Genomic DNA, 55,000 nt, shown 5'->3' on the forward strand with positions numbered 1-55,000 from the left:
AGATGCTGTAAAAAATTTCATCGGCGTTTTAATTTAGGCGTTTTGGATCGGTGCCGAATATAGCCGAAATTAAATAGCTGCCGAAAATTTGTATATTGACAGTATTTCTTACGAATGCTGGTACAGAAATTTACTTGATCATAATGGTCTCTGCTGTTTATAGGCCAAAGCTACTACAGTTGCAAGCTCATCTCAATCCGCCTCGGATGGGACACCAAGGCCGATTTCAAAGACGAAGTCAAAGAAAAAGGTATTGTCTTGTTTCATGTTGAGTCTCTCCATGTTTCTTTTGATTCTGTCTCCCCACTCCCTGGGAGACTCATGTGACCAGTTTTGTCAGTTTACAAGTATACGTACAACATCAGTAGAAGTAAAATTGTGTTTGTGTGTGTGTGTGTGTCTGTCTGTCTGTCCGTCTGTCTGTCTGTCTGTGTGTGCTTGTGTTTGTAGTTGTAGTTGTAAACGTCGGTTGCACTTTTCTGGTCTCTCACTAAAATAGAAGGATAACTGTTTTTGCAGCCACGGCCGTCTAGTGTAGACTAGGCCATATTAGCTGCAGCATGTTCCACTGGATTTGTGTTATGCTGGAACTAGGTACACAAACACTGGTTTTCGCTATCTCTTACGATTTGGCTGGTACAGAAATTTACTTGATCATTTGTCTCTGCTGTTTATAGGACAAAGCTACTACAGTTGCAAGCTCATCTCAATCCGCCTCGGATGGGACACCAAGTCAGAATTCAAAGACGAAGTCAAAGAAAAAGGTATTGTCTTGCTTAGTTTTAGGTGTCCATGTTCCTATTGATTCTCGCTCTCTTCTCCCACAGAGACCCATGTGACCACCAGTGTTGGCAGTTACCACGAATCCATACAAGTATCAGTTTAAGTAAAATTGTGTTTGTGTGTGTGTGTGTGTATGTGTGTGTGTGTCTGTGTGTGTGTGTTTGTGTGTGTGTGTGTGTGTGTGTGTGTCTGTGTGTGTGTGTGTGTGTGTGTGTGTTTGAAATCTATTAATCTCACGATGGCCTGTGGCCAATAAGAGAAAAGGAATTGCAGCCACGGGGATTGGCCGTTGGGGAGGTGAGGTTGGATGTGCTTGGAGATCCGGTCAGCAACTATCCTCTCTTGCATTTTTGACGTCACGCTGAGCAGCGATATCGGTCGATAGTTGGAGGGCTCAGCTTTGCTGCCCATCTTGTGGGGGTGACTGTTGCGTCCCTCCACTCTTGCGGAATAGTGCAACGTTTGAAGGAGATGTTAAAAAGGGTTACTAGGGACGGCGCAAGTGAACTGGTTGCCTCTTTCAGTAGGCGGGCTGGTACATATGTGTTTGTTTGTATTTGTAGAGGTCGGTTGCACTTTTCTGGGCTCTCACCGAAATAGAAAGATAACTATGTTTGCAGCCACGGCCATCTAGTGTAGACTAGACCATATTAGCTGCAGCATGTCCCAGTGGATTTGTGTTATGCTGGGACTAGGTATACAAACACTGTTTTTCGCTATCTCTAACGATTGCTGGTACAGAAATTTACTTCATCATATGTCTCTGCTGTTTGTAGGCTAAAGCTACTACAGTTGCAAGCTCATCTGAATCCGCCTCGGGTGGGACACCAAGTCAGAATTCAAAGACCAAGCCAACCGAAAAGGTATTGTCTTGTTTCATGTTGAGTCTCTCCATGTTCCTTTTGATTCTGTATTTTGATTCTGTCTTCTGTGTGAGTGTGTGAGTATGTGTGTGTGTGTTTGTGTGTGTGTTTGTGTTTGTGTGTATGTGTGTGTGTTTGTGTGTGTGTGTGTGTGTGTGTGTGTGTGTGTGTGTGTGTGTGTGTGGGTGTATCTGTGTATCTGTGTGTCCGACATTTAGCAATAAGCGACCTGCAGATTCATCAGTAATACCAGGGAGTCGTATACGACCCCCTAGTATTACTGATGAATCCGACCCCCTGGTAATACACACTAAAAGAAAGCTTTAAACGTTTTGGCTGCCAGTCCCACCGAGCCATCAAAACAAATGTGGTACAAAGGCATTTTCCTGACACAGGATAAATGAATAGGCTAGCCGACGTTATACAAGTAGTTCGAAGTAGTGAAGGAAGATTCAGACACTCTTGCTAGTAAGTGAGTCAAAGAAGCAGGTCAATCCATGTCACTGTCTGGCTCATTGTGACTGTCAGCCCCCACCTCACCAAAAGTGAATCTTTTTTCAGCGGGCTCGTCAGCAGTTTCGTCCTCTATTGTGAAACTTCAACTTGGCTGCCGCCTTCAGCAATGCCGGTACCGGTGGCGGAAGAATCCGACTCTCCGTCAGAAACTTCATGTCGTTCCGGGTGCGACGCTGCTGGTTTTTCCCCCCAGAGAGCGGACAAAGTCTTCTGCTGAAAACACATTGCCTTTGTCCTCAAAACCACAAACCTGAACAGTAATTTTACTAACAAAACAGACAGCCGCTCGTACTCAAGTCCAAGACCAAAGCACCCACTTCAAAACCAAGATGAAAGCACTTGTTTCCACTTTGGACATATGCGACATGCCTACTGTCCGCGCTTTGTCTTTGATGTCCTTGAATTGCACAAGCACATGTCAAGTACACTGTATACAGTGTAGTCGAGTCCAGCAAAAAATTATTTGCATCGCGCGTGAGTGGACATGTCACTAGCGCCAGTACTGTAGACTAGTGGCTGTGCCTGTACTGTAGACTAGTGGCTGTGCCTGATGACTTGTACTCAGCAGTAGCGGTGGGCACGTGCACTAGACGTTCCCTGCCTTTCACATGCGCACGAAAAGTGCATCTACGCACACTGTGACAGGGCACGCGCATTGCGCATGCAGCAAAAATATCGATGGCCGCAAAAAGGTGGTTTCCGGGCTCGAAGAAAACCACGCGGTCCACGCGCCTGAGACCTGTATGAAGACTGGCTGTAGTGGAGTATAGACCTGTATGAAGACTGGCTGTAGTGGAGTATAGACCTGTATGAAGATTGGCTGTAGTGGAGTATAGACCTGTATGAAGATTGGCTGTAGTGGAGTATAGACCTGTATGAAGATTGGCTGTAGTGGAGTATAGACCTGTATGAAGATTGGCTGCAGTGGAGTATAGACCTGTATGAAGACTGGCTGTAGTGGAGTATAGACCTGTATGAAGACTGGCTGTAGTGGAGTATAGACCTGTATGAAGACTGGCTGTAGTGGGGTATAGACCTGTATGAAGACTGGCTGTAGTGGAGTATAGACCTGTATGAAGACTGGCTGTAGTGGAGTATAGACCTGTATGAAGACTGGCTGTAGTGGGGTATAGACCTGTATGAAGACTGGCTTAAACACACATAGACGCCTTTCGCACGCCTAGTTTTCACTTTCGCACCTTTTTGAGGAAGTAGTTGGTCAATGGTGGCTCTGGGAATGCCTGGAAATCCTCAGTACTGGGTTTGGCTACCAATTACAAATACTACTTCGAATTAGTTCCCTATTTTCAGAGACACTGTGTCTGTGTTGTTTTCAGGCTGAACCTTCGGTAGCTGCAGACACAAACAATTCAGCGGCTGTTGTATCGATGGTGGTCATTGTCATCGGAGCTTCATACGTGTTGTGGACATGTCGATTGAGTCAGGTGAGTTTCGTCAGGAATTGTTGTTTGAATTTTCGACTTCATTCATCTGTCACGTCCCTGTTTGTGACGACTGCTGCCTTATAGTCCTGTGACAGCAGGATCTACCTAGTGAGCAGCTCTGTGCCGAGCTGCCATGCCCTTTTGATACAACGTGGTTCGGACAGTGTCTTGTCCCACGTGCTTAGCATGTAGGTTGAGCGACACACGCTTTCCCACGTAGGTGACATGCCTTCTTGGCATGGCACATCATGTGACCCAACGTCGGAACCTGGTCAGGTAGGTTCTCGCATTGTACATTTCCTGGAAGTGTTTCTCTTCCTGGAAATGTGACTCCAGGCTTTGTGCAAAACCACATCGATACGACGTTCTACAGGTTTCCAGGATGCCTCGGTGCTTTGTGCAAAGAGCCAATACTAACAGAGCTAAGTGCGAAGAGCGCAGAGCCAAGACGGGCGGCGCAAGAGCCAAAACCGTCACCGCGCCCGGTCAAGGGTATCACGCAAGCAGAGCATAGAATATCGCAGAACCTACCCATAAGAAGCCGCTGAGCAATGGCACGTTGGGTGAGCGGGCTTCCCAACGTGACCCTCATACGCACATTTTACTCTGATGTGGGTGAGCGGGACAATCTTTGTCTGTTGATCGTGTGGGGTTGAACTTGGACCAAGCCAGCTATATTGGCTGGCCCCTGGGTTGTGTTGGGCTTGTCGTGAGGCCACACGTCTATTCAGTCGCCCCTCGTAGTGATTTTTGGGTCCGGTCACGGAGCACAGGGATGCGACATTTGGTGCTGTGATCAGGATGGTCTAAGTTCTCCTCACTCCGTAACTGCAACGACACGATGTCCACTGCAGTCTTTCGTGAACAACCTTGTCTCTGATAGCAGGTCCTTGGCGATAGACGTGGCAGAGCAACAGCAGTGTTGGACGCTCCAACTTGGTACGAAGAAAACTTCGAGTGCGTTCCTCTTTCGGATCCAGCACTGGCTTTCGTTCTGTTTCTCGTGTTCCTGTAGCGCTGCAGTGCGAGTTTGTAGTGCACGACGAGCTTGCTTTGCTGCGGACTACATGGCGGACACCAAGGTGCGAATTGTTTTGCCAGTTGCACGATCAATCAAGGAGTTGTTTGCATCCATGCAGTTCTCAAGTACGAGTGCAGTGCATGTTTTTTTCAGCTTCAGATATGGAAGGGTTCGTGAACCCGTGTACCATGTGTACGCACATGACCTGTAAACAGGGCTTGGGTCCTCTTTGCACAGCGTTGTGAAAATAGTCACTACGAGTCGGCACTAAGAAAGCTGCTGTCGCTACCAGCAATGGGAAGCTGCGCCAGGACAAATTGTAGCAAACCGAACGCCAGTATCCTACAGTACTGTACTTATCACTAATATCCATGCACCTTCCAAGTGGGAAGGTCATTGGTTAGCACTACCGAGCAGTGCTCAAGCTGACTTTCATGTCGTGGAATATCTCAGTACTCCTTGTCAGTTTTGCGCTAGATTGTGCACGTCTGGCTGTTCAAAATCTGGTTTAGTTGGTGGACTCGATCGCACAACTTGTGCCCACAATTTCCCATGTTACAAATTTTCCCCTGGCTCACCATCTGAGTTCTGAATGCACACCTGAAGACCCGTCATGAACAATACAGCGAAACGATCGCCGTGCAATACTATACATGTCAGTTATTTCAATTAGTTAGTCCATCATTGTCATCAACAAACAATATCCTATATATTCCACTCCAAAATCGACGCGTGGTTTATAGCGCAGCCTAATTGTTTACCTCTCTTTCTCTTTGTGACTGAATTAGCGCTTCTGTTAGTTGTGTCTGGCAGGGTTCAGGAAAACCTCCATTCTACACTATTCGGTTTGTGTTGGTTTGTCATGTATGTGTGTTAGTTGACTGTTAACACCTTGTGCCAGTATCTCAATCTTCTGTATAAAGTAGTATTCTCTTATCCAACCCTTTTCATTCAACATCTGTTCTCCTCTCGTGAGTTCCCACTATCCTATGGAACAAAACAAGCTTGTCAGGAGTAGCGTGTAACTACTTGCTGTTCTAGCGTGTTGCTGGTGAGCTGTTCATGGTGAACGGTTTCTGCTGGTGTTCCCAAGCGTCGTCTGGTCTCGTCTGGTCTCGTCTGGTCGAAAAAAAGAATCTTCTACTTCTACTACTATGAATCGACGGATCAAATGAAGATGGCATCATTGAATTTTGAAAGTTGGATGGCTAAACATTACTATGCAACTTGGATCAGTGTGCGAACATAGTTGGTTTGGCTTCGCTCTGTTATTGTGAGCAGCGCTGGCCCCTCGTTCTTGTACCTTGTTTCAGTGAGCATTTTAGTCGATTTCTGTATTTTGCCCAATACCCAAGGAACGGAGGAGGGTCTCTGGACCAAACCATCATAGTGGGCGAACAAGGTCCACACAGGGATAAAAGGAGCCAACTTTGAGCGAAATCGGAAATTTTGCCATGTCGGGTGGTATTTGGTCGTTACAGACATTGGTTCTTAAAGGGGAAGTGCATCGATTTTTCGAGTAGGGTCCAGAAGAAAGACAATTTGATATCGGTTCGAATGGCATATCTCTCGCTTCCATACGATAAGCCAAACTTGCCAAATCGCCAATTGTATGCTCACGTTGCCATAGCGACCAGAGCAGTGATGACGTATGAAAGGCTTAGCTCCTCCACAGAGAAGGTCGATCACTGCAGAAATTGGTCATTTTTCAATTGTCTTATTGTATTCACGATGTGAAAGAAGTGCTGTGTTCAATGCTGTTAGTGTCGTGAGCTATTTATCGCCCTTCTCATGCATTCCCCTAGGCTGACTGCGCCTAGGAAATGGTTTCCTCGAGGACAAGATACTTGGAATTCGCCATCTCTCCTGAGACATTTTCAGCAAACTTTCAAACCTACGACATTATTTCATTCGTCAATCTCCACCACCCGTCGTCTCACCTGGCTTCAGAAGATGTTACGAGAGATAGCAGAGTCGCCAGGAAGCATCACATTCATCTTCAGGAAGTGGAAAGAGCAAACGGCATGGTCCTTGGTTGGGGGAAATGCTGAACGTCTGATTTGTCCCAACCAAGATTACAGCATTTTGTTCGTCACTATTTTCGCTTGTCTGCTGGTGTCTCCGCACTCCAGCTTTCTCCTGTCGGTGTCACGTCCCAGTACACAACCGAGAGGACTACTAACAAACAATTCACTGCACTAACAGCATTGAACACAGCCTTTCTTTCACTTCGTGAATACAATAAACCAATTGAAAATGACCAAATTTTGCAGTGATCGACCTTCTCTGTGGTGGAGCTAAGCCTTTCGTACGTCATCACTGCGGTGGTCGCTATGGCAACGTGAGTATACAATTGGCGATTTGGCAAGTTTGGCTTATCGTATGGAAGCGAGAGATATGCCATTCGAACCGACATCAAATTGTCTTTCTTCTGGACCATACTCGAAAAATCGGTGCACTTCCCCTTTAACCCTTTATGGACGGATTAGTAGCACAGTATGCACCAGAATTACAAAATGTCAGTACAATTTTCAACTTTTCCATGTCATAACTTTGGTGTCCTTCACTTGATTTTCACAATCAAGGGCTCATTGGAAAGCTCTTGGGGAGAGCAACGCCAAGGTACCAAGCTCCATTATCCAGCCACTACAAATCAGGCGCGGTGACACAGCAAAGTTGTCTCCAAGCCTGATATGCAAGCAAATTCGTCCCATCAATGCCATTCCACTCGACTCAGTCATCGCAGAACGCTCAAATCTGTTTGAGACGATTCAAACTTCAGCCTGCTACGTCATTATCATGTGCTCAGTCGCTCAAAGAGCACACGAAAAGGGATTTTCCCCCAAAAAAATGATCGATCAAAATTTGAATTTGCCGAGGTAAGAATCCGGCGTGCGATATCTCTGGCGTCCGACATCGTAACTCTTCGGCGATTGTTGCATTGGACAGCTTGGAGTTTCCGCTACCACGTAGACTCTTTGATTGTGGAATTTGCTCAAGAAACGATGGAGTTACGAAGATTTTACCGCCTGCAGACTTTCGATCATAATTATATGATCGAAACTCGTGCAGTCTGTCAATAAAGGGTTAAAACCTGGTTTAGGTGGCCACCCAGCGGTGCGAGAAAATGCGTTCGTTAGGGCCAGGTGGTGTATGGAATCGTCTACACACATGTACATGACTGTACTTTCATGATTGTACTCATATTGACAGGTGTGTAGCATAGCATTGTTTATTTGTCACCTTTTTTGACTGCCTGCACTTGCTTCTGAGCGCCCTTCCACCCTGTTCCAGTTGATCACGTTTATATCTAAAACCTGCAACTTCTCCATACATTTTCAGGGCATAGCTGAAGGATTTCATTTAGCTCGGACAATGTCCTTCCGTTTTGAAATCTGTCCGGACATGCCCGGACATTTTCCACAACACATTTTCAGGGTGTTTCTTCTTCTTCTTCTTTTTTTTAGTACTACATGTACATGTACTGCAGTAGCAGTCCAACCCATCGATTCAAGTGCGAAGTCGACACCAACGGTCGAAAGTGTGACTGTAGCAACAACGCGTTGCTACAGGCGGATCAAGTAAATATAGTGAAGTCTACGCCTGAGACTACGGTGTACGTGTTAGTTGTACGATATGCAAGTCGCATTTGGCACGAAGCTCCGAAGAAAGCCCAGCTCTGCATAAAAAGGTCGAAAGGTCGCTGCTCTTTTTTTTACTTTTTTGACCGGACACTATGTCCGGTGAAATTGAAAACGTCCAGTCAGTGGCCGAAAATGGCCGGAAAATGTCCGATATTCCGGCCGCTAATCTATGCCCTGATTTGACCATTGGAGTCCTGTCAGCTGTCAGACTTGCGGGCAGTGTATATTTGCATTGCATTGATGCCCATGCAGAGAATCGCATAGGGTCGTACCAAAAATGTCTTTTGTTTCGGGTAACATGGCCCGAAAAGTACGGGTCGGGTGGTCGGCTTTTTTTGCTGCTACTTTTTATGCATGCCAGATCTAGGGGGCATTCGTTTTTGATCTACAGGTTTTGGTAGAAACTACTTCTTTGGGTAGAGGTGTTTGTTTTTTCTACTCAAAAGGGGAGATTCTACTTTCCTCTATCGGCTCTACCAGGAAATAAGTTGGTAGAAGTCGGTAGACGTTGGTAGAGGTATGGCAAAATCAAGGAGTTGTACACAACTCCATACAGAAAAGAAACATTTCACCTACATATAGTAAAAAAACTACTAAAACCGGTAGAACAACGTTTGTGCACTTACCTCTACCATCTACTTCCTCCGCGTCATCGAAATTGTCGCAGTTTGACTTTTGATATAAAACGGGGTATATACTCACCAGCACTCGTACCAGAGGCAAGGAATCGGACCTAGGCGATAGTCATCAGTATAGGGTGACGGCAAAGTTCTATTTTCTGTTATTGGAAGCTGGAATTTTTGAACTAGACGCATTTCTTCGCTGGTTTTTCATTGCGATGGTAATTTCGACTCGCTGAGATCAGTCAGGCGTTGCAGCCTGCACATTTCTCGTGCTTATGGCCATTCACTCAAGCCTCATCACTGTTTTACCTTAGCTGGGGTGAGAATGACTTCGTGGAACAAGTGGCAGCACTTGGAGACACATCGAGGGGTCAGCAAACTAAAAGCCTGCAACAGCGATAAAATTTGTCGCTCTGGCTGAGACACTCAGTACATGATTGTACCTGCAAGAGCAGTGTAGACTCTACACGTAGTGCTAGTGATGCACGCGCAGGTGCCGTACCATGGTATACCAGTGATGCTGAAAAAGAGGGCGCGCTGGACGTGATAGTACACTTACCTGCATGAGCTGTGACCACACAGCTAAAATAAATAGGCATGCCACGGCTAAAAAAAAGTTCATTTCAAGATCGAGGTGATTCCGCCGACGGTAATCAACCGACCTCGCAACGATCGTGTATTCTTACTAGGCTTCGTTGGTGGTGAAGTAGAAATCACCCAGAGCTAGCAGACGACAAGCATAGCAGCTCTTGTCCTGTGGAGAAAGTCAAAGCGTTTGAGATGAGGCGCGACCAACTTTCACCCTTCCTTGAAATATTTCGGAACGATATTTTTGCGTCCATTGACATTAGCGACGACGAGGACTTCATCTCTGCATGAAAAGTCTCAGTCCAACTGTCCTGGAACGTTACTCTAGTCTTCAGACTATCATCCTGTGTAATAAGTTTTGAATGGCTTAGCTTATGGAGTTGTCAGTAACAAGTGACAAGCCACTAGTCAAACTGCGACAATTTCGATGACGCGGAGGAAGTACCTCTATCGGTAGAGTGACTCTACTCTACTCTACCAGGTAGGTAAAAACGAACGCAGCCATAATTGCCATGGCTACGGTATGCACATGTGTACAGTACACAGCCCGGATACAAAAATGTGTGGTCGACAAAGCAGGCCTACATGTACATGTCAGGGTGTACTAAAGACTGGTTTTACTGCACTGTATGGGGCTGCTACATAGCATTCTCAATCAACAGCTCAATTAGACTGCCACGAACAGTCAAACACTAGTCACACACAGAGTAGAACTTGGCTGTGACTCAGACACCGAGCAGGGCAGAGCTCCGAGACGTTGCGCATCAACACATCGCTCAGCGATCATTGCGGGCCAGGAACTATAGCTTCCTGTTGCTCGTAAAGAAAAAGATTCGACGTCCGAACTCCAAATGAAGTCAATCATCATCGCTCTTGTTAGCATCGTGGCGGCTTGACCCGTTTTCGGTGGAGGAAGCAAACACTGCTTTGAAGCGAGCGGCGCACCCCGGATGAAGAGTTCCCAACAAATTACTATGGGTACAAACCGTCCGTACTCTAACAATGCAGGTGTTGACAACGGTTCCACAGCCGTCAACTATAGTGACGGAAACGGCAGGCATAATCGTAAGTTTCTCAACTAAAGCATGTCGACATCGAAAACATTAGACTTGGCACCTGCAACAACCCGCAACAAATCCGACTCGATCAACTTAACTCGAAACAAAGGACCAAAATGTCTAGTATAGCCAGAGCCAGAAAGGAAGAGCCTGGCACACTGCGGATAGAAGAAGTGTGCTTACACACGTGTATACGCGTATGATACGCACATATGCGTGAACGTATACAACAAGAAAAAAACGATCGACGCTCAAAACATCTGTCGGTCCGGTTACCCGAAACAAATGACTTTCTGTGTGTGGCTTAGTAAGAATATTTCAAATAATGAAAATACCTGGTTGAGTTTCTACTGTAAACCTGCAAGCCTTCGCGATCCGGATTACTTTCTGTGGTTTTCGCGATGGATGTGAGATCTCCAATAGCAAACATCTGCAGATGCTATTTTGTCTTTGGTCACAAATGGTGAATTAATACGGGCACAAACGTTTCCCGGTTTGCAGCAATTCCCTCTCCGCGGACGCTTCCAAAATTCCCATTCTCATGTGGCAAGGAATTATTACACTGGTCACATACTGTAGGATGTTCTGTTGTTTTCACACCGTAGACTGTCTGTAACTAAGTTCTACTTGGGGGACAACGAAAGGTTAGCGTTGCCAGTTGATTTACTACGGTTCTTTGGAACGGCACTCCGTAGCAATTGGTTTTCGCTATCAATCAGCAGTACCAACCATTGGCATGATTGTGTATCTCCGCTGCTTTTAGGCTAAAGCTACAGCAGCTACCACGCCACCGCCAAGACCGTTTGAAAACATCAAGAAACACAGAAAGGTAAGATTGGATGAGTCCATTTTGTTTTCACTTTTACGGGAGTAGCGATTTCGGAAACGCCGTGTCATGTCTGATGAGTCAGCAACTTGGCCAGAGGGGGGGGGGGGGGGGGGGTGCACGTGTCCGTATGTGTGTGTGTGTGTGTGTGTGTGTTTGCGTGCAGTGTTTTTTCGTGACGTGAAATTTTGAATTTTTTTTCCTTCCTGTTCATTTTCAGTCGTTGTCACTGTAGCTGTCAGGTTGTTGTTACAGTACAGCAGGCGTCCGTTCTGCTCCATTGTTTCATCTGTTTTGCCAGTTCTGCTAGCTGATTCTCTTTATTTGCCACTGCCCCTCATAGTGCTCATGCTTGGGTGGAGGGCGGCGTGACCCGTTTAGGGTAGCTGTATCATAGTAGTAGTAGTTTGCGTGTATGTGTGCGCGTGTGGTGTGTGTGTGTGTGTGTGTGTGTGTGTGTGTGTGTGTGTGTGTGTGTGTGTGTGTATGTATGTGTGACAGCTAGTTCGGTTGGTGGGTACACTTATGCCGGATAGTGTTGGGTCTGTTGCCAAGAGGCTCGGCTGCTTGAAGGTGTAATGTTGTACCTACCACCTTTGTTGGTTTCAGGGTTCATATACTTTCTAAGTACACATACCTGTTAACCATGGACTGCTTCTGGCTAGATCAACTCTTGTGTAATCATGGTGCTAGTGAAGCTTGTATCAGATCCACTCTGATTTGGCCACCCACACTAGTAGCAAGTATTACCTTCGCTGGGGGCAGGGGTAACTGCAGTTGGATCCCGGGACAGATACCCTGATGCCGTCAATCCTTTTTCTGCACCTTGTCCTCACCCACTTACTGGGGTGTGGTGAGCCCATAAGTGGGATCATTTTCAAGTCCACCGAAAGTTTTGGGGATTTCAGGGGGCGTCGGCCGTTGGGCGGTTCAATAGCCAATTGAGTCATCTTTCCAAGATTCCTTTTGAGTCTCTCTCCCCTCTCCCGGGGAGACCCACGTGACCAGTTTCGGCAATGAGCAACAAGTACAAGTGTGTGTGTGTGTGTGTGTGTGTGTTTGTGTGTGTGTGTGGGGGGGGGGGGGGTGGGGGTGGGTGTGGGTGTGGGTGTGGGCGTGTGTTGATGTCTGTTTTGTGCCTGTGTGTTATTCGGTATGTGTTTTTCTTTGATTACGCAGTGGAACAAGTCAAAGGTACAGCAGCATGGCAAACATGCCCAGCTTGCCACGTACAGTGAAAAGCTGGTTGCTGTGTGGTATGATGGTCCCGACGTCACCAAGATGATGGAGACTTCAGACCTGCAGACATGGCACAGTATTGACCTACCAAGTGAATACAGTAAGCTGCTAGCCCCATCACTGGCATCCCATGGTGGTATGCTGTACATGCACTGTAACACATACACCAAGAGCACCAACACACGGGTGTACTCTATTCTGCAGTACTGTGACACACCAGATAACGGTGATGGCAGCCGCAGTGGTGGTGATGGTGGTCAGTGGACCAAACTTACGGACGTCCCGTCGCACTGTAAGCATGCCTGGTGTACTCTACATGTAGGTGCTGATGCTATTTCTCTATATGGTGGCAGGCATTATGGAACAGAGTACAATCATGTTAGTACCTATTCTCTAGCTAGCCAGCAGTGGAGCTCTTCTTCTTCACCATCCAATACTAGCCTAGTATTGCCTTCATTGCCGCTACCATGCAGCGAAGCATCACTTGTCCCATTCCCTGATTCACTGTACTTAGTTGGTGGTGTTACTGGTTGTTTTCTCAAACACCATGATGGTAGGTGGGTGTCCACCAGTCCACCTGATGGTGTTAAGCTGAAGTTTAGTGCAGCATGCGCACTGTCTGACCATTGCATGGTTATTTGCCCCCACACTCCTTCTGCTGAGTGTGTTGTACATGATATTTCATCTGGTCAGGTCTATCCACTACCAGCTATGCCAGAGTACAGTCGTTACACCCCATCACTCACACTGTTTGGCAGTACCCTGGTACTCAGTGTAGGTGGATCAGACACTCCTACTGCTCTGTACACACTGGATATGAGTGTGTGAGTGTAGTAGGTTACTAACTACAGTCAATCACTGATGATAACTACAGTATGCAAACTGTACTGCTTTTCACTTTCTTTCTATTATCAGAAAGTTGATAATCTTTGTTTTCATATCTCTGTCAAACTATTTTTTTCAACCAAAATCACTATCTAGCCTATCTAACCACTGTCTCTGCTCCACCTTGTCCTGGTACTGTCCCCTGGTACTGTCCCCCTGGTACTGTCCCCCTGGTACTGTCCCCCGGTACTTATTTTTCTCACCCCACACACCTCTACTCTGTTATCGGCCCTCTTAAGAGTTGTGTTCATCACTGTTGAGGCTTCCGATGGAAAATAAAAGAATACTACTACTACTATTACTACTGTCCCCTGGTACTGTCCCCGGGGACTGTCCCCGGGTACTGTCCCCGGGTACTGTCTCCTGGTACTGTCCCCTGGTACTGTCCACGGGTACTGCCCCCTGGTACTGTCTCCTGGTACTGTCCCCGGGTACTGTCCCCTGGTACTGTCCCCGGGTACTGATAGAGGACACGGGCTAGATAAATGTATGTAGATAATCTGTACCGGTATGTGTGTGTTGTGTTGTGTTTATTCTAATTCGCAAACCAAACGGGCAGATCAGCCCAATGAAAAGGTGGCGAATGCAGATAGAAAGCACTAGTTAATGAAATTGGGGAGGGATGTAATAAGGATAGAGGTGGAGAGAAACTAAGCCAGCTGATCATCAAACAGGACGTTTGGTACTCTAGGTACTAAGGGTGTGCGGGACCATGCTGGCGCGGAAATGGCGGAGCGTGGAGATGGCACGTATATTGCTGGGTAAGGTGTTGCACAGCTGGGCGCCCCGGAACGCGAGGCAACTATTGCCGAACCTGGTGCAAACTGGCGGTTGGCGCAGACCCATGGTGGAGTGCAACCTAGTTGGGCCAGCTGACGAAGGAACTAGGAGGGCTTGCAGATCAAAACTTGCGTTCCCATTCCGAGACCTCCAGGCAAGAACGATAAACTTCTGCCTGAATATCTCAGATACTCTGTATGTGTCCAATTTCAGCAGGAGGGTGCGCGCGGAGGTGTGAAAACCACCCTTGCTGCCCGATTCTGCATGACTTGTAGCCGATCCAATTGGTTGGCAGTAAGAAGTGGGGAGAACGCATTGGATCCGTACATCAGGTCAGACATGATGATCGCTTTAAAGTAGAGAACTCGGCTCTGATGAGTCAAGCAGCGACGCAACCTCCATAGTGCTCCGATCCTCTGGGCCAGTCGAGCGATGCTGCGATCAACATGGGGCGTCCATGACAGATCCGAGTCGAGCCTCGGCGGAGCACTCCAAGATACCTGGCCGCAGTGACGTTAAGAATTGCTCGACGGTGGTGCTCCGTTCCTCGTAGCGGCGACGCTTTTCCTGCTCATTACGCTTGTACACAGCGGGCAAGGCAAACTTGGCGTTGGTAGGGGCGTGGGGGTTGAAAACCCGGACATCAAAGTACGAACGCTCGTACCGACCTCCCCAGACTCCACTGGCACCGATGTCCAGGCGGGCGTTGTCTTCAGTTGAACCCGACCGTAGCGTCATCCTCTCACCTGTCAGCGGCTCTAGCAGCGGTTCCACCACAACTTGGTGCGCAACTTCCTTCATGATGGATGCTGTGAGGTCGCGTACCTCGTTGTGGCGGAGGCTAGGGTAGCCGCCGGTTGAGCAGGAGAGAGCATTGGTCACGGTGAATAATTTACCACAGCTGCCAGCAGAGGGCAACCGCTTCAGAGGCCAGCCATATCGCAATGAAACCGGATCATGAAATGCCCCCTTGGATAGCATGAAGCCAGACATCTTCAGTGGTTTGCATGTCAGCCACGACGAGGCACCCTTCTCCGCCGCCAGCTCCCTGGACCGCTTTAAGTCCGAAGCGATGCTCACTTCCACAGCGATTAGGGTCTCCTTCTCCCTTACGGAGTGGATCCTGCGCACCTTCGCCTTTTTTGCCTTCATGGTGTGGTGAACATCACCTAGGTCCGTGTTTTGCACGATGATCCGCTCCGCCAATGGCTGCGTGATGGTCCTGGAGTCATCAAACTGGCTGGCGAGATCGCACGGGTTGATTAGATCCATGCTCCCTAGGCAACAAAGCAGAGCGAGGAGAGTGCGGGTGGTCTGATCAGGAGCGGGGTGTCCTGTGAGCGCCGGGATAAACTCGCCGTGGATAATCTCCTCCAGTGGCTGGAAATTCTCCGTCGCTTCTGGCATGGTGCGAGCGAGGAATGTCCACTTGCCCTTCAGCCCTTGCGAGAACGCTGTGTACGCTGCTTGTGGTTGCGATTGGGCGTACCTGGTGAGGACTTGCAGTTCCTTCACCCATTCCGTGACCTTCGCTGTAACAAACTGCTTGCAGAAAGCAGCAGTGCCCAGTCCCGCACCCAGATGACCATGGTGACGGCAACCGTCTTGCATGATTGCGATGTTAGTATCATGGAGCACTTCCTCCGCGGTTTTGGCAAACTGTGGTTTCACCAGGAGAGTGGACTTGGAACCATCGATGAAGTATCCGTACTTGTGGCCCTCCTCCTCGAGCATGTTCCACCATACACGCAGCGCATGCATACGGCCTGCTGCTGTGAAATCATCCGCAAACCAGATGTGCTGTGCCGCTGAGCTGCTCGCTGCCTTCTGCATGGGAGGAGCCCAATGGCATACATGGGCATTGCCATCGGGTCTCCCTGGGTGGTGCCCTCCTCAGAAAGAAGACACTCCCCATCGACGAACAACCGTGCGGGAAGCCGGTAGGTGTTGGTGACGGCACCCGCGATAGCCGGACAGAGGTGACGGATGTTGTGTAAGCACACACTGCGGTTCAGCCTGTTAAACGCATTGCTCACGTCTGCTAGGAGGACTGCTTCGGTCTTTTCCTCGTTCCACAGGTGCTGCATTGCGTGGATTGCTGCTTCCACACCACATTCTTGGCCACCACACAGCTGAAGCAACCCGACCGCCTGCTGGATCTGCTCTCCGATCATGGTGAGGATGGCTTTGCCTACTGTCCTTCTGAGGACTTCACATATGCCGACTGGGCGCACCCCGGGCTCCTTATCCAGAGGCACCAAGCGGCATGCCGTGAATGACTCCAGGGAAACTGGGTCGATGATTCCGGTGGCGATGCGCTTGGCGCAGGGGGCGATGCTATCACATAGCTGGTCGGAGGACGCTCCGAACGAGGTGCACAAGCGTTTCCAGCTGGTAGATTCCATGCCTGATGGGCCCGCTGCTCAATTTGTCCTTAGCAGCAATTGCCGAATTATGTCTCTGTTCAGAGCTTCGAACAGCACCGGGTGCGGCAGTTCAGGGCAGGGCCGATGATGAGGGCATCTGCATGCATGGGTTCCGCCGGCGGGTGCTTTTCTTTCAGCGTTTGCCTCACGGTTTTACCATTCGCGGAGGAGTCCAGATTAAGCAGCCCACCCGAGGGCGTTGCTGTCAGGGACTGGAGAGCTGCACCCAGTTTACCATTAATGAGTGATGAGGGTAGCGAAACGTCGCGCGTCATCTGGACTTTGGGCCCTTTTCCCGGCACGTTCCTTGGTTAGTTGGCGCTGGATGGTGCGTGCTTCTCGGACGAGTTCATCGATGTTTCCCTCGTTCCAAAGCTGCATTCGTCGGTTCAGATATTCCACATGCACCTTACGTGTCAAGCAGTTGACCGGTTGTTGCAGTAGAAGACTGTGGCAGACCTTAAGTGCCTTCAAAGCTATGCCTTCTCCCGCCGCATTTATTCCGGCACATTGTCCCCCCAAATGTGAACTGATCCACCTAAATCGCGATTGACGGGACCCGAACGCACCAACATGTTGAGGTAGCGAGCGCTCAAGTCCACCACTGACCTGCCATGTGCACCCGATGGGATGGAGAACAGGTTAGGCCGGAAGTGTACGATTTCCTCGTACGCTGCAGCTATAACCTGCCCTGTGTCCTCGGGGCTCAGCTCACCGAGTCTGAGTCGTTGGTCAGCGGGCGGGATTGGCGGTGTTGCAGCCCCCTGCCCACTAGCTGTACCGAGCGCATGCGCGTTTATGGGTTCTGGCTCGCTGTTGCTATTGGGCTGCGAGGAGCTCAGGCTCGTTAGGAGGGCGACCTCTTGTGCCGTTGGTAGTCGGTCTTGCCATGGAGCATTGGCTTCATGTGGCCGTGCAACTTCTCCACAGTAGCCGGTCACCGAAGGTGTTGGTGTGGAGGCATCGAGAAGGTCCCATGCTACCTTTTGCGAATTGGAAATCGGGTCGGCGAGGTGGCGTTGTTCCAGGGTGTCCCACACCAGCTGCTGCGAGGCCGACACTTGGGTAGTGCCATCTAGTCCTTGGTCCTGACCGTCGACACAGAGCTCAGCGACGTGGAGCTGTTCCAGTGCGTCCCACGCCAACTGCTGCGAGTCCGACACCTGCTTGGTGCTATCTAGTCCTTGGCCCTGACCGTCGGTGTGGAACTTGTCCAGAGGCGGAGAGTCTTGAGCCGACTGTTGCGACACGTGGGCTTCGCCCAGGGTTGTCGGTCTCCGCGTGGGGGACGCGGCGGCTGGAATGTATCGTATGGTTCGAAAGCCTACAGGACTAGCTCTCGCCGCGATTGTTTGCGAATTTCGGCATCTTGCCCTGTTCCCAGGCCCGCAATCCTCGCATAGCTTGCCAGCTTCTCGGCAACAGCAGTCTTTTCCGCACTTGGAATTGCCAGTGCACTGGCAACACTGGCCGTCAGGAACGCCAGTCGCGGGGTTGCCCTTTGCGGGCATCACTGTGGAGGGAGCTACCAAGTCTACTTGTGCAAAGTTCGCGAAACTCGGGTGAAAGCAGGAGCACAAAATTCAAACTCTACGTCACGGGACGAAACTTTAATCTGTACTCGAGCTGTATGCGCAACGAATCGGGAGCTGGCTCCCCGCTGATGTCTTGCGATGTCTTGCGGCGCCGATTTTGCTTATGTGAACCAACCCTAATATTGACTGAGTACGAGGTCAATAGGAAATAAAAGCCGAGTAAAAGACCGACTCGAAGCCGAGGTCTTTTACGAGGTTTTTATTTCCTATACTGACCAAGTACGAAGTCAATATTAGATTTATCACGACAAACAGTCCGTATTTCAAATTCCAGAACGATAACCTCATGAATCCCGGTTTTATGATTGCACAACCGTTGCACCATCACCTCCTCATACAAAGTCAGTGACCCGGCACCGTTCATCTGCGCAACCTACAAGCAGTCAATATAGCCCTAAGGTTTAAGGTGGCTCACACCCTCTGCGCGCGCATCGTTTGAAAAGTGTAGATTTTCAGTAAATTTTTCGGTAGCGATGATTTTTGGGCGATCAATCGTTGTAGGAAACGTCTTCTCGCTTTTCTGCAATTCTGGCGACCTAGCTAGAACCTGCTGCTACTGTGCTAGTGTCCCTCTTCACTCGTTCTTTCTATGAAAGGGGAAGGCAGCACTCGCAGAAGATTTTCCAAGAATGCAATGTCGACTGGTGCTCGTACTATAAGAAGGGAGAAATCAAAGTCCGCTCTTGAATCACGCCTGAGTCGAAAATTATTTCAGAATACGCTTGTGTAGATTTCCTGCCAGTGCCACTGACATCTCGCGACCTTCAAATATAACTTGCTCGATCATCTCCCGCACTGACCGGTAAATTCGTCGGGTAGCTGTGGATGGATCGATTCAGGGAGATCGAAGGTAAATACATCGAAGCACTTCAAACACGTTTCAAGACGCACTTCAAATTTTGTAATTGTGTCTTGAAAATTGTTTACAACAATTCGTACTTCAATACGCTGTTGAATTGTATCCTCTGCTTGGAAGTCTCGACTGTTTTATTGCTGTATGGCTTTCCTCAACACCGTTCACTGTACATGTATCGCGGAACGCAGATTGGATGGCATTGGAGGTGAATTTGATAATTTGTGACTGTGTCATCAACCAAGTGAGGACATCAAATATCAACAGGGACGTTCCGAAAATCACAAACGCTGCGAAATAGGTATGAAATGGTCTTACACACTGGTGGGTATTCCACATTCATTGTGTCATATCTTTAGACTGTTCGAAAGTTTGTCGTGCCGTGCAACTTTCACAGACTAATCCGATAATTGGCATGTGGCCCTATCGGCACACACTAATGCGTATGCCGCTGAGTCTATCTATATGTGCACGCACATGTGTGTATACTTACACAATTTTATTACGTATGCAAAATTAGGCAATCTACATGTATATGTGTGTGCACTCACTCCTATGACATAGAACGACAGTGCAGGCTATGTAGAGCACGAATGTGTGTTACCCGGGTGTGTATATGCATGCGCACTCGCGCGGGCGTTTTGTGTGCGCGCCTGGCATGGCATAACGCCGTTCAATATGACTAGTGTTGAACCGTGGTAATTTGTCCCGCCCCTTCTTTTTTCTATTGGCGTTGGATATGCAACTAATGACATAAACTCGGTTGTTGAAAACGAGTGCCATGCACCACAATGGATTGACAATAATATAATACAAGTAGCGCTGTAAAAGCGCTGGTAATACTCATGCTGCAACCATGGCAGTTGTGATTAGCTTTCCAAGTCAAGCCTGCTGCAGAAATTATTGCACTCTGACCAGCTGGAGTGGCCCAGGACTGCAGGTTGTGGAGAGCAGGAGTGATGCTTGTATATACGCTTGTATTTACATGATGGACTTCGAAGTAACGTTAGGTGTATTACTTGTATGTTCTTCTGCCTGTGCACGTGTACATGTGCTGGTCAGTGTGGAACCGCCATCCATATCAGATCATACAGCTTAGCTGCTATCAGTCTCAACAGCTTATATCTGGCAAATAGGGTTTTAGTGACTCAATTTTGCTTACTGTGTTCAACAGAGTGGCATTGCACACAGCTACTTTATGTAATAGTAGCATCTTGGAAATTTTATATTTTTGGTAGTTAGCTTCAGTAGAAACTTCTCCAGTGTGGCTCTTAGCTTCATTACCATGGAGACTAAGCATTCAAGTAATGCACGAAGAACAGTGGCTAGATGCGAAGTGAAAAGCCATTGGACCGTACCCAATGGAATACGCATTTAGTATAGCAGTATTGGTTGCTATGTTGGCAGCAAACACTGTATAATATAATAATTGCATTACCAGTAGAAAGTGCCCAATGTGCATTGCTTCAGCACTGTGTTTTGGACAAAGCAGTCAAAAAATTCCACATCAGTATTGGCTTCATGTTGGAGAAAGTTGTGAAAAACACTAGAGCATACATGTACACTCAATACACATGCTCAGCTACATGTATGGCATTTAGTATGTGGGCGACTTCAAAGTTCTATTTTGGTAGTTAGCTTCGGTAGAAACTGTCTAAACTTGATCCAAAGCTCTACTACTATGTTCTGAAGATGTTGCAATCAAGTAATGTAAGACACGTATCTGCCGCATTGGAGCTAGTTGTGAAAACCTTTAGACCATACACACAATGCACATGCTCAGCTATGGCATTTAGTATGTGGGCGACTTCAAAGTTCTATTTCGGTAGTTAGCTTCGGTGGAAACTGCTAAAACTTGATCCAAAGCTCTACTACTATGTTCTGAAGATGTTGCAATCAAGTAATGTAAGACACGTATCTGCCGTATTGGAGCTAGTTGTGAAAACCTTTAGACCATACACTCAATGCACATGCTCAGCTATTGCATTTAGTATGTGGGCGACTTCAAAGTTTTATTTTGGTAGTTAGCTTCGGTGGAAACTGCTAAAACTTGATCCAAAGCTCTACTACTATGTTCGGAAGATGTTGCAATCAATTATTGCAAGATACGTATCTGTCATATGGTGGAGTCAGGGGTTCTAAGGCGTTGGACAATGTCCCAGTGCAATGTGCTGATTCTTGAAAATATGGCATCACTTGACTCTTCAAAGTTTTATTTCAAGAGTTACCTTCGGTAGAACCTGCTCAAACTTGCTACACAGTACCATTATTAGGTTATGATAGCATAACCATCGAATACAGGGCAAGTCCAGTGTCAAATACTTGTGGGCGGGGCTAATATGTGGGACGTGTGCGCTGAAATGGGATGATTCCGAAAAGAGAAAAAGGTCACCTTCTAGCAGAATTCTACCCACTTCTAAAGCTTATGCTGGTAATTAGCAAGTATACTACTGTCCTGATGTTGGACATCAAGAAAAATGGGGTAACTACGAGTGCTACGGCCAAAAAAGTGGTTTTCCGGTGTTTTTTGGCCTAAATTGGCAATTGTGAGTATGCTATGTTTGGCCCCTCCCCCGAGTGAAACCGGCCGGTAGAACTTGATAAAATTTTGTCTCCGTACACTAGATATCCTACGGAACAAAGTACAATCGTTTGTAGCCACGTTTCAAACAAAAAAAATTTGGACCCGAGGGGTAGGAGCCACCTTAAGAGTAACTCTCCATCACTGTAACTAGATACTAATATACAGTCAGAAAGTGCAACAACTAGGCACAAAACTGACAGAGTACTGAGACACTCGACGTCCTGACACCTAGCTTCAACACATCTCCGTAGCGCTAACTGACAGCCTTTCAACTCGGAAGGTTCAAGGTTATGGAAAGACCAAAGAGGGGAAAGTAAGCGCAACGAAAACGAGCACAAGCTACAGTCCCAACGGAACAAATAATGTCGATTGTTACTGGACGATGACGAGACCAGTAGGATACTGGACAAAGCGGTCTAACTACAATTCGAAGCAGCAAAACAGCACACCACCCAACTTTGGTGGCTCATAAAATCAAATATAAGTAAAGAAGGGGGAAGCTTTGCGAAAACGACTTGTACAAGCCGAAAGCCAAACTCCTACGGTACTCCTCATGCATGACATTGTGATGGACTAGTTGACTACAAAACAAGTTTTTTACACTGATTAAAGGGGCACTCCGGCTTCATTTTCGACGCCGAGTTTTCGATGCCAAGACGAAGGTTGGTGAAAGAGAAGACCCCTCGAACAAGAACGAGTCTCCAGAAGCGATCGAGTCGAGCAGGAAGACGACTTTTGAATTTCGGCCGAGCGAGCGCTGATGACGTAATGAGGGATTAGCTTGCCAGTGGAAATGCATCTGCGCACATACATTTCACACACTTTTTGGCCAATTTTCAATCGAAGAGGAGGTTGTTTTCTATGTTCTCTCAACGTCGTGAGCGATCCCGTCTTCTATACCCTTCCAGGTACCCTGAAGGTCCTCCAGAGGAGAATTTATCTCCAGCAAAGCGTTGTTGATCCGCTAATTTCGTCTCGAGACATATTCACCCAGTGCAGTGCTGACAAATGTAGAATGTTGAATCTGTGATAATTGTCGACGATGGACAGAAAGGTTGATAGCCGCTGTCGCAGGGAAAGTGAAGCTGCTGGAAGTAACAACGGGGAGCTTGTTAGCATCACTTGATCAATACAGCTAGACGGAATCTGACTATTTGTCTCGCCCTCAGTTTAGTGAATTTTATGATCAGAAAATTTTTCGATCAGGATCCCTTCTACAAGATGTGTAGTACAGGTGATTTCTGAACTTAACGATATGGAGACCGACCAGTGGACCTACCAACAACGTGTTCCTGCAGGAAATTCACCCAAGGCTATTGCTAATGCTATCCTCTTCAGGGCTGTTGTTTTTTTAGTAAAAATATGTTCACTTCTCTCAACATACTTCTGCATGGCAGCAAGAAGGTGCGCTATGGAATTCAACGCCACAATCTTCGCCCAGCTGTGGATGAAGCATGGTCAAGTCATGGCAGTACATATACTTGATGAGAAATTGAAGTTCATTTGTGATGCGAAGTTTGACAGCCCCAGTGTCCGAGTCAAGCGTTGTCTTTTGCCGTGGCACAAATTGCTGAAGAATCCGAGATGGTCGTGGAATTATGCACATGGATACTACCAGAAATAATGGTGGCATGAACCATTGTGGAATGGGACAGCTCACAGAGAATACTGGAATAGCTCAAGTATCTCTAGGCGATTGTAAATCCTGTTCTGGCTGATAGCTTCAGCCTGCTGCGCCCGTCCATGTACAATGATGGGAACATGCATTTCTGTTTTCTACATATTTGCTATCTACTGTACTGTGGTATTACAGTTGCAGGTACCTTATATAGAAATATGTTCAACCCCCCCCCCCCCCACACACACACATAAATATGAACTAACAATTTCACTGTTGGACTTGCCGGCGGCTAGAGAGCAAAGGAATAAATTTATAGCAAAGAAAAGGACCAGGGAACTACAAGTTACGCCATAATGTCCATGAACAATTTCACTGTATTTGAAATAATTTTGTTTGATACCCTGAGAACACTGAAACTTTGCAGCACTGTGGATTATATGTGGATACAACATTTATGGAAGGAACACAGTTCAAATAAATATAGCACTGAATTGTTGAGATTGTGAGCACATTCCAATCAGTACTCTACATATTTATAAGCGGTGGCAATCGTTAGGAATAGGTCGTGAGTTGTCAGAGTGCTCTAGTATATGAGAGAATGTTTTGTTTGTCTAATCGACGGCTCGTTTGAAGCCAGAGTTGTTTGAACTTGTTTCAGTCGACTTGATTCTAGACAGTAGTCGAAGGAGTACTATGAAGTATACACCAGGCGTAGTCCATAAGGTATCTCGTGAGAATTCTGTCGCCGACAGAATTCTCACACATCAGGTATCAGCTTGCAAAGATGGCTCCTCTCTGTTTCTTGAAAGCCTGTATAGTTGGACTGTGGCTCCAGCGATTCCCTTCTCAGAGCAGGTACCATACCCAATACGGTCAATGGACAGACCTGTGTGCACAACAGAAATAGTGGAGAGAAATCTCTCAGCTCATGAACACATCAGCGAAGTTTAAACTGCCGTTGTTTGTGGCCCGGCATCAGTATAAACCTATCGACCATAAGAATAATGTGCGAAAAACCCTCTATAACTACAGCTGGGGCCATGGAATTATAAAGCATCTAACTTAGGGAACTGCCAATTCTGGTCGGAGTTGCGTTCGAGGTCTGCAATTCATGATGGCTATCGTATGTTGCATTGACCAGAGATCATATAAAACGTCCATGCCACATTGAAACACGCACTACTTTCGATTACATGTACTTTGGTATCCCCCACCAAATGGGCATTCGTTCCCGGGGTGGCAGGCGTCACCATTCGTTATGCCTGGATCAGATTTCATTGACCCCAACTGTCATGAAGAATCATTTTTACTTTGACTGGATTTCAGTACAAGTTGTAGAACTGCAGAATAAATTTTGTTGTATTTGGGCAACCATTTCTCTACAAACGCTCAATTTGGAAAATAATTTTTTTATAAAATACATGTCCAAATTCCACATCTACCCAAATCGGAATACTTGATCACGTATTCAGTCCTACACGGAATGTTTAGAAAACGCCAGGGAATAGGAATTTGCTAACGAGAACTCCAGGCCAGGGTACTAGCATACGAACAAAACAAGATAAAAAAACTCACCAGTATACTTGTAGTAATTCGTGTCGGTGTAATATTCACGATAAGCAACGAGGCACCCTTCGATTTGGTCAAACTGCTTTGAAGTCTGGTTGTTCAGGTGATACAAACGGGCTCCCCGTTGTTACTTCCAGCAGCTTCACTCTCCCTGCGACAGCGGCTATCAGCCTCTCTCTCCATCGTCGACAATTATCACAGATTCAACATTCTACATTTATCAGCACTGCACTGGGTGAATATGTCTAGAGACGAATTTAGCGGATCAACAACGCTTTGATGGAGATAAATTCTCCTCTGGAGGACCTTCAGGGTACCTGGAAGGGTATAGAAGACGGGATCGCTCACGACGTTGAGAGAACATAGAAAACAACCTCCTCTTCGATTGAAAATTGGCCAAAAAGTGTGTGAAATGTATGTGCGCAGATGCATTTCCACTGGCAAGCTAATCCCTCATTACGTCATCAGCGCTCGCTCGGCCGAAATTCAAAAGTCGTCTTCCTGCTCGACTCGATCGCTTCTGGAGACTCGTTCTTGTTCGAGGGGTCTTCTCTTTCACCAACCTTCGTCTTGGCATCGAAAACTCGGCGTCGAAAATGAAGCCGGAGTGCCCCTTTAAGGTAGCAGCCTACCCATAAATTTCATATGGCATTCAATTGACCGTAACTTTGGAGTCTATCAATGGATATGAGTGAAATTTTGAAAAAACACACACTCCTGCCACTACGCTGGCCCTCTGGACATGATTAAAAAGTTCTTGCGCCTCACTGACAGGCTTTCCAGGCCGGAAAAACTCAAAATTCCGGCATAGTGCCACGGTGTGCGGCTGGTCAGATCCAGACCAGATTTTCAGAGATTTTGCAGCTATTCATGCTCTTTCAACTGACGTAGCACTCGATATGAATTTACAAATTCGATTTTCAGCGAATTTTTGGGTAGTCTGCCGCATTATAAAAGAATTTATCAATTGAAAATTTAATTATAATAATTATCTTGGAATGGGCAACTTTGAAAGCCTATATCTCACGAACCATTGGACCGAATCACCTCAAATTTTCAACATAGACCCTTTAGGATATATCCCTTCCTAAACTGATGCCGTTTACGCGATATGAGGAACTTCAATTTTTGACCCCTGTGAAGGTGGTCTGCCACGTGGTAGACGCCTACCCATAAATTTCATATGGCATTCAATTGACCGCGTAACTTTGGTGTCTCTTAATGGATTTGAGTGAAATTTTCACCACACACTCCTGCCACTATGCTGGCCCTCTGGACATGATTTAACAGTTCTTGCGCCTCACAGTCACTGACAGGCTTTCCAGTTCGGAAAAACTCAAAATTCCGGCATAGTGCCACGGTGTGCGAGCCACCCAGGAGCCAAAAAAATGCATTTACATTTTTTCATTTTTTCTTGCCCATTCTGTCCATGCGCGGGGTCCGAACCTAAAACAAGTCCAGAAGCAGCCATGTGTGATGGGATAGGGCCTCTCAACGTGGCCATGGAATCTGTCACAATGGCACGAGTGTGCGTTCTCCCACAGACCCAAGTCAATTTTTGAATTTGTTTAGGTTTAGGGCGTGCTACGAGGTCGTACCTTTGATATAACATCCAGTGCTGGGACCTCCACAGCAAGCCATTTCCACAGCGCTGCACACCAAATCCAGGACACCCTCAGAAACCGGCAAAGACTACCACTCACATTTCACTACAGCCTAGTACTGAATCCTACCTGACTTCTTGACACGACTCAATCTTGCCAAAGTCACTAAATCAACGTCAAGCCACATATCTGCAACGTCACGAGGGTGCAGCCCAATTATTATTATTATTCACACATATCCGCTGGATGAGTACGCGTGGCCCATGCACCATGGGGACCCACGAATACAAACCAGCATAATATGTTCCCTCAGCAATACAAGCAAGCACGCAAAGATTATTATTATTAATTTTTATTTATTTTACCAGGGTGTTTCCCACAGAAACAAAGATAAATGAGAGCCCAGGCAGCGAAAACAAAACGAAGAGAGATGAGGACACAGCCAACGAAAACAGTTCCAAAGCGTAGCCAGGGATTGAGTGTGTGCATATGGGTTAGCCCTTTCCCAAAGGTGCTCTTTTAATTTTTTTTATTTATTTATTCAACATCTTATGGCTTCCGATGGCAGCCAAAACGGGAAGATGTGGGTGATAGCCAACCATGGTAAAAGAAGGAGAAGATTATATACATGAAAAGGAAACAGCCGAAAACTATTATTGATTAGTTTTTACGTATCTAATATTGACTGAGTACGAGGTCAATATAGGAAATAAAAGCCGAGTAAAAGACCGAGGCGAAGCCGAGGTCCTTTACGAGGTTTTTATTTCCTATACTGACCAAGTACGAAGTCAATATTAGATTTATCACGACAAACAGTCCGTATTTCAAATTCCAGAACGATAACCTCATGGATCCCGGTTTTATGATTGCACAACCGTTGCACCACCACCTACTCATGCAGTGACAATGCTGCACTAGGCACTGTTCAACTGCTCAACCCCTAGGCAGTCAAATATAAGCAGTCAATATAGCCCTAAGGAGTGAAATATGCAGGAATATTTGACTGCTTAGGTATGGCAAAAATCTATGTGAGTCAATACTAAGGGAGTGATAATTGCAAGTATTATTATTATGGTGCACTCAGTCATCAGCAGGCCCTCAGATTCACTTTAAATTCTTTCAATGATGCAGAAGTCTTCACTGAGTCGGGAAGTTGTAGCCATGCACAGTAGCCCTGGAAGAATGGCGATCTTGTGAATTGCGTTGACTTGGCCTTTTTTTTGTTTTGTTTTTTTGTTTTGTTTGTTTGTTTATTTAGAGTCGAAGAACAAACAGGCAAATTTGCCTAATTACATGATATCGACTAAAAAGGAGAATAAATTATAAAAGGCCAATGAAGGTAATGACACTGAGTAGAGTGGGTAGTAAAGTATTACAGTCGTCCCTCTCTAATCCGGCACTTTATAATCCAGCACCCTCGATAAACCAGCACAATTTTCAGTAGCCAAAATGTCCTCTTCATGCACATTGCAGCAGTAAATCAGATTTGTTAATCCAGCACCCTCCCTAATCCAGCAGAATTTCGTGGCACAAATGGTGCCGGATTATAGAGGGACCACTGTACTTTGTTAAAGCCAGTTAGGCCAGTAAAGGAAATAATAGTACAGCGGGCAGTGGCATTACTGAAAAGCAGCATGTGCTGGGAGGGATCGCATGAATCGGTGGTGCTGTGGGATTTTCCTGATGTCGGGCTGGAGCCTGTTCCACAGTGATACACATTGGAATGAGGCAGAATGTGTGCCAGCGGATGTCTTAGTGACTGGAAATTTAAGTGCTCGATTTCCCTGACTACGTGTAGCACGGCCGGCATTAAGAGGACTGAACATATCGGTAAGCAATGTGCTGCATTTACCCTGAAGGCAGCGCCAAGTGTAGCCAAGCAGCTTGTGGCAGTACATAACTTCTAGCGAGTGCAATCGTAATTGGCAATACAGCGGCGCAGATGGTGATGCAAATGGAGCGTTGTAAACACAGCGGACTGCGCGCTTGAGTAGCCGCTCTAGGCGCTCGAGCTGATGTGAGGTGAGGCCAGCAGAGAAACAGTTGCTAGCATACAGGAAGTCAGGAAGGATCAGGGACTTCAGGTATGTGATGCGGCACGGGAGGGGCATGCAGCGCCTGTTTCTAAACAGGACAGCTATTTTACAGGCAGCTCGCTTGGCGATCTGGTTGACCATTGTGGTCCACTTTAGATCTTGGTCCATGTGGACACCAAGATACTTTGCGGATTCTACTTGTGCCAGTTGAACTCCAGAGCACATAACGCTGACACGAGGATTCACAGAACGATGGGCAGGGATGAACAAAATCTGGGTTTTACTCTCGTTTAGTACCAGGTTCCTGCTGGCAAGCCATCTGGCCAGGTGTGTAACTGCAGAAGACATATTGCGTTCCAGCTGATGTTTGTCCCTGGCCTTGGGAAGAGACACTTTGTTTCTGGTTGAGCGGCCCGAAACAAACCAGTTATAAGGCTTTATATGTTCAGGAAAACAACCCAAGAGCATTCGATGAACCAATATACAGAGGCAAGTTAATCGTCGTTGCTCTAACGGAGTAGTCTGAGCTAATAAGTACAACTCATTGGAGGGAAAGGAAGGTTTCTTCGAGAACAACATTTTTAGAACTTTCTTATGATGAACTTCAATGGAATCGGATAAGACCTTAGCTAGGCCACACCAGGCTGTGGCAGCATATTCAAACAATGGAAGGAGATAAATTTTATATATAGCGGAACGGCACGGAATAGAGAGATATTTACAATGACTTTTAATATAGCCAAGAGCACGGCTGACTTTATTCCAAATGTAATCTACATGAGCCGACCAGGACATGGATGAATCGAACATTACCCCTAGGTGTTTGTGCTCCTTTACCGTCTGAATTTCTGTGGGTGAATTGGGAAAGGTGAACTTAAACATTGAGGCAGAATCTGTTAGAAACAGTACTCTGGTTTTTGAAACGTTTGCCTGAAGCCTCCAACTGGACATCCAGGTGACAATCATATTTATCGCGTCTTGCAACTCTGACTCAAGCTGTTTGACAGTTTTACAGTGGCGCAAAGCAGCTGTATCGTCAGCAAACAATGACATTCCGGAAACATGACTTGGTAGATCATTAACATACAAAACAAAAGCAATGGTCCAAGAATTGAGCCCTGAGGCACCCCCGACAGCACGGGTAGCTTTGGAGAGTCTGCTCCCGACACGGACACAAACTGGCTTCTCCCAGAAAGATAGCTCTCTATCCACTTCAACGGTGTGTCAGAGATGTTAATATGACTTTAAGCTTCCTCAAGAGACCTCTATGCCACACTGTGTCGAACGCCTTGGCAAGATCGAAGAAGCAAATGCCCGTGTACAACTTTTCTGCTCTTGCTCCGATAATGTCCTGTACAAGGCGAGTCAGTTGCAGTGAAGTCGAGTCTCCACGACGAAAGCCAGACTGAGCAGGGTGAATGGCAGGGGCAACATGGCTATACAACTGATCATAAAATATTCGTTCACATAATTTTGAAATGCATGATAAGAGAGAGATTGGCCTGTAGTTTCCAGGAGTAGCTTTACTACCTTTGCCCTTAAATATCGGCGTTATTTTGGCCACTTTCCATGCCGATGGAAATTTCCCTTTTCTGAAAGACAAATTAAATAGAAGACATAAAGGATATGATAATGATGGTGCTAGAGCCTTAACAACTTCATTGGAGATGCCGTCCATACCAGGCGATTTGTTAAGCTTAAGCTTCGCAATAGCTTTGCGCACTCCAGCTGTGGTTATTATCGGAGCACGAAACGCATTCGGGAGGCAAGGGTGTTGGTCTAAGGACGGCAATGGTATGCGTGGGTCGTCAACAACCGCCACTGATGCAAATTGCTCGATCAAAGCTGCAGCTTTAGCTGCAGGGTCTGCTGCCAACTTTCCATTTGATGCGAGGTCAGGTATTCCAGGGCTATTTCCCGAAGATCTCTGCATGCGAATGAATTGATGCAATGAAGGGTGATTACTGGTATCGCAAATCAGGACCTGCAGCTTTCGGATATACTCCCGGTGACATTTCCGGGACAGCGACCTCACAATATTTCGTTGCTTTTTATACAGATATTTGTTGACAGGACTTGGGTACTTCCTACTCCGACTGTGAAGTTCCGCCTTGTGACGGATAGCACCTTTCAATTCCGCATTAATCCAGGGCGGAAGTTGTTTCGACAGGCGTGATCTCCCTGTATCCCTGATGGAGCAAAGCTCATAGTGCTGGACACTAATGTGCTGCGTAAAGATGCGGTCTAGAACAGTCTGAATATTTGCAAGTGATTCGTCCACATCTGACGTAACAACCGTATGCCAGGCAACTGCCGCTAGATCATCATTAATACCCGCCCACGTGGTAGGTGTCACTCTCTTAAAATTGTACTTACGGGCAGAAGATGACTGCACAAAATCCCTGGATGAAGCAAAAGAGGGAAGCGGGTCCATGGGGATATCAAACTGGCATGAAACGAGGAGGTGATCCGATGCACCCAGAGCACAGGCTGTGTCTATGGACGACACTAGTTGGCTACGATTGCTGAAGATGAGGTCCAAGCATGCCTGGTTGCCTGAAGGTGCGGTGTGCGTGTTTGTGGCGACCAGTTGTTGAAGACCAAAGCAGCCAAACTCTCGTTGTACTGCAGCACCAGCAGGGCATGTATGGTCTGTTGAGCACCAGAGGCTGTTTTTTCCATTCAAATCTCCAGCAATGATGACGTGAGAGGACGATACAGGAATCATCCTGAGAGAATCACCAATCATGTCGCAGTAGCGAGTTATGTCCAAGCTCCTGGTTGAAGGCGGTCGATACGTACAGCAAACGACAATTGGTTCAGTACGGCTTGACCTGGGCGTGAGCTGGACCCATACAGCTTCACACATGGGACGGAGTAGATCCGGGCGATATCGTATGGATCTAAAACGGTGTTCTAGAACAAGGATTGCAACACCACCGTATGCCTGGGAGGTGGTGCCAGACTTGTTTTCACAAGGCGGTCTGTCTCGCCGATAGGTTAGGTATCCCGGAATACAGAAAGGTATAGTAGGCTCTAGCCAAGTTTCAGTTAAGCAAATCACATCAGGGTGGTGTTGTTCGACGATTATGGACAATTCAGCATGTTTATTGACAATTGAACGGCAGTTTGTTGTATACAATAGGAGCTTCTCGAAGCTAGTCTCCTTCACTTGCTCGGCTGGATGACGCAGAGGAGCATACGGCCTGGCATTGGGGTTAAGGTTAGAACAGACACAGGATTCGGGGAAGAAGAAGAATGGCGCTGCATCTGGGTTCAACGAAGCCAAGGAAGGAGAGAGCAGTCACTGAGCAGCGATGTCCGCAGACACCCCCACCCCGTCACTGAACCTCCATGGCCGAACAGCATGCTGAATAGTCTCAGGCCAGAAAGAGTCACCCATCACCCGATTGGTGGTCTCCTCAGGTACCGTAAGTCTTGCGTAGGAGGTGCCAAAGTACCGCGATGTGGCTACGGAGCATGCAAGCACCTCTACATCTCGCTCTTTACACCAGTTGACAATAGATGTCGCCTCACAGCCAGGAGTGATATTGCCGATGAAGAAAACCTTCCTCCGGGTTCGCACGGCTCCGGTTAGCACGTTCGGAGAGGTATTAACGGGTGTGGGCTTTTGATAGGCAGAAGTGACAGTCCTGGTCAGGGCCTCATTACGGGTGGTTGAAGCGGCAGCAGTCGGGGCTGTGTCAAACTTGTTGCGATGCCGCCGCCGATTGACATCCCGCCAACCGGAAGCAGTAGAACTACCGGCCCCAGGACCAGTGCGAACAGAGTCAGGACGAGCAGATGCAGCAGCAGCAGCACAATAACCCACAGTCCCCTGCAGAGCAGCGCTATACGGAGGCTGAACTCGAGAGCGGGACTCCACCGGCAGAGGCCTAGAAATGGCTGGGGGTGGTGAGGAAGCAGGCTCCTGCGCATGAATACGAGATTCAGACTCTGAGGCGTAAACGTCTTCCTTGAGAGATCCAAGTGAAGCAAGACGGAGAGCCTCTACTTCACTCTCGAGGTTTATGACTCGTGAGTCCAGACTTGCTACAACAGACGCCTCCCGTCGCCTATCAGCTCTCATAGCCGCCAGCTCAGCTGAAACGCAACCCACAGCATGCACCAATTCATCAAATTTGCCCGTGACGACGCTATCAAGACCAGACTGCACAAGGGACGGCAAAACACCAATGCCAGCTTTCCGAAGCTGCGGTACCAGCTCTGCACGAGTCAGGCCGTCCGGTGCCCGAACGTTATGGCCCTGGGCAACGGCACGGAGTTGCTCAAACGTGAGCACCGCCAGGTCCAGCTTCGAGGTGGTGTCCATGGCAGTATCCATGCCAACACACAGTTCACGCCCAGAGGCGATGCACTCTGCCCAGCACTTGACAGCTCTGATGCACGGAGGCCAGGACCAGCTCCAGCACAGCCCAGGAGAACGCAAGGCAAGGCGAGATACACAACCACGGAACAGAAAATGGCCAGCCTGAACAAAGCTAAACAGCTGCCTCCAAACTACAATGGACCAGTCCACAATACCTCTATCAAAATTCAGCAGGCAAAGCCCAACACACCACAGAATGTAAAGGGCTACAGCAGGGACCAACAAACTTCCAAAATGCCAACTCGGACACCTGTAAAGCAGAGTACCAAATCGTCTACCAGCCAGCTCTTGCTCACATGCATAATTCGCACTTAGTGCTTTTCGCGTCCCTCAAAATATGCTGTAAAAGTGCTCTTTTTTCAGTGAAAACAGGCAAAAAGTGCTCTTTTTTCAGTGAAGCATAGCCATGCATGATACATGTTCAGATATGAACCCAAGCTGAGAAATGAATACGCACTCTTCCATTTGGATCCACGAAAGGCAAAACAGGAAGTAAAGTTCAAAAAACCCACTTTTTACAGCATTGGGTACATAGGGTACAAGCTTCACCAACTTGTTGCCCCCCCCCCCCCCAAAAAAAGCGGCGTGTCAAGGCCCATCGAGCACTCGAAAACTGTGATCGCATGCATGAGCAAACAGATTTTAGCACTTTTTCAGCTAAAAAAGCTAAAAAAGGGCGATTTATTTATTTATTTATTTATTTATTCAACATCTCCTGGCCCGTCCGAAGACTGCCAATAAACATGAGAGGTCAGGTGATAGCCAACCACGGCAAGCTAAAAAGGGAAAAAAAAGAAAGATGCTGTCAGAGAGGGAAAGGAGATAGGGAGAGAAAAAGAAAGGGAGGCACATTGATAATACATGGGATCACTTCGGATGAGACAGTGTGGAAAGCTGGACTGTGAATTTCCTGATATCCTGGCATGTCTTAATGCTAGTAGGCAGGTTAGACCAAAGGGAGTATGCTGAGAAGAAAGGGGATTTCAAAAACAGAGAGGAACTAGCTCGGGGCAGTGATAAGGCATTGCGTGTTGGTCTAGTGGTAACAAACCAGTTGTACTTGGCAATATGTTTCGGGACTTGGGCTAGGAAGATTTTTTGCACAAGGATACAAAGATGCTGCTGATGTCGGGCAAGAAGAGGGTGCGTGGAAGCAAGTTTATAAAGACAAAGGGAGGCAAATGTTTGGTCTTTTCGAAACAGAATTTTCAGAAGCAAGCGTTGATGTACCTCCAGTCTGTGGAGTAAAGTCTGAGACAACCCGCACCAAGCTATATCGCAATAGTCAAATATAGGCAAAATGTACGACTTAAAGAACAATTCTCTGCAGTTATCATTCAAGTGTTGGCAGTGGGGTTGTAGCATACCTAAGGACGCACTCGCACGCTTGCACACAGACTGGACTTGTGGAGACCAGGAGAGTTGGCGGTCGAGAATAACGCCCAGGTGCTTGTGCTCGTTAACAACTTTAATAGGTGTACTATTTAGACCAGGAAAATACAGAAGTTGAGTGGGGGGCGAGGGAGAGAAGAACATGGCCTCGGTTTTGGCGAGGTTAGGCTTCAGTTTCCAGGTTTCCATCCATGTTACTGTAGCGTTGACCCCGGACTGCATGGAGGCCGTGAGGTTGTCTGCCGAGCTGTCGGAGCACATCAGAGCAGTGTCGTCAGCAAAAAGACTTACATTTGGTACAAGGGCTGGCAAGTCATTAACGTACAGTAGAAATAGGAGCGGCCCAAGTATGGACCCCTGGGGTACCCCAGACACGACTAGTAATGGGTCTGATAGGGAGGTAGATACTCTGACAGTCTGGTGGCGGCAGGAAAGATAGGATGAGAGCCATTGCAGGGCTGGACCGTGTACCAAGAAGACGGACTCTAGCTTTGCAAGCAGACCACGATGCCAGACGGTGTCGAAAGCTTTCGCTAGGTCAAAGAACACGATGCCAACATGCCGCCTGAGGTTCCGCTGGGTGTAGATGTCTTGTACTAGACGTGTTAGTTGGAAAGTTGTGGAGTCTCCACGGCAGAAACCGGATTGAGATGGTGAAAGCGCTGGGGTGACGTGGCAGTACAGAGACTCAAAGAAAATACGTTCACAGACCTTGGACACAGCGGGAAGGAGAGAGATTGGTCTGTAGTTGCCAGCCTGAGAGCGTTGGCCTTTCTTATAGATCGGGACGATAACAGCAGATTTCCAGACGGACGGAAATACTCCTGTACGATATGACATGTTAAAGAGCAGGCACAAGGGATAGGACAGAGATGGCGCAAGCCATTTGAGAACCTCATTGGGTATGCCATCTTCGCCAGGGGACTTACAATTCTTCAGGAGTTTGAGGTGCTTACAGACGGTAGCAGTCGTGGTAACGACGCGTGTGAGTGGTGCGCTAAGTTCAGGGGCTGGGGACAGCGATGGAATGACCCAATTCGGATCTTCCGGAATGCCGGATGAAACAAACTGCTTGTTCAGTGTGTCTGCAATCGCCTTCACATCGTGCTGGCGGTTGCCATTGGAGTCCGTCAGGTACTGGATTGGCGCGCGGGAGGTCCCGCGGCACTGGTTGCGAATGAATTGGTGGAGTGATGGGCGATCGGGGGAGGAGAGTGTTGCAGAAAGAGAGTTTAGAAAGGAGCGGTGTGAGGTACGAGAAAGGTGCTTGACGAAGTTGCGTTGAACTCGGTAAGCCTCCCGGTTAACCGGCGTTGGGAATTTCTTGTAGATGCTGAAAAGATCACGCTTGCGCTTCACTTCAGATATTCACCAAAAAACGCAATAAAGGGCGAAAGAAACGGGCTTTTCCAAAAAGGGCCAAAAAGGGCGAAAGAAGGGCGAGCACCTTTGGGAAAGGGCTAATATGGGTACGACAGTTAATTAATACGGCTAGTGCAGGCGTACAGAGCGCGAAAATACAAAAATGCCACAGCAACAGCCAAGAGTGTGCAAACACTAAAAAAGATGATCAGTCCATGAAAAAATTATTGTCGCCACAGGTAGACATTTCCGGCAAGAATGCAGCCCAATACGTGGCTAAAAAACGTGATTTTTTGGACTTGGAGCAAAATTCTGCACACTTTCGCGCTTTTCCATGATAGGACAAGTTGCGCACGGTCTACTCACATTCAAATACAGTGCTGCCAGCCTGCCAACAAATGACAGCACATTTTCGGCCATAACCCTTGAACGGCTGGTCAGATGGAGACAACATTTTCAGAGATTTTGCAGCTACAGTACAGTCAAACCTCGTTAGGACGAACACTGATAAGGCGAACTTTCCATTAGTACGAACTAAGGCCAATCCTATGGTTGGCCAGGCATCAATTCAAGTCAAAATTATTCGTTTACGACGAACTTCTGTACAGCGAACTTTCGCGAAGACGAACTATTTTCAAGTGTGATTTGAACAAAGTCAGTGTGGTCATGTACATGTAGTACGAACTTTCGGTCCACGAGCGTGCGCGTGCGCTGGCAGCCTTTTTTCTTCTTCTTTTCAATAGTCGAGGTCATATTGTACGTACAGTGCAAATTGTTTTCAAGCGTGTTTTGAACAAAATAATCAGTGCGTTGTACGAACCTTCGACACAGTCGTGATTCATTGTCTTTGTCATTGTACTTACATGTACCTGTTTCTGGCTTATGCTAAGAATAACATGCTTCCCATGTACCACAGCATGCACCTTCACGTAAATACAATCCATCTGATATGCATATCCATTTTTTGTCAGATCTGGATAAGAAGAACTCCCGATAAGACAAACAAATTTGTTCAGTCCCTTGAAGTTCGTTCTAACGAGGTTTGACTGTATTCATGCTCTTTCAACTGATGTAGCACTCGATATGAAATTACAAATTCGATTTCTCAGGGATTTTACGACCATGCTGCCCCCTTAACGCGTACCCAGTATGTCCTTTTCCTTCCTACATTTATTATTGGCTCAACATCCGAGTTTTAAATATTTGACTGCTTAGGTGAAGAAGAGACTTCGGTGATAGTAGGGGGAGAGTGTGTTGCTCCCTACATGGGATGTTTGTGCCTGGAGAGCACTACATACATGTAAGTGGTACTCTTCAGACACAATCTTCCTCAGCCTACTTAAGCTCAGCTGATGAGGGGTGAATTCCCCGAAACACTGTGTATTGAGCAGGGAGTGGTGCTTTCTTGCAGGTTTGCCGGGTGGACGGTTCCATGGACTTCTTGTTTTTTCTGGATGGCAGTCGTGAGTCAGTCAAGTGAGAATTCAAGTCGGCAGGAAAACCGCGAGCTCCCATGTAGGGAGCAACACACTGACTCTTCCCTGACTGCTTAGGTATAGCGAAAATCAATGGGAGTCAATACTAAGAGAGTGATAATAATATTATGTTTTCTTATCAAAATACCAAGAGAAAGCGCAGCCGAATGTTGAGTCCATTCGGGCTTGCGGCATAACCATGATAACATGATTTAGTCCATCGGCCAAGTCTCAAAATCGAAAGTGGTGATGCACTGAGCTTCCAACTAAACGCGACCATACCCAGCACGTAGAGAATATATCAGAGAACACTATTCCGTTTGTTGGACGTGCCGAATTCAGTCCAGGGCGTCGATACGAAGCGTTCTTCGTCGCCGAGTTTTTTACTGTGCGCTCCATTTGAGAGTGCGCAGAGTTCTGATCGAGAGTTTTTTGAGCAGATTTTCAAATTTTTGAGGCTGTCAGCTGACAGCTGTCAACCCTAAATGGCACTTAGTATGTGACAGGCAATAGGTTTTGGTGCCTCCGTATGCCTTCTAATAAGTTCTATCTTCCTTCGTTTCACTTCGCTGCTTCGCCCACCACCTCAGGAGATGACAGCGTACCTGCACTAGTCAGCTCTCGCTAACCCTGTCTCTCTTTCTCCGTCTTAGCGCTCGTCATTCGTGTCCTTCTGCTGGGGCGAGCTTGATACTGTTGTGTCGTAGTTTTTAGGCAATAGTGGCTGTTGTTCGCGTGACGATCAGGATTTATGGAGAAAGATGACGACTCGCCTAGTTCCCATGCAGGCACAGACGGCGTAGCAATTCTTACCGCCAACCCTTCGAGCAACGGAACCGGCCTGAGTTGGAAATCGTGTCTGTGTAATTGTGCCACGATACGGATGAAACACACAGGCTCACATGTGACGAGATGAAGATAATCTCAACAGGCTGACGGAAATCCAACAGGCTCACGGGAACGCTGCAGTTATGGTCGGAGACGCGGAGTTATTTGGTCACTGGTAAATGGTGCATCGAGTGCTGTGTGCTCTAACACAATTGTAAAAATCATGAAAAAGCGAAAATAATGCAATGGTGGGGCTGAGTGGTGTTCTGTGGAGGAGACGTCGCTGTCTCAGTATTCAACGCCGGACCCTGTATTTCAAGTCTGTGGTCATGCTCGATCATAAGTTCCTGTATGGCTCCAGTGCCTTCTCAGCATTGTTGGCGGGTAAGCACCTGGATCGTGTCCAAGTACTGCGGCTCTGGTGGCTTGAGGGATGTACGGGTGCTCGCCGTGCACCCCTGCCGGCAATCTGCTTGTGAAGCTTGGTACCTACTGTGTCCGGGAGATTTTCATCCAGAAGCTGATCTTCCTAGGCTGGAGCTGCTGCTACTCCTGTGCTAGCCCTCAACCACTGGCGCTCCTACTCGGCTCCAGTGTGGGCCATGAACCACCCTGCCCGATTTCGCACTGTTGCTATTCCACACCGTCAGCATTTAACTCTGAGGTCAGACCTTGATCCCTGCCACCATATGCTATCTGTCTGTCTGCCTTTCTCTCACACACAGATGTGCGCGCATACACACAAACACACATGCACACACACACACATGCACACACAGTGACACAAACATACACATAGCCAACTTCTCTGTGTTTGGTGATCATCATCTGTTTTCTGATGTGCAAGCTCACCTCTGATGCCGATTACTTCCTTGCTTAGACCCGGTCTGCTATTAGACCAGTCTGCTCTCTAGGCCTGTCCGAAAAATGTTCTGAATATTTTTTTTGCATTTTGGGGTACATTTTGCATTTTTTCTGAATTTTGCCCATTTTCGGTCGAATTCCAAGGTTTCAGCCAAGGTTTCAGCTCGACCAAGTCAAGTTCGGCTTGCTATTTCGGTGTCTTCTGTCCCTCTTGGCTGCGACTCTAGACTTACTTAGTTGCACTGGCCTCCAAATCACACAAAATGGGAACACGTGGGTGTTTAGTTCTACATGTACATGCAGGTGTAGATGTAAAACTACAAAGATGTGTTCTAGTAGTAGTAGTACATGTCAGTGTTACCAACTGCCCGTATTTGTCCGTATTTTTACGGAAAAACGATGTTTTGTCCGCAGTACGGATTTCAATCGAATTATCCCGGAAAAGCGAAAAAAATACGGTGTCTTCGAAAGGAGGGAAAAATGGTGCAGAAGTCACAATTATCAATGGAATTCGTGACTAAAGAGAATGATGAAATTACAATAGGATTTATACACTTGGAGTGAAACGACGAGGATACAAGAATAGTAAGAAAAATAGCACAAACTTAGGAAAAATTTGCACAGGTAATAGTACAGTACTCTGTCAGTTTTGTGCCTAGTTGTTGCACTTTCTGACTGTATATAGTATCTAGTTACAGTGGTGGAGAGTTACTCTTAACTCGTTTCCATATGTCCTTTTCCTTTCTACATGACGACAAATTGACTATATCCCTATATCCCCTCCTTTTTGAAAATGTATTTCACCAATAAAATAAAGCTTGGAATTTTTTAAACATGAATATCGACGGACTTGCCCCTTCTGTTCATGCATTGCCCTGCTCTAGTAATGGTTCATGAATCCGCCCAGTCCACATTCCTTCTCCGTTTCTCTCCGTTTTCCTTTCCTTTCAGTTGCATCTTCCTCTCTGCTCTTTTTTATTTTCTCTTTTCGTTCGTCCCTCTTGATATTTGTACTTTGTACTGTTGAGGCAACGAACTGAAATAATAAAAACCAAACCAAACCAACATTAAAAAATATAAACGTGAGAAATGAAAGGAAATTGAGCAAGTGCAGTGTGACAATGGACATGCATGTGCAAGTGTGTGTGTATTGTTTTTTTCCAAATTACACTAATAATCAGTGAGAATGTTGACCTGAAAAAAACGAGTACGGAAAACGCTGAAAAATTGCGCAAAATGGCACTGGGCAATACGGATGGGGGTAGAGGGCACTTGGTAACACTGGCATGTGTAGTACTAGTAATAGTAGTACAGGTAGTATGCAAGCTAAGGCCGTAAGGGTAACACAAGTGACTTACAATGGTGAGAAAATGATTAGCTTTGCAGCAATGCAGGCTTGTCAGGCTGAATGTCAGCAAAAGGGGTGACAAGATTATGATCATGCAGTGCATGTACATGTACGTATGACATGATTAGAGGTACATGTACATGTACTAGCAAGGCAGGGATACTACATGACTGTATACATGTACAGTGTGACATGGAAAACCAATTAATTATTTTGTGATCACCATGGCATGGCGGCCATTTTAGATTCTGGTTGCCATGGCAAAGGATGCATTTTCTCTGCGTTTTGGGTTGTTTGGCTTTGATTTTTTAAATTTTTTTACATTCCCCTTTGATTTCTTGTTTGAATGTTGGCTGGAAAACCGTGCATTTTGCATTTCCATTTTCCGCAAATTAAAACACATTTTTCGGACAGGCCTACTGCTCTCCCTTCACTCGCTTGTAAATCCTACTTGGAGCAGTAAGGTTATGTCACTGCTCCTACTGATGTCATTGTTGTGAAAGCAATATCATCGCCATTGATGGTAATTTTCCACCGTGCATGAATCATTAACAATCATCATCTATGTGTCAAGGCCTAACCATCCTCGTAACTCCCCTCATCGTGACTAGTGCTGTACCGTTGAAACCTACTTTGCTTCAGTGTATATTCGCTCCAAAGCTCTTGTTTTGTTGCATAGTGATCTGACGCAGTGTGCTATAGCCTATCGGGTAATAAGGATAAGATTTGTACAGTCGGCATCGCCTATGGAGTGACCAGGTACATGTATAAGGATACTAGTACATGTATACCGGCTTAACGATATCGGAACACAAATAGCACTATGTGTGCAATATTCCTTTCTAAGCTCACGCTGTGCGGTGCAGATAGGCCATGTGTCGTTGCCAACTTGCGGCATGTGCATGTGCAGCAGGAAGGCACCACATGTCGACTACTACTTATCCTGTACAGCATTGTGTGCTTACATGCATCTACGGCCTTGTGCAATTGAGTCTCACATACGTATACATGAAATGACCCGCGCTCTGCGAAAACCGACCTTAGGTGCTTCGTAATTTTTTCGAGAAAAAGAACAAAACGTCACGGTCTGTCGATTTTTGAAGATCACAAGGTGAGAGTCATGGCGGAACGAAGCAGAAGACGGTCGCTAGCTCAAATAATTGCCGTGGGCGTCTCCCAGAGGTTTCATCCTAACTCCTTCACGATGAATAGTCATTTTTTGGCCTGGTTCAATCGCAGTTCTGATGACAGCAGTGCCGAGGAGAGTCGGATGTGGAATCGCAGGACGCAACGCTGATCGAGCTGGACGGCCATGCGGAGGAGAATTTCGATCAGGCGTCAGTTTTGCCACCAGCCCAGCCCCTCAATGCCGGCAATAAGCAGAGTGCAGACCAAGAAAAATCGGTTCAAGTACTGTCTACAATCCAGGAGGCGCGCGACAAGTTTGACAAGGACTGTAGTTGTTCCGCACTGGTGCTGTTTCAAGAGCGTGACACTTGAAACCTTGCTTTACAGTTACAGCGCTCACAGCAGCGCACGTCCTGACCAAGTCAGAGCGCTGCTTCTGTGTACATGTAGATCTACATGATGTAGGCGGAAAGCTAGACGTGCTCAGGAGACGTGGTGAGGCTACCCGGCCCAGCGCGTCCAGCATGCTGGGAGATGTGATAGATGGGGCTCAACAAATACTACTCTGAACTACTGAAGACTACAGTCAGTGGCTGATGTGGAAGTCATGTACAGTCAGACCTCGTTTATCCGGTCCTCGTTTATCCGGAAGAAAATCGCTGGTTACCGATGTGCAGCATATGTTATGCATACAACATAACCGGACCTCGCGATCCGCATACCGGTGCATGATTTTGTGTACAAACTGGTTAAAATGTGTACAAAATGCTTCGTCGTATCCGGTTGCATGTGGCTGGCTAGCGCCTGCAGAAGCTAGTATCAATGAGTTGTACAAGCAAATGAGGTCCTTGACCTGCTGGGTGTGTGCGGACAGCACCACTTGTCATTTTTCTCCCTTGTTTTACATACTGGGCACGCTAGATGTACTGCATAGGACCCGTCTACATGTATGTATGATGTCACTGCTTTTGACATGCCACATGCATATACAGTATGTGTGTTCAGTTATCCGGTTACCGCGCCTATCCGGATGTTTTTGTGGAAAACAGATGTGTGCGGTTAAGCGAGGTCTGACTGTACATGCATGTCAGGAAGTCTTTGTGTATGCCTCCAGCCCAGGATCAAGCCCTGGGTGCTGAAATCTGTGCATGCTGCTGTCAGTGCAAGTGAAATCAGCCCAACACAGGAATAGAATGAACTCTGGAATGCACTGCCTGTGGAAGATGTTGTGGAGCTGAAGCATTTTATAGAGCATTATGCTATAGCTCATGGCCTCCCTTAACCTGCAGATCCACATGGGCACAACAAGCCAGTACCAACCTACATGTACATGTATTTGCCCAGCATCACTACGAAGAAGCTTGTTCACCAGGCGTTCACAAAGCCTGGTGGCAAAGCTGCATACAGTACGTTTGGCAAGATTTGGAAAAGAGACTGCCATGATATCACCGATTATGAAACAATGTGTGCGGCAGATGTAGACATAACTAGATGTTCTATTACCAGTACCAGATAAAACTATCAATATCCGTTAACCCGACATTGATCCAAGCTTCTTCACTACTTTGCACCTGCCTCTACCCATCACACCGGCTGGCATATCCTCATACAGAGCCAAATACCTCTTCCAGCAGATCGTGAGCAACACCATCCACAGAACAGAGATAGAATGTGTCTATCTCCACAACAGGAAGATACAATGCCATCATAAACCTTTCCTTTTGAAGATTATGACATACAGATTTATTTTGCAAAGTTTGGTTGCAATCATGCTGCTTGAACTCTCACAGCATTGGCTCCAAAATGAAGCATAAAATCCAGGATTTTTGCTACTTTTCCTCAAATAATTGTAGGAAAAGTGCAAAGAAATTGTCATTGTATCTAACTGAATATGTATGCAATCCACCTCAAACTTCACCAGAAGTTGAAGAAAGGGTCATGGGTCAACAATCCAGCACAAACTCAATTTCGCCAAAATAGCACCTACATGTAAGGTCGGTTTTCGCAGAGCGCTATTGCTTGTAGTGCGGTATCAGGTGTTAACATACAATGGCTAAATATTTTTCTCGCAATAATGACCGTATTCACCACAAGTGTGTTTATGTCCAGAGCCAACTCAAGTCCTGTATTATTTATGACCATGACAACAAGACTTCCGGGCTGAAATTCTTCTATGACATGCATGAACCTTACAATTGTTCGTGATTGTACGAAGTACATATTCGCTGTTGCATCAATTTTGCACCATTTACATTGTAGTGCCACTAGTGGTATCACCTGCATGCGTATTGAGTCAAACAAGGTTACCTCTGTATAATTATGCTTATCGTGGCTATCAAGAGCTTCGATGCAAATTCCCGGCTGACGAATGGTGTCCAGCTTGTGTTCAGCTCAGCTGGCACTCACAACTCATAATAATTGCGTTCTAGACGCCAGATGAGATATTTCAGCTACAATGTAGACAAAACGTCCGTGTTCAAGAAAGCCGTCACTTCATCTTCTGTCCATCCTCAATAGCACGTTCAAGCAAATACGTCTGAAACACAGTAGCGACAATCCGACAGCGGCAACACGCCGTCTTCTCCGAATGAGCTTCTACCGTTCTAATTCAGATTCCCCCAAAAATATCAAAATAAAATTAATAATAGATATCCACCAAGCTCGCTAGAATCTTGCGAACCGTCAACATGCAGGCATTTCAAGTGTTCGAGCGTGCGTAGATTCTGCTCAGCGGCTCAAGAACATTCGCCAAGCGAAAAAAAGTCGATGAGAAAGATGTAATGGTGGACGAAATAATTTTTTTTTCTTTTTTTAATTACGAAAATCGGAAGAAGGTATTCGACCCAGTTCGACTATCCTGGACTGGATTGGCAACGTCCAACAATCGGATTCGTATTCTATGGGGTCTCATGAGCTAGTGTGCCAAAGGGCGTTTAGTTGGAGCTTCAGTGCATCACCTTCGCCGAAAGAGGCCCTTTCTGAGATTTGGCCGATGGACTAATTGTACAATCATGTACATGTATCTCCTATTTGAAACACCCTCCTCTACATTGTATGTCATGTACAACGTTGACTGGTTTACAGGTGAAGTGGGGAAGGACCCTTCACCATGTTCATGCACCACCACTCACTGCATGTACTGGCTTCAGGCTTCAGCAGAGATTCGTTATTTCTGACGTGACGCGAAAGTTCAGCTCAGGTTTAGGCTAGGCTAGCGCATAGCTAGCTGCATGCTGAGCGCTGGCCGGCCATGCAGCTCACGTCAAAATTTGGAGTTTTACGCAAAATTGGACGTGAAATTGCGCGTCACGTCGGAAATAACGTGCATCTTTCTCAGTACTGAAGTATCACAACCATTCAATCAAGCTGTAACGACGTGTAAGTGTAAGAACTACCGTAAGATGCACTGACTCCGAGTGTATGGCACAGATTGTCAGTGCTGACAGCTGAGTGCACTGGGTGTCTTCTGCAATAATTATTTTTGTTGTTTTGCTTTTTCTCAGAAACCTGTTCCTTTTACTTTAGCAGGACTGTTTTCATTAATTTTTACTTATACAACTCATTGTTGCAGGAGTAGCAGAAGTGGACGTGGAGTGTGCGCTGTTCGCAGCACAATAGGCTAGCATGTCTAGCGGTGCAGATACCGTTAGCACGGCGGGAAGGGTACGTTCGTCACGGAACACTTCGGCCGAGAATCAAGCCATCCAATCCGTCATTACCAAGGTTGGTGCAAATCAATACTACCGGTAATAATAATGCCATAACGACATACCTGACCACTTGAGGCCAGTTTGCTTACCTGACTCCTTTGGGGATGTGTGTTGGAGATGATTCGTCGCAATCTCAGCACGACGTACAGTTCAACAGTGGTCCAGTTTAAACGTTACGAACGAACCAAGACTTACACAAAAGAACGTCATGAAATCAACATTCCAAAAAGTGCTAAAATTTAATTACAGCGCACTCGGAAACTAAGCGAATACTAAAGATATGGGAATGGGACAAAAGAGACTGTACCGCTTAGGGGTGAGGTACTCGGCATGGCATTGTATGGAGTGTCTGGACTGGAAGCCAGCACTAGTGTTGTAATTAATATTTTTGTTTAGCAACCACTGCTAGTTTATATTGAGGTCTTGCTGGCAAACTAGAATTGTCTACAAGTAATGTGTGGTAGAGAATTAAATCAGTGCTAGTTTTTGTATTGGAAGCCAGCGCGCGCGAACCACTGGGCCGCGGATTTGTCACCTGCTGCATGCAAATCACGTCAAACCATGATATAACCTCATGACCTTCATTGGATACGAGTTACAAGTATCTGGTCTCCACAGTGATTAGATTGACATACAGTCGAAGGTGCGACAAACTGGACCAGTTACCTGGCACCAAAATACAGTAAAACTTGTAACTTAAGACCACCGTGACTAGCGGCCAGCCTGGTACTAGAGACCACTTCGCCAGGCACGGACTGTCTCACATTATATTACGGTTGTGCGGTGCAAACCGCTGACTAAGGACCACCTGCCACTAAAGACCGCTTTTTCTGGCCCCAGGGGGTGGTCGCTAGTCATAGGTTTTACTATTGATTTATAGAAACACAGGACTAGTCGACTCGTGTGTTCCCGAATGCTCAATCGTCTTGTTGTATTGCGCTGTGTATTTATTTGCACACCACAAGTAACTTTCCGATCAGCAAGCAGATGACGTTGGTCATCTAATCGGGCCTAAAACTAATGCATTCACCGTGATGTGCTTCAAGGTGCTTCCAATTTCTGGCTATCCCTTGCCACCCCACCCTATAATGGCAGGGGCATGGCTGGCCCTCCTTGGGGGGGGGGGGGGGGGGGGGGTGGGCACGGCCACACAAGTGTAGGATGGCTGGTGCATGTCATTCATGGTCGTTGTGTGCATGCTGAACCTACATGTAGCTCGACATTTTTAGAGGGGGGGGGGGGCACGTGCCCCATGCGGGCTACACTCCTGCTATAATGGCATGGGCATGGCTGGCTCTCCTTATTTGGGGGGCGGGTGCACGTGCCCCCTGTGCCCCATGTAGGCTATACTCCTGCTGTAGTGGCTCATCATCATAGCCTACCCTCTGTGGTAACATAATATCCTTCATCTGCGTTTCATTTCCTTCTCGCAATGATCGTCGCATATTTCTGGCTCCAGGGCGAGAAGCAATTGGCAGAACGGAGATCAGAGAGAGCAGAGGCAAGGAGACTGAGATTACGCAATCTCGAGGAAGAACGACGGGTAAGAAAACAACTCTGTTGTTGTTGTTGTCGTCGTCGTCGTCGTTGTTGTATTCATACCTATTCTATTCTACGTAGCCAATGCATGATTGCGTTGGAGTTAGTCAGGAACATGTCGTTGGCAGGGTTCATGCTGGTGCTGGTGATGTTGTTGATTCGGGTGGTAGTTGTGTTGGTTATGCTGTCCGCGGTTGTCCTATTCGTACTCATGTTGGGGCTACTACAACTAGTCCTGGTCCCATTGCAACTAGACCTGTGCTTGTGTGTTTGTGTGTGTGTGTGTGTGTTTGGTTGGTGGGTACACTTATGCCTGATTGTGTTGGGTCTGTTGCCAACGGGCTTGGCTGATTGAAGGTGTAAAGTTGTACTTGCCACCTTTGTTGATTCCAGGGTTCATATACTTTCTATTTGAAGTATACATTCCTGTTAACCATGGGCTGCTTCTGGCTAGACTAACTCTTGTGTAATCAATGGTGCTAGTGAAGCTTATATCAGATCCACACTGATTTAGCCACCCACACTAGTAGCAAGTATTACCTTCACTGGGGGCAGGGGTAACTGCAGTTGGATCCCGGGACGGATACCCTGATGCCTTCAATCCTTTTTCTTCACCGTGTCCTCACCCACTTACTGAGGTGTGGTGAGCCCATAAGTTGGATCATTTTCAAGTCCACCCAGAGTTTTGGGGATTTCAGGGGGTGTCGGCCGTTGGGCGGTTCCATAGCCAATTGAGTCATTTTTCCAAGATTCCTCTTGAGTCTCTCTCCCCTCTCTCAGGGAGACCCACATGACTAGTTTTGGCAGTGAGCGACAAGTACAAGTGTGTGTGTGTGTGTGTGTGTGTGTGTGTGTGTGTGTGTGTGTGTGTGTGTGTGTGTGTGTACAAGGCGGAAGATAAAGATGAAGAGTTGAACAGCGGAACGGTGACTCCCTCACGGCGTGCCATCAGGAAGCAGGAATCCACAGACCCGATGTTTTCACCGGACCTTGCTGATCTATACACAAAAGACAAGGTTAAATACCGTTCTGTAAAGTAGAATCATGAACCTCATGAACCTTTTTATGCTAGTATCACAAGCTGTGTAGGTCTCAGCGAATTCTACAGTTCGTACTTTAACACTGTAGGGTCCAAGGTTATTTCACGGAATTGACTGCATACGTGAGCCCAATTTCTTTACTCAATCATACCTGCATTGTAGGTATGATAATATCAACGGTGACTATTCATACTTGAAGGGCAAGCAGCAGCTTTCAGCCTGTTTATCAATGAAGCAATTCCACACGTCCAGCACATGCGCTCTCTGACCGACCTCATGAGACCAGCAACATGATACCTAGTTATAAATACTATATAGACCTAGTGGCTGTTGGAGTGCGCATCCTAGGTGTGCTAGAGCTGTTAGCCAGTTAGTTGTAGAACGTCAGTACCGTCGGTCAGTGTCGTGCAATGTTATCGCATGAGCTGGTTGTTTAGTAACTGGTGGTGTTAGTGGACATTATAGCGTAGCTTGTAGTTCCTTGGTCCTTTTTCTTTCTTATAACTAGTGTGTATAGCTTGAGAGTCATGCTGTTTCTGGTGTGATGAGGTCAGCCAGAGAGTGCATTTTGTGGAGATGGAATTCCTTCGCTGACTTTTCGGCCATTTCTTATCCCTACTATACTGTCTAGGTCATAGCCATTGAGAAGAAATGGCGGAGTACCATGGAAACGAACGACGAACTCCTGGAGCAAAAGATCAAGCTGGTCCAGGAAGTAGACAAGATGAAGGACAGGTGAGAAGGCTCTAGTGACAAGTGGTCTTGCACGGCCCCCACAACCATGGCTGCTGCATGTTCCCATTGCGTGCACCACATGGCTCTGCTGCATGTTCCCATTGCGTACACCACATGGCATTTAGTAAAAAATAAAATAAAAAGTGGTATTGCATGATGTGCACCTGTACTACAGTGCTGACAACTGAAATCCGACCCCCTGGGCCCCTGGGCGGTGCGCTCACATCGCAAACACCCAACACAGGACGATAACACTACGAAACAGTGACCGCTAGAAATCTAGGTGAACGCATCGCTCAGGGGTTCAGGAGGTCGGATGTCAGATGCCAGCACTGTATATATACACAGTACAGGACCAGTGGCTATATTCATAATTCTGAACTTCACAGCAGAACAACAATCATATACCGTAATGTCGCGTATAAAAGCAGGTGCTTACGGCCGGATAAGCCGGGGGTAGAACCATGCTTCTGTTCAACTTATACTTCTATTCGAAACATGCGTCTACGTCAACATCATCAGTCTGCACTGTGCAGTGTATACTGCCATGCATGTACGTGGACATGTACTTTGCAGAGAGCAGCTTCTATTCAAACCATGCTTCTGTGTCACGCTGCGCTTCAAAAAATCGGCTTCTTTTCGAGTCTTGCTTCTATACAGGTCATGCTTCTATACAGGTCATGCTTTTATACGCGACACTACAGTATGTGCATGTTTTTGTGCAGCCATGTATACACATGTACATGTATGCAACTGCACGAGAAGAGAACATTTAATTTGCTGTGGCTCAGAGTGTCACGTACAAGTTGACACCTGGAGATGTTTGTGATTGGAGCCAACTGCATTGGTGTATGGCTAGAGTTGAACGCTTTGCGCCGGCTTACTTTCACGAATTTACAACCAGTGCGACGGCGAGTTATTTTTATATCCAAGCTTACTATTCACAAGGTTGCCGGTATTATGTTGTGTATTAGAGGGTACACGCGATGGTTTCAAGAGTTAGACTCCCTCTTCTTGATACGTATCGATTTATAGATCCTTATTGAGGATCCAACCCGTTCCAATGTGTATTGGTTTGGAGACATTTTATGGATATCTTTGGAATTAGCGATGCTGGCTTTCTAGTCTGTCTGTCTTTCTGCCTCTCTATCTGTCTGCCTGACTGTCTGTCTGTCTTCCTGCCTGTCTGTCTGCCTGTCTATCTGTCTGCCTGCCTGTCTGTGTGTATGTGTTTGCATTCGTGTGCGTTTGCGTGCGTGTGCATGTTTCTGTGTGCATGCATACATAATAATTATGTGTGTGTGTGTGTGTGTGTGTGTGTGTTTTTCTCTTGAGAGAGGAGGAAGCAGTTTTTGGAGCTCCGAACTCTTCTTTCTTCGTAGTGAGTTTAGGGCCACGGGCTGGCTCCTGGCTTCTGCCAGGGCCAGCCCTGGTGAGTAGAAAACACTTAGTGACGCGGTGTTAGACAAGGCAGTCTTCATCTTGCTGCCGCGGAGGAGGAAAATTCAGCGTTGACGACATGGCCACTTCGGATGTGACCACTCGCGCTGACCCTCTTTCGCCTGGGTGTAGAGGTCTTGCAAACCCTCGCCCAGAGTCTTTCCACTCGCGTGCACCAGCGGCTCGAAAGGTTGTTCTGTCTCTGGGAACGTGGAACGTCAGGACTCTTGTCGACACTGACGGAAATTTGAATACGGCGTCCAAAGCAAAGAAATCAAGGAAAGTTTGTTCGAATATTCGCGAGGAGAGAAAAATTGACCTTGTGTGTCGTCAGCTCAAAAAGTATGGAATGGACATCGTTGGCCTCCAGGAGACGCTTTGGTTTGGCTCTCATCAATATACTGTCGGAGATTGCTTAGTTTTGACAAGTGGTCGCCCAACACCGACTGGGGATGAGCCTGCTCGTCGTGGTGAAGGGGTTGCTGTCGTTTTGCGAGGCAGATGCAGGGAGGCATTTGAACGCGGAGGCTCTCGCTGGACGGCGGTCAGCTCCAGACTCCTGTCATTGCAGGTAAAATTCGTATGTGGTCGGAATCAGTCTGTGTCTTGCCTGCACTTCGCTGTGGCGTATGCCCCCACGTTTGTCAGGCCCCGTGAGGAGAAAACTCAATTCTACGCAGATGTCCAGTCCTTCATTGACAGTATTCCCAGGAACGATCAATTCGTCCTTCTTGGTGACTTCAACGCCCGTGTTGGCAGTGCTGGTGCGGATGGTGACTGGTCAAGTGTCAGAGGCCCTCATGGTTTTGGTCGAATGAACTCAGCTGGAGAGGATTTGCTCAATTTCTTGTCCAGAAATGGTGCCCTCATATGTAACACGTGGTTTCGGAAGAATGATGTTCATAAGCATACCTGGTTTCATCCTCGATACAAACAGCCTCACTGCATTGACTACTGCATCATTCCTCAGAGCCGACGCTCCCAGTGTATTGATTGCCAAGTCATCCGGTCTGCGGAATGTGATACCGATCATAAATTCTTGGCTATGAAATTGCGCCTGGCAGAGAATCCCTGTTTCCATCGTACCCGTGCTGTCATCAGAAAACCCATTGCTGTGTCCAAGCTGTTGTGCAAGCCTGGCGGAGATGACGAACCGGACACTCGTAAGGTCTTTCGCGACATGCTGGATGCAGAGTTGGAGGGAGCCTGGTCGCATGAGCCATCCTTGGATGACTGGTGGACTACCATCAAGACAACAACTATCAAGGTTGCAGGGGATTGCTTGGGCAGAGAGAGCCGTAGACAGCCGGAGTGGTTTCGGGATAGTCAGGCAGAGCTTGAACCTTTCCTACTGGAGAGGGATCGGCTGTTTGCTGTTTGGGTGTCTACACGCAAAGTCAGTGATTGCAATGCCTATAAGTGTGCCCGCAGCTCCGCGCGGAGGGAAGTCAGACGCGTCAAGCAGGAATGGCTACTCAACAAGGCCCAGGATTGCAAACGTTTCAGCCTCACGTCCAAGGGTGGCTGGGAGTGCATCAGACACATCCAGGCTGCGTTTCAGGGACTAAAACCGAAGGTCACAACAGCGATCAAGAATTCAATGGGACAGGTTTGTGACACCCCCGAGGCCACGAACATGCGGTGGCGGGAGCACTTTGGGAGAGTTCTCAATATCGTCAGCGACTTTGACGTGGAAACCCTCGACTCTATTGACCAGCGTCCGGTCTTGGGGGAGCTTGCGGATGTTCCCGACCGTGTGGAGATTCGTAAGGCCATGCAAGCACTGAAGAACGGCAAAGCTTGCGGTAGCTCTGAAGTCTTTGCCGAGATGCTGAAGTATGGTGGTCCTGTTCTACTGGGTAAGCTGCAGGCATTGCTGGAGGGGGTATGGCGAGCTGGTCGAGTACCGCAGGATTGGGTGGATGCCATCCTGGTCCCTATCCCCAAGAAGGGTGATCTGAGTCTGACTGATAACTGGCGCGGGATTGCCCTTCTCGACGTGGTTGGCAAGCTTGCTGCACGGCTTATAGCGGACCGTCTGCAGCGTGTTGGGGAACAGTATCTGCCTGATTCTCAGTGCGGTTTTCGCAGAGGCAGGGGCTGCTCGGATATGGTATTCTCTGTTCGGCAAGTCGCGGAGAAGTTGCATGAGCATTCTTCCAAGGGATTCGCAGTATTCATTGACCTCCGAAAGGCCTATGACTCGGTGCCGCGGGCCGCCTTGTGGAGGGTGCTTGCAAAGCTTGGCGTACCAGAGGTGCTGGTTTCCGTAATTCGATCGTTCCATGTCGACATGTCAGCATCTATACGCATTGGTGGCGAGCTGTTGGAGCCGATTGCGGTGGGGAACGGACTGCGTCAAGGATGCACCATGGCCCCGATTCTTTTCAATTTGTACATGCTTGCTGTTGTCGAGAAATGGCATGAAGCAATAGCTGGTGACGACGAGATTGGACTATCAATTTGTCAGTTTCGTCAGGACAGACTGTTCAACACGCGTCTCCGAGCATACACCAGGGCTCCACTAACGGAATGCCAGTTTGCGGACGATTCTGCACTTCTTGCCAAGACTCACCCCGGTGCAGAGAGGGCACTCGCTGGGTTTGAGACTACTGCTTCTGCCTTTGGGCTCAAGGTTAACATGGCCAAGACAAAGTTCATGGCTATTGGGACTGGGGTGGTGAACGAGGACATGGCACCTTTAAACGGCACGGTGGAGCACGTGCACTCCTTTCGTTATCTTGGATGCCATGTGACACCGGATGCCAGGTGTACCTATGATGTGTCGCGTAGAATTGCTGCTGCATCGGGCGCTTTCCACAGTTTGAAGGATGCAGTGTTCTACAACTCGGACTTCACCATCGGCATCAAGCGTGTAGTCTATGGCGTCACTGTTCTGGCTGTCCTCCTGTATGGTTCTGAGACTTGGACAACACGGCAAAGGGACCTGCAGCGGCTTGACGTGTTTCACCATCAGTGCTTGAGGATGATCTTGCACATCGGTCGTGCACGCCAGATTGATGAGCACATCTCCAATTTGCAGGTGCGGAAATGGTGGGGCGACTTGGAGCAGCCGGCTGACAAGATTCGCAGGCGGCGGCTGCAGTGGCTGGGCCATATGGCACGTATGCCGAGGGGCGACCGCATCCCTCGTCAGCTGTTGTTTGGCTCCTTGCCATCGAAGCGCCCACCCCATGGTCCGAGGAAGCGATGGAAGGACGTGGTGCGGACCGACCTGGCGGCAATTGGCATTGAGCCCAATTCCTGGCTCGACGTGGCAAGTAATCGCCGTGAGTGGAAGTCCCAGTGCCTTGATGGGGTGGATCGTATTGTACTTGCCCGTCAAGAGCCTGTCGACAAGCCTCTGCTTTGCGGTGTGTGCAACCGCAGTTTCCGCCGCCGTCAGGATATCGCACGGCATCGTTGTACATCGCGGCGTTCAATAGCAATTATAACCCGTGGGAATGCGCCGTCACGTCAGTCGTCGGGTCCTGGTGCCGCTTCCCGGAGACAGCGCTAATCCAAGAGCTGCCCCGTATGGGGCCACTTAGCCAGTCATGGCAGTGGAGAAGAAGGAAGGAAGGAAGGTGTGTGTGTGTGTGTGTGTGTGTGTGTGCGTGTGTGAGTGTGTCCCATATGGTGCAGTGGTATGTGCAGCGATTTCCAATCGAGAGGTTGCGGGTTCGATTCCCGACGATTATGGTCACACACGTCTTTTTTCTCTTTCTCAGACTCCTCCTGACTTTTCTTTCATTCTCCTGGGTGGTTACCAACAGCCAGTGCATGCCGGAGTATGTGGTGTGATGTGTGTGCGGGAAAAAAAATGGAAAAAAGACCAAAAAGTAGTAATTCACTGGCCAGAAAAAGCCACTTCATAGCTGTGTGGTGTAGACCAGGCTGAATAGTGGTGGTCAATTATTCAGCCTTGCAAGTTGTTGAATGGTGCAATCCCAGCACAAGCTGCTATGGCTTCTGCCGTAGCATCGCTATCATCGCCTCCGGCGATGGGCGTCCAATGGTCCAATGGTGCGTGTATGTGTGCCTGTGTGTGCGCGTGTGTGTGTGTGTGTGTGTGTGTGTGTGTGTGTGTGTGTGTGTGTGTGTGTGTGTGTGTGTGTGTGGACACGTGGCCCATATGCATGCGGATGCATTGCAGGATTGAAGATGCGATTGATGTCCACGCTGAGCTGCTATGTGATCGTGAGCACTACATTGAGGCAGTAAAAGAGAGCCAAGACAGCGCTACTCATCAACATGAAGAACTGGAACTACTCTGTGCTCAGCTTGTAGCTCGACAGCAGTACATGCAGGTTAGCACTAGAGGAAAACCTTGTTTAAGCGACCACCCCGCGGTGCAAGCAAGAGCGGTCGTTAAAGCCAGGTGGTCTTTAGAACCAGGTCCCACTGTGTCTGTGTAGAACTGTGGGTGCATGTAAAACCGGTGGTTAAGAGCAGGTGGTCGCTAAACCCAGAGGTGGTTAAGAGCAGGTGGTCGCTAAACCCAGAGGTGGTTAAGAGCAGGTGGTCGCTAAACCCAGAGGTGGTTAAGAGCAGGTGGTCGCTAAACCCAGAGGTGGTTAAGAGCAGGTGGTCGCTAAACCCAGAGGTGGTTAAGAGCAGGTGGTCGCTAAACCCAGAGGTGGTTAAGAGCAGGTGGTCGCTAAACCCAGAGGTGGTTAAGAGCAGGTGGTCGCTAAACCCAGAGGTGGTTAAGAGCAGGTGGTCGCTAAACCCAGAGGTGGTTAAGAGCAGGTGGTCGCTAAACCCAGAGGTGGTTAAGAGCAGGTGGTCGCTAAACCCAGAGGTGGTTAAGAGCAGGTGGTCGCTAAACCCAGAGGTGGTTAAGAGCAGGTGGTCGCTAAACCCAGAGGTGGTTAAGAGCAGGTGGTCGCTAAACCCAGAGGTGGTTAAGAGCAGGTGGTCGCTAAACCCAGAGGTGGTTAAGAGCAGGTGGTGGCTAAACCCAGAGGTCACTTACACCAGGTCTTACTCTATTATGATTGCAATGCGCTTCTGTGTGTTTCCATTCTTCTTGATGAAGCTGCGTTTGCTGCTGACGTTGCTGTTGCTGTAATGCTTTAGCTGCTGCTTTTTTTAGCGGCTACTGCCACATTGCTGCTACTTTTTTTGCTACTTCTGCTGCTGTATTTGTTGGTTCTCCTCCTCTTCCTGCTTCTGCTTCCGCTGCTT

General features: G+C 47.5%; 2 protein-coding genes across 2 annotated transcripts in view; both read left to right on the forward strand.

The window, feature by feature from the left end:
- Nucleotides 1–3,491: 3,491 nt before the first annotated feature.
- Nucleotides 3,492–13,596, forward strand: LOC135812308 (uncharacterized). Its single transcript, XM_065325687.1, has 3 exons — nucleotides 3,492–3,607; nucleotides 11,305–11,370; nucleotides 12,547–13,596. Exons 1-3 carry the CDS (start codon nucleotides 3,551–3,553, stop codon nucleotides 13,432–13,434), a joined length of 1,011 nt encoding a protein of 336 aa, XP_065181759.1. The 5' UTR covers nucleotides 3,492–3,550; the 3' UTR covers nucleotides 13,435–13,596.
- A 31,290-nt stretch (nucleotides 13,597–44,886) lies between these two features.
- The window catches only part of LOC135812309 (leucine-rich repeat flightless-interacting protein 2-like), an 18,990-nt gene continuing 8,876 nt past the window's right edge, over nucleotides 44,887–55,000 (forward strand). The window contains exons 1-5 of the mRNA XM_065325688.1: nucleotides 44,887–45,069; nucleotides 46,516–46,599; nucleotides 47,486–47,611; nucleotides 48,267–48,370; nucleotides 53,967–54,120. Of these exons, the coding sequence (XP_065181760.1) occupies nucleotides 44,971–45,069; nucleotides 46,516–46,599; nucleotides 47,486–47,611; nucleotides 48,267–48,370; nucleotides 53,967–54,120 (567 nt within the window). The 5' untranslated portion in view covers nucleotides 44,887–44,970. The remainder of the gene's footprint in view (nucleotides 45,070–46,515; nucleotides 46,600–47,485; nucleotides 47,612–48,266; nucleotides 48,371–53,966; nucleotides 54,121–55,000) is intronic.

This window comes from Sycon ciliatum, chromosome 3 (assembly GCF_964019385.1).
Source record: "Sycon ciliatum chromosome 3, ocSycCili1.1, whole genome shotgun sequence".
Classification (NCBI taxonomy): Eukaryota; Metazoa; Porifera; class Calcarea; order Leucosolenida; family Sycettidae; genus Sycon; species Sycon ciliatum.

Bases quoted from the DNA above. Each gene is read 5' to 3' on its own strand.
- LOC135812308 (XM_065325687.1), top strand. From the start codon at position 3,551: ATGGTGGTCATTGTCATCGGAGCTTCATACGTGTTGTGGACATGTCGA. The intron at 3,608-11,304 runs GTGAGTTTCGTC...CGCTGCTTTTAG, and splicing joins GGACATGTCGATTGAGTCAG to GCTAAAGCTACAGCAGCTAC. The intron at 11,371-12,546 runs GTAAGATTGGAT...TTGATTACGCAG, and splicing joins ACATCAAGAAACACAGAAAG to TGGAACAAGTCAAAGGTACA.